Below are 72089 nucleotides of genomic sequence, written 5' to 3' on the forward strand. Positions count from 1 at the left end.
CTACTAAACACTTTGCTGCAGATATTAAGTATCCAGGTGTGGTAGAATTGACAACTCAGCTCCTAATACTTGAGAATATTCTTTGGCTACCCTTGTGTCGAATCACTAAATTTGGGTTGAATACTCTACCCTCGAAAACTGTTGTGATCCCCTATACTTGTGGGTTATAATTTACCACAGACCTTCGGGTCCATAGTTATTAGCTAGATGGCTTCTTCTCTCTCTTTGTATCTCAATACAAAGTTCTCCTCGATCTTCTTGGAGATATATTCGATGTAACTCTTTTTGCGGTGTGTTTGCCGAGATCCGATGAATTGTGGGTTTATGAGCTTGATTATCTATGAATATTATTTGATTCTTCTCTGAATTATTATATGCATGATTTGATACCTTTACAAGTCTCTTCGAATTATCGGTTTAGTTTGGCCTACTAGATTGATCTTTCTTGCAATGGGAGAAGTGCTTAGCTTTGGGTTCAATCTTGCGGTGTCCTTTCCCAGTGACAGCAGGGGCAGCAAGGCACGTATTGTATTGTTGCCATCGAGGATAAAAAGATGGGGTTTATATCATATTGCTTGAGTTTATCCCTCTACATCATGTCATCTTGCCTAATGCGTTACTCCGTGCTTATGAACTTAATACTCTAGATGCATGCTAGATAGCGGTCAATGTGTGGAGTAATAGTAGTAGATGCAGAATCGTTTCAGTCTACTTGTGACGGACGTGATGCCTATATTCATGATCATTGCCTTATATATCATCATAACTATGCGCTTTTCTATCATTTGCTCAGCAGTAATTTGTTCACCCACCGTAATACATGCTATCTTGAGAGAAGCCACTAGTGAAACATATGGCCCCGGGTCTACTTTACATCATATAAGTTTCCGATCTACAATTCTAGTTTACTATCTATTTTGCAATCTTTATTTTCCAATCAATACCACAAAAATACTAAAAATATTTATCTTATTATCTGTATCAGATCTCACTTTCGTAAGTGACCGTGAAGGGATTGACAACCCCTTTATCGCGTTGGTTGCGAGGTTCTTGTTTGTTTGTGCAGGTACTAGGCGACTTGCATGTAGTCTCCTACTAGATTGATACCTTGGTTCTCAAAAACTGAGGGAGATACTTACGCTACTTTGCTACACCCCCTTTCCTCTTCAAGGGAAAACCAACACATGCTCAAAAGGTAGCAAGAAGGATTTCTAGCGTCGTTGCCGGGGAGATCTACGCACAAGTCAAGACATACCAAGTACCCATCACAAACTCTTATCCCTCGCATTACATTATTTCCCATTCGCCTCTCGCTTTCCTATCCCCCACTTCACCTTTGCCATTTTATTTGCCTCTTTTCTATTGGCCCCTTTTTCTGTTCGTATTTTTTCGCTTGCCTCTTGTTTGCTTGTGTGTTGGATTGATTGTTTGTCACGATGGCTCAAGATAATAATAAATTATGTGACTTTACCAATACCAACAACAATGATTTTATTAGCACTCCGATTGCTCCTCTTACCGATGCTGAATCTTGTGAAATTAATACTGCTTTGCTGAATCTTGTCAAGAAAGATCAATTTGCTGGCCTTCCTATTGAAGATGCCGCTACCCATCTAAACAACTTTGTTGATTTATGTGATATGCAAAAGAAGAAAGATGTGGATAATGATATTTTTAAATTGAAGCTATTTCCGTTTTCGGTTAGAGATCATGCTAAAACTTGGTTCTCTTCTTTTCCTAAAAATAGTATTGATTCTTGGAATAAGTGTAAAGATGCTTTTATCTCTAAGTATTTTCCTCCCGCTAAGATCATCTCTCTTAGAAACTATATTATGAATTTTAAGCAACTTGATCATGGGCATGTTGCACAAGCTTGGGAAAGGATGAAATTAATGATATGTAATTTCCCTACACATGGTTTGAATTTATGGATGGTTATACAAAATTTTATGCTAGATTGAATTTTGCTTCTAGAAATCTTTTAGATTCGGCCGCGAGAGGCACTTTTATGGAAATCACTTTATGAGAAGCTACTAAACTCCTAGATAATATTATGGTTAATTATTCTCAATGGCACACCGAAAGATCTACTAGTAAAAAGGTTCATGCGATAGAAGAGATTAATTTCTTGAGTGGAAAGATGGATGAACTTATGAAATTGTTTGCTAATAAGAGTGTTTCTTCTAATCCTAATGATATGCCTTTGTCTACTTTTATTGAGAATAATAATGAAACTATGGATGTGAATTTTGTTGGTAGGAACAACTTTGGTAACAACGCGTATAGAGGAAACTTTAATTCTAGGCCGTTCCCTAGTAATTCCTCTAATAATTATGGTAATTCCTACAACAACTCTTATGGAAATTTTAATAAGATGCCCTCTGATTTTGAGACTAGAGTTAAAGAATTTATGAATTCATAAAAGAATTTCAATGCTTTGCTTGAAGAAAAATTGCTTAAGATTGATGAGTTGGATATGAACGTGGATATAATTTCTCTTGGTGTTGATTCTTTGAAACTTAGATCTATTCCACATAAGCATGATATCAATGAGTCTCTCAAAGCCATGAGAATTTTCATTGATGAGTGCAAAGAAAGAACCGTGAGGATGTGTGCTAAGAAAGATTGCTTTGTAAAAGCGTGTTCTTCTAGTTTTCATGATAATAATGATGAAGATCTAAAAGTGATTGGTGTGTCTCCTATTAAGTCTTTGTTTGGCAATATTAATCTTGATACAGATGGGACTGGAGATGAGTCAACTTTAGTTAGAAGGCGTCCCAATGATTCAGAGTTTTTAGATCTTGATGCAAAAATTAATAAAAGTGGGATTGGAGAGGTCAAAACTTTACATAGCAATGAACCCACTATTTTGGATTTCAAGGAATTTAATTATGATAATTGCTCTTTGATAGATTGTATTTCCTTGTTGCAATCCGTGCTAAATTCTCCTCATGCTTATGATAAAAACAAAGCTTTCACTAAACATATCGTTGATGCTTTAATGCAATCTTATGAAGAAAAACTTGAATTAGAAGTTTCTATCCCTAGAAAACTTTATGATGAGTGGGAACCTACTATTAAAATTAAGATTAAAGATCATGAATGCTATGATGTATGTGATTTAGGTGCTAGTGTTTCCACGATTCCAAAAACTTTGTGTGATGTGCTAGGTTTCCGTGAATTCGATGATTGTTCTTTAAATTTGCATCTTGTGGATTCCGCCATTAAGAAACCTATTGGAAGAATTAATGATGTTCTTATTGTTTCAAATAGGAAATATGTGCCCGTATTCATCGTTCTTGATATAGATTGCAATCCTACATGTCCTATTATTCTTGGTAGACCTTTCTTTAGAACGATTGGTGCAATTATTGACATGAAAGAAGGAAATATTAGATTCCAATTCCCGTTTAGGAAAGGCATGGAACACTTTCCTAGAAAGAAAATTAAATTACCTTATGAATCTATTATGAGAGCCACATATGGATTGCATACCAAAGATGACAATACTTAGATCTATTCTTGTTTTTATGCCTAGCTAGGGGCGTTAAACGATAGCGCTTGTTGGGAGGCAACCCAATTTTATTTTTATTTCTTAATTTTTGTTCCTGTTTAGTAATAAATAAATCATCTATCCTCTATTATGATTGTGTTTTTTATGCTTTAACTAGTGTTTGTGCCAAGTAAAGCCTTTACGATCTTCTTGGATGATTGTTATTTGATCTTGCTGAAAAAACAGAAAGTATGCGCTCACTAGAATAATTTTCATTTTTAACCAGAGAGCAATAAAATACTGATTCCAACTGTAGTAGATTAATATACAAATTATTTATGATGTCCTAACTTGGTAGAAACGTTGGAGTTACAGAAGTATTCGATGCCTACAAATTACTACAGACTGTTCTGTTTTTGACAGATTCTGTTTTTCGTGTGTTGTTTGCTTATTTTGATGAATCTTTGGCTTCTATCGGGGGTATGAACCATAGAGAAGTTGGAATACAGTAGGTTTAACACCAATATAAATAAATAATGATTTCATTATAGTACCTTAAAGTGGTGATTTGTTTTCTTATACTAACAGAGTTCATGAGATTTTCTGTTGAGTTTTGTGTTGGGAAGTTTTCAAGTTTTTGGGTAAAGATTTGATGGATTTTGGAAAAAGGAGTGGCAAGAGCCTAAGCTTGGGGATTCCCAAGGAACCCCAAGGTAAAATCCAAGGACAACCAAAAGCCTAAGCTTGGGGATGCCCTAGAAGGTATCCGCTCTTTCGTCTTCGTCTATCGGTAACTTTACTTGAGGCTATATTTTTATTCACCACATGATATGTGTTTTGCTTGGAGAGTCTTGTATGATTTTAGTCTTTGCTTTTTAGTTTACCACAATCATCCTTGCTGTACACACCTTTTGGGAGAGACACACATGAATCGGAATTTGTTAGAATACTCTATGTGCTTCACTTATATCTCTCGAGCTAGATAATTTTTGCTCTAGTGCTTCACTTATATTTTGTAGAGCACGGTGGTGGTTTTATTTTGTAAAAATTATTGATCTCTCATGCTTCACTTATATTATTTTGAGAGTTTTTTAGGACAGCATGGTAATTTGCTTTGGCTATAAAACTAGTCCTAATATGATAGGCATTGAAGATGGGTATGATAAAAAATTTCATATAGGGTGCATTGAATACTATGATTCTTGATAGATGCTTTGAGATATAAAGGTGGTAATGTTAGAGTTATGCTAGTTGGGTAATTGTGAAATTGAGAAATACTTGTGTTAAAGTAAGTCCCGTAGCATGCACGTATGGTAAACATTGTGTGACAAATTTTAGGCATGGGGTGTTCTTTGAGTGCTTTCCTTATGAGTGGCGGTCGGGGACGAGCGATGGTCTTTTCCTACCAATCTATCCCTCTAGGGGCATGCGTAGTAGTACTTTGCTTCGAGGGCTAACAAAATTTTGCAATAAGTATATGAGTTCTTTATGACTAATGTGAGTCCATGGATCATACGCACTCTTACCTTTCCACAATTTGCTAGCCTGTACGGTACCGTGCATTGCCCTTTCTCACCTTGAGAGTTGGTGCAAACTTCACCGGTGCATCCAAACCCCGTGATACGATACACTCTATCACACATAAGCCTCCTTATATCTTCCTCAAAACAGCCACCATACCTACCTATTATGGCATTTCCATAGCCATTCCGAGATATATTGCCATACAACTCTCCACCGTTCCGTTTATTATGACATGCTCCATCATTGTCATATTGCTTTGCATGATCATGTAGTTGACATCTTATTTGTGGCAAAGCCACTTTCATAATTCTTTCATACATGTCGCTCTTGATTCATCGCATATCCCGGTACACCGCCGGAGGCATTCACATAGTCATATTTTTTTGTTCTAGTATCGAGTTGTTACATTGAGTTATGAGTAAATAAAAGTGTGATGATCATCATTACTAGAGCATTGTCCCATGTGAGGAAAGTGAAATAAAAAAGAGGCCAAAGAATCCCAAATAAAAAAAGGGAGACCAAAGAAGCCCAAACAAAAAAAAGAGAAAAAGAGAGAAGGGACAATGTTACTATCCTTTTTCCACACTTGTGATTCAAAATAACACCATGATCTTCAAGATGGAGAGTTTCTTACTTTTTCACTTGCATATACTAGTGGGAATTTTTCATTATAGAAGTTGGCTTGTATATTCCAATGATGAGCTTCCTCAAAATGCCCTAGGTCTTCATGAGCAAGCAAGTTGGATGCACACCCACTTAGTTTCTTTTAATGAGCTTTCATACACTTATAGCTCTAGTGCATCCGTTGCATGGCAATCCCTACTCCTCGCATTGACATCAATTGATGGGCATCCCCATAGCCCGTTGATTAGCCGCGTCAATGTGAGACTTTCTCCTTTTTTGTCTTCTCACATAACCCCTTTCATCATATGCTATTGTGACGCCCCCGATTTGACCGTACACTAATCATACACGCAAACATGTACGATCAAGATCAGGGACTCACGGGAAGATATCACAACACAACTCTAGACACAAATTAAAATATTACAAGCCAGGGGCCTCGAGGGCTTGAATACATAAGCTTGAATACAGAAGAGTCAGTGGAAGCAATAATATCTAAGTACAGACATAAGTTAAACAAGATTGCCTTAAGAAGGCTAGCACAAAAGTAGCAACGACTGAAGAGGCAAGGCCTCCAGCCTGGGACCTCCTAACTACTCCTCGAAGTCGAAATCCACATAGAAAACTCGGGATCCTCTAGCTTCTGGACTCCAGCATCTAGTTGCGACAACCAGGTATAGGAAGGGGGAAAAGGGGGAGCAAAGCAACCATGAGTACTCATCCAAAGTACTCGCAAGCAAGGATCTACACTACATATGCATTGTTATCAACAAAATGGATAGTATCTGTGGACTAAACTGCTGAATGCCAGAATAAGAGGGGGTAGCTAGTTCTATCGAAGACTACACTTCTGGCAGCCTCCATCTTGAAGCAATAGAAGAGAGTAGATGGTAAGTTAACCAAGTATCATCGCATAACATAATCCTACCCGACGATCCTCTCCTCGTCGCCCTGTGAGAGAGCGATCACCGGGTTGTATCTGGCACTTGGAAAGGTGTGTTTTATTAAGTATCTGGTTCTAGTTGTCATAAGGTCAAGGTACAACTCCGGGTTGTCCTTTTACCGAGGGACACGACTATTCGAATAGATAAACTTCCCTGCAGGGGTGCACCACATTTCCCAACACGCTCGATCCCCTTTGGCCGGACACAGTTTCCTGGGTCATGCCCGGCCTTGGAAGATCAACACGTCGCATCCCTACCTAGGCACAACAGAGAGGTCAGCACGCCGGTCTAAATCCTATGGCGTAGGGGTCTAGGCCCATCACCCATTGCACACCTGCACATTGCGTGGGCGGCCGATGAGTAGACCTAGCAACCTCCATTACAAAGGAAGTTGCGTTACGTGGTCCAACCCGGCGCGCGCCGCTCAGTCGCTAACGTCAAGAAGGCTTCGGTTGATACCACAATGTCGAGTGCCCATAACTGTTCCCGCGTAGTTGGTTAGTGCGTATAAGCCAGTGGCCAGACTCAGATCAAATACCAAGATGTCATTAAGCGTGTTAATTGATGTAATCGCGAACGTCGACCAGCCAGGCCCACATCTCACCTGGGTGGTCTCAACCTGCCCTGTCGCTCCGCCACACAGTAATAGTCGAGGGCCGTCAGGAACCTAGGCCCACCACTACCGGGATGGAACCACCTGTCCTTTTAGCCCCCACGCTGGATCACTTGTGGGTACTCTACGAGTGGACCTGACTTTAGTCACCAAGTATCACATATTATGTATATAAGTATATACCCGTGATCACCTCCCGAGTGATCACAGCCCGATAGTATAGCATGGCAGACGGACAAGAATGTAGGGCCACTGATGGAATACTAGCATCCAATACTAAGCATTTAGGATTGCAGGTAAAGGTAACAATAGTAGTAGCAAAGACAGGCTATGCATCAGGATAGGACTAATGGAAAGTAGTAACATGCTACACTACTCTAACGCAAGTAGTAGAGAGAAGAATAGGTGATATCTAGTGATCAGGGGGGCTTGCCTGGTTGCTCTGGCAAGACGGAGGGGTCATCAACACCGTAGTCGAACTCAGTGGCACCAACGCCGGTCTCGGGGTCTACCGGAGAAGGAGAGGGGGGAAGAAACAGTAAATACGGAGCAAACAAAGCATCACAAAACATAACGAGGCAATACACGGTGCTATGTATGCCCTAACGCGGTACTAGGCGATGCCGGCAAAGGGGGAAACATCCGGGAAAGTATTCCCGGTGTTTGACGTTTTCGGACAGACGAACCGGAGGGGGATTGTTGCATGTTCGCTATGCTAGGTACGTGTGGCGGACGAACAGACTGTGCATTTGGAATCGTCTCGTGGTTCTGAGCAACTTTCATGTACAAAGTATTTTCATCCGAGTTACGGATTATTTTATATTAATTTCAAAGTTTAATCAATATTATGGAATTTCCTGAAAATTGGCTAAGTGTGAGAATTCTTCAGTTTTTGAACATCACTTAGCTGTTTTCCAGAGGCTATAGCTAGTGTTCTGTACATCCTATGAATTAGTGCATTTTATCATTTTTTCGTCTTTCTGTGATCTACATGACAGTATCATTGACATCCATGTTAGAGTTCAGTTTCTTGATCAAAACTGCATTTGAAAAGTGCCACATGAAATTAATTCCAGAAACTGTTAAAATATACGAACATAGGATTTTGTGATTTTCATAGGATTTAATCCTTACATCTTTTGAATTTGGTCCAATGGGATGTTTTGAACCTTGTCAAGTGTACTACCCGCAAATATTTATTTTAGCTATGATAAGCTTTGTTTAGTTGCTGTTTTGAGGCTATTCAAGGGGCTAACCAGTGCTGGTTTATGAAAGCTAGCAGCTGCTACAGTAACTGAATATTACTGTAGCAGCGTTGCACTAGTAGTAGCAGTTGCAGACGGTGAGCGAAGGCGCGGCGAGGCAGGCGCGGAGGCGGGCGTGTGCGGGGGAGGTGGAGCACGGCGACACAGGCCAATGCTCGCGGCTGGCGGGAGGAGCTGGCGTAGGCTGGCATCCAGCCGCGGGCTAGGGACTGCGCGAGCGGCAATGGCAGCAGCACGCGGCCGCCGGATGCAGCGGCGGCAGTAGGCGAGTAGCAGCTATAGCAGAGCAGTGCGGCAGCAAACAGGCTACATATGCGCGAGTGCGTTCGAACGAGTAGCGAGTGTCGCGTCCATCTAGGCTAGCGAGAGGTGCCGGGAACGACCGGAGCGGTGCCGACGATGAGCTAAAGCGGCACCGGAGTTTAAGCGCTAGTGGAAACAGAGCTAGCAGGCACGGGAAGGCACGCACTCGTGCTTGTTGGGCTCCTATGAGCATCAGGAGCTCGATGTCGTGCTCAGGCTAGCACGACATGGGCCATGGCCACGATGGCAAGGCGATCCGCGGCAACGAGCTCGCAGCAACAACGACGAGGTAGCTATGGTGCATGAGGGGGGTTAACGGGGATGAGCAAAAGACGAAGAAGCTCACCGAGCAGCACACCGATGGCCCTTGGTAGTTTAGGAGCAGCAGGAGTCGACGGCGTTCGTCGGAGACGCGCCGACGTGTAACAACCCAAAATTTCAATTTGGAATGTTATACATTAGATCGTCACTGCATACCATATTTTATTTGCTTTTGGGTTTGATCCTAAGAAATTCTACGCAACTCAAGGACCCTCGGAAAGAGTTGGGGATTTCGTTATTTTCATATTTGAGCTTTCTCAAAATTTGAAAATAGGATCATTTGATTTTATTTATTTTATCTTCAATTATTTCTATTATAAAAATATGAGAGAGGGAATAAAATGACTTTCCCAAAATAAAGAAATATTGAGGATTTAATAATAAAATCAAATAAGATTTTATTTTGGAGTTTTGCTATTTTATTTGAATTTAGGGAAAATGCGCGTTTTTCAAAATTGCATTTAGGCCCCAAATAAATGTTCATCTTGTCCGGCTTGATTTAGAATCAGGGAAAATTTATTTCGGGTTTTTGGAGTCCATTTAGTATTTCTTTTTTTCTGCGCGTAATTATTAAAAAACGCGAACCGACTTTGGGCCGTGTTCGGCAAGGACTCCGTCTGGCCGGGCCTTTATAAGGCGCCACCCTCGAGCCCGTCAGCCCAAGCCGCGCCGCGCCAAAAAAACCCTAACCCTAGCCCCGATCCGCCGCCGCCGCCGAACCCCGCCGCCCGAGCCGCCGCCGCCCGCCGCCGGAGCCGCCGCTGCCCCATCGAGGTTGACCACCGCCCCGCCGCCGGCGGTTTTCCTCGAGAAAACCGTTCGGTTTTCCATTTGGTTTTTGTTCGGTTTTTTTAGATCTATTTTTTATTTAGATCGGTTTATTTCCGGTTTAGTTTATTTAGCGAGCGTTCGCTCGTTCGTTCGTTTTAGCGGACGCGTTCACCGTTTAGTTCCAGAAAACGAACGTTCGTTCATTAATCTGTTCATCGTTTTTCTTTTTCTCGGATTTTCCGCGATTATTTATGATCGCGATTTCTGATCCAATTTTCGTTCTAGTATAACTTTATTGCTCGTTTATCGGAATCAGGCGATTCAAGCGCCGGGAGTTTCGTCTCGAAACCCTCTTTCCGTTTAACCAACTCAAACAAGATTTTGCTTCTGTAAAATTTGATTTAGGTCTCGATTAGTAAATGAAGTTTGTTTCTTTCGCCGTTTGACTTTCGTTGCTTTGTTCGATTTGATTCTTTTTGCAAACCGGAGTTCTTAAGTTGAACTTTCTGGTTAGATCTCTTATTTGAGTTTTACGTGTGCATTAGATGAGTACTTATTGTATGCATTTTTGTTTGCGATAGAGTACCCGGAGTGCGCCGCTTGCTACTTTGAATATCAAGGTTTCACGGATCATCAGCAAGGCAAGTAACACTCTGATCATATCTCTTTACTACCCAGTTTTTATTGCATTAGATCAATCCTCAAACATTGCATGATTAGGATCTAATTAAATTGTGGGTTTTGGGAAGTAGATGAGGTAGTACCTATTTCCTGTTTTGTTATCAAACCTTTGGGAGTTACTTCTACGTTTGCTTATATTGCCATGCTATGCTAGTAGACGTGGATTGGGTGAGTGTATCCATGACAGATGTGAGATTGTTAAATTAATGGTTTATTTAAGGTGGCAACTTAAACACACATCTGGGTGGATTGAGGCACCTGGGTATTCCGGTGATTGCATGTTTTTCTTTATGGACCGCCACCTAGGCTCAAAGGGATCATGAGATTATTCATACTAGAAACTTTCGTGTGCAGCCACAAGCTACTATGGGCTCTAGCATAGTTGACTAAGTCATGCGAACTCTTATAGTGGTAGACTAGCAGATGTAGGGGATGTAGGTTGGTACTGTCTACCCAATCGTAAGGTGCTAGCACTTCTGAAAGACTATATCTCGGTCATCCGTTTCTCAAACATCATGTAGTGCGAGAATCCCAACGGGGGAGATCGAGTCTTGTGGGGAAAAGTGCGCAAACCTCTGCAGAGTGTATAAAATAATCATGGTTAGTCGTGTCCCCGGTTATGGACGTCTTGAGTATCTAGTACTTGGATTATCATGTGAATCTCATCATGTTACTTTAATTAATTTGTTGGGTTTTAATGATGATGCTTAATTGGGATTGACAGGGTGTCTACACTCTTAATGTTTAACAACCACCATGATAGTTAAATAAAATTTATTCCTTTACAGTGGGGAAAAATTGGCTTTATGCAAAACTGTAACCATAGAGCTTTCCACCAGCCATATATGCATGTAGTATAGCTTTATTCTAGCATTACTCTCTATGTGTTACATTGCCAGCATATTCCATGTGCTGACCCGTTTTCGGGCTGCAACGTTCAAGTTGCAGACTTTTGAGACGACGAGTAAGGTGCCTTTAGGTTGTGGTTCTATACTCAGTGATGTCATTGGAGTTGATGGACTCACTTATCTTCCAAGCCTTCCGCTGTTACCGTTGTTAGATGGCCTTAAGCCATATTTATTGTGATAAGTTCTCTTTTGAGACATTCGATGTAATAAGTGTGTGATTGCTACTCTGTTATAAATCCTTCAAGTACTATGCGCGTCAGCATTGCTGATCCAGGGATGACACCGATGCGCAGAGATTAGACTGGTTGAGGTCTGGTCGCCACACGACGATCCGAGGAAGAAGACGGCCTCAATCCGAGGCTGCGGTGACGCAGAGCTTGGGCTCCAGGTTGGGGACGCTGCAGCGGGTCCGACGGAGCTTCATGACATGATGGCGGAGCGAGGTGGTGGCTGTGGCCCCGATGGTGACGGGGAACGGCGGCGAGCATACTCGGGTCAAAAGGGATCTGAGGGGGGGGGGAAGCGCGGGCGTGAGAGAGAGGAGGGGGTCAGGCTAGGGTTAGCGGGAGGGTCGACGACGACCTTGTAGATGGCGGGGAGAGGCAGGATGGCTGCCGCGTGGCCATCCGCGGCGATGGACGCACGTCCGGCGGCCACCGCGTGCGGAGAGCAGTAGGAGGTAGGGGAAAGGCCCCCCTAGTGGGCTTGGTGGCTACTCTGCATTGGAAGCCCAAGTGCACAGTAGGCCTTTGCCCCTTTTCTTATTTTTTTTGCTTTATTTTTTGTTTTGCAAACTGTTTAGCCACCATTTGAGTTTTGTAAAAATATGTGACTTAGCTCAATGATTATAGTGCAATATTTACCACTGCCAGAAAATGGTTTGGAGCCAAAATGATTTCATTTGAATTTTTAATAAATGACTTTTCACTTTAGATTTGAATTGCCATTTGAATTGGGATTTGAAATGAGCTATCATCCAAATGATGATCAAGCACTAATAATCATGGTGACTACGCATTATCAGAGGGTGATCACTGTAGTGTGATACTGGGGATGTTACAAATCTCCTCCACTACAAGAAATCTCGTCCCGAGATTTAAGAGGTAGAGAAGGGGGGAGGTCTAGTTACAAAATTCTAACGGATCTGCTCGGCCTTGGTTGTTGTTCTCGAAGAGGTTGATCCGTTACATTGACGTCTTCATTTCTCTGCTTCAGGTCATCATGGTGAAGTCGTCCTTTTCTTTGGGAACTCCAACGTACTTACGAATCGGTAAGGGGCAGCTCGGCTACAACAGAATGCTTATGAGGGAAACAATCTAGGGTTAACCCATGAGTGAGCATAAGAGTATCTCTTGAGTTGAACATACAAAATACATCGAGAGTAAGGTACGCATATACAATAAGAGGTTCCAAGCGGATAGATAGTTGCTCAAAGTCTGAATCAGAGTGAGAAAGGGGTTCAGAGCAGTGAGAGTAAGTATTGCATCTGATACCAGAATAGAGCACTAGGAAGGTGTCCCGTGAATTAAATACGAAGCCAAGCGTGAGGAATAACCATTAGAAACAAGGTTGTATAGGAGAGTCAGGTTTCGATCCTATGGAACTGTAGGTTATGGGCCCACCATGTGGGTTAAAAGTAGGAAGGGCGGAGACGTCTTGCGTGATCATGTAAGCAAGGCATGTCAGAGGATAGCCTGTCATTTATGTCAGCAACAACATCGGTACCAAGGGCGAGGGACAAAGAGAACCGTTTTCCTGCTCGTCGAAACGAGGCGGACCAATAGGCACAGTTATCGTCCATCGGTGGTTACCGGAATATAATCAACAATAGTAATAGGGTCTTACTGACCGAGTTGTAAACCATGGTGTTTACATAAGCAGGGAGATATTACTGCTTATGTCATATTGATCACAGAAAGGTTAAACAAAACAATGGAAATGAAATTATGTTTATCAGATTAAACAAAACAATGGAAGGGAAAAAGTGTTTAAACACATATTTCAGGGGTATATCCTTCCCAAGGATAAGCAGGGCATGATATCCATGACAGGATATAACATAGAAAACCCTTTAGGTAAGAGGAGAGAAATTTCCTGACATTACCCATACAAAGGTGTTTGGATAATTGATAAGGAAAATTTAGCATTGTGCTTCAAATGTTCTTATTGATGATAGGAGCTCCACGTACATGCTTCAAGATAGCGTTGACATGGTATTCAAGCAAAGGCCGGACTTTGGAGACACAAAGGATTCATCAGGAACAACTTATAAAATAAGTCTTACGATTTCCTCATGGAAGAATCGCTAAGCTTGCTAAAAAGGAAACTATAACAATAGGTCCTCCGGCAAGGTGTGCTAGGCATGACATCATCTTACCGGGTCATATAAAGACCAATGTTATAACTCTTGGATATATGTTCCAACCATCATATCTGACTGAGATTCATATCTGATTGGTGTCGGGATACCTCAAACTTAGGATGCTCGAGGATAAAAGGTGCAACACAAATTGACGAGATGACATCGAAGATTCTCGAGAAATAAAATATGGAAGCGAGTTCCGAAACAAGAGTTCATTAGTAAACCAACGAGAGGATGAGAAGGTGGCTGATGGAATCGGCAACAATTCATCGAGGTTTCCAAAAAGATGGATTTCCACAATTATGTGAACAAGGAGATAATATCGGACATATCGATGTAGATAACAAAGTATGTTCGAGGAAAACATCCACGAGTAAACATTGATCAAAACGTGCACCTGGAAGGACGGACTAAGTAGCCCGATCGATGTTAGAATGGTGATTCAATAACCAATAGACTAAGAATCAAGATATCAACCATTAACTTCAAGCAACAGTGTTGCTAGAAGTTTTGAAATTGCACATCAAAGTTAAATGGCTTGTATTCCATTTAGAAACAACACGGGGACCAAGATATGAATGGAGATGGCGAGAAGTATTACTATATCAAGAATTCTTAGGAGGTGGTGAAATTCTCACCACATTTTTGACATAAAAGATGGTAATACTCCAAGGTAGAACACAACATAAGTTGGTTAGCAAGGAACTCAAGGTACAACGCAAAACTAGAACAAGTTTTGTGTTGGGAGGGAGATCAATAATGTTGTTGATGTTAACACAATTCATCAAGGGGGCAAGCATGGAATTTCTCATCAGGAACTCAATGTACGTCTCGGAAGAAGTTAAAATGTTGATGATGGTCTCGACACATTTATCGAGAGGTTTCACGAAGATGTAATCGATTGGCGATGACACCACACCAAGGGAATGGTGAAGCAAAAGGTTACTATAACCATAGATAAGATGACATCTCAGAATTATGAGATGTCTCTCAAGACAAACAATATGATGCGGAAAGTTTGATGTAATCTTAGAGCACTGTCGAGATTGTGTCCCGGGGATGAAGGGCATAGGTAGAATGGTCAAGCAGTCAGCCTGACGATGATGATGTAGTCAATCAGTTGGGAATGACATGATCGAGTACAAACTCATAAGCAATGAAGATTACTAAGAGTTGTCGAATCGCAATGCAGACTCGGTTCACTTTTCGGTGTTCTCAGTTGACGAGAACCCAGAACTCGTGGAGTGACTATGATAGGGAAAGGTATTACTCCATCACAAATTCATAAGATGTAGTGCAATGGCATGATATCCTCGAGATACTAGGGGGATAATACTAGAAGGCATATCAAATTAAAGGTTGAAGTGGGGTGTATTAATCTATAGAAGACAAGCGCTTCAACTTCTGAGAGATGGAATCAAAGGAAGAAATTATGGTCGGAACCACAATCATAAATGACTGAACCACGGATACAAGATGAACTTATAACAAGGAGGTAATTATTTTTACGAGCAGCTTCATGATAAGTTCTACATCGTGTCCATGGGCATGAACACAAAGTTCAAGGTCGACTCCCACTTCTCCAATGCATAACCTTTCATTCACTCCTCGCGTTCGATGAAGTTGTAGTGCTGAAATTTTATCTGGCATAACACCATTAGAGTATGACCCATAGAAGCTTCCGGGTTTACACAAATTAGAAAAGGCATAGCTTCAACCCATCGGGGCCTCTTAGAAACATATACCACAACTTCAGGAGTAATTTATACAAGCTCGAAAGCAGAGCATGGTTGAGAAAGCAGATGATACGATTTACCAAAGACATTATGTATCCAAGGGAAGGCTCACAAGGTTATTGAATATGAAGGACGTTGTTGGATAAAATCCAACAAAGGATCTGCCGGTACATAACGGAGCTGATGTGAGCATCGACACACAACCAGAGGAAGTAACAATGCAAAGACATTGGATTATAGAAACAACTGACTAATTCAGAGCTCAAATGCAAAGGAATTATGATTTTCAAATCAAGTGATCAGAAGCAATGCTCTGATTAGGGCTGGATAAGTTGAATAGCCTTACGGGTACAATTGACGACGATTTGATTGGTTGAGAACCAGCTCCAGTTCAAAATGACGTGTGAGCTGGACGGATGAATCATAGGATCTGACTGAGGATTGCGAGCATTCGCAACTTTTGAATCAATGGACTCAAAATGATAGTGACAAAGGATACTAAATGAATATTGTTGGTCTTAAGGAACGCAACCAAAATGCAAGCACACAATTGCAGAGCAATAGCGGCAGAGGATTACCGGAAGATCAGATAACATCTCAATGTATCTTGTGAATCATATGAACAACGACGGAAGAATGGATACTCGGTAAGTGTGAGGAATTATCCGTAGGGGGTATTCATGTGGCAAGGAATTGCAAGGCAGTACGCTCAAGGATTCTTAAAAAGTTTGGAGAATTATTCGATGCATCTTGTAATAACAAGAGCAACTGGGAATGAAAGTAAGACGATTGGTGCCTGTAATTCTCCATAGGGATAACAGTTGTAGGGAATTGCAAAAGCAACGGGAACAAGGTCTCGAGTGAACACTGGAGAGTATCTTCCAAATATTCTGGTGTAGTTGGCGATCATTTGGACTGAAGGGGCTCTCCGAGAGAAAGTATTACCGAGAACCTAGAGTCAGAGTCAGTAAAATCGTTTAACCCGAATAGAAGAGATGTCAGAGTCCCAGAGTATAGGTCGAGGAATAAAAGATCCTACTACCATCCAATGGCGACATGGGCCCGTAAGCCACACAGCCATGTTAGTAATTTTTTTGCAATGACTAGACTCAACTTCAGCCAAGGAGTTGGAAGGGAGATTCCTACAGGCAGTCGGCTCTGATACCAACTTATGACACCCTCGATTTGACCGTACACTACTCATACACGCAAACGTGTACGGTCAAGATCAGGGACTCACAGGGAGATATCTCAACACAACTCTAGACATAAATTAAAATAATACAAGCATTATATTACAAGCCAGGGGCCTCGAGGGCTTCAATACATAAGCTCGAATACAAAAGAGTCAAAGGAAGCAATAATATCTGAGTACAGACATAAGTTAAAAAAGATTGCCTTAAGAAGGCTAGCACAAAAGTAGCAATGACCGAAAAGGCAAGGCCTCCAGCCTGGGACCTCCTAACTACTCCTCGAAGTCGAACTCCACGTAGAAACATCCTCTGGCTTCTGGACTCCAGCATCTGGTTGCGACAACTAGGAATAGGAAGGGGGAAAAGGGGGAGCAAAGCAACCGTGAGTACTCATCCAAAGTACTCGCAAGCAAGGATCTACACTACATATGCATTGTTATCAATGAAATGGATAGTATCTGTGGACTGAACTGCTGAATGCTAGAATAAGAGGGGGATAGCTAGTTCTATCGAAGACTACACTTCTGACAGCCTCCATCTTGAAGCAGTAGAAGAGAGTAGATGGTAAGTCAACCAAGTATCATCGCATAGCATAATCCTACCCAGCGACCCTCTCCTTGTCTCCCTGTGAGAGAGCGATCATCGGGTTGTATCTGGCACTTGGAAAGGTGTGTTTTATTAAGTATCCGGTTCTAGTTGTCATAAGGTCAAGGTACAACTCCGGGTCGTCCTTTTACTGGGGGACACGGCTATTCGAATAGATAAACTTACCTGTAGGGGAGCACCACATTTCCCAACACGCTCGATCCCCTTTGGCCGGACACACTTTCCTGGATCATGCCCGGCCTCGGAAGATTAACACGTCGCAGCCGTACCTAGGCACAACAGAGAGGTCAGCACGCCGGTCTAAATCCTATGGCGCAGGGGTCTGGGCCCATCGCCCATTACACACCTGCACATTGCGTGGGCGGCCGGTGAGAAGACCTAGCAACCTTCATTACAAAGGAAGTTGCATTACGCGGTCCAACCCGGCGCGCGCCACTCAGTCGCTAACGTCAATAAGGCTTTGGATGATACCACAACGTCGAGTGCCCATATATGTTCCCGCATAGTTGGTTAGTGCGTATAGGCTAGTGGCCAGACTCAGATCAAATACCAAGATCTCGTTAAGCGTGTTAATTGATGTAACCGTGAACGCCGACTAGGGCCAACTCACCTGTCACCTACGTGGTCTCAACCTGCCGTGTCACTCCACCACAAAGTAACAGTCGGGGGCCGTCGAGAACCCGGGCCCACCACTACAAGGATGGATCAACCTGTCCTTTCAGCCCCCACACCGGAATCACTCGTGGGTACTCTACGAGCGGACCCGACTTTAGTCACCAAGTATCACATATTATGTATATAAGTATATACCCGTGATCACCTCCTGAATGATCACAGCCCGATAGTATAGCATGGCAGACGGATAAGAATGTAGGGCCACTAATGGAATACTAGCATCATATACTAAGCATTTCAGATTGTAGGTAAAGGTAACAATAGTAGTAGCAAAGACAGGCTATGCATGAGGATAGGATTAACAAAAGGCAGTAACATGCTACACTACTCTAATGCAAGTAGTAGAGAGAAGAATAGGCGATATCTAGTGATCAAGGGGGGGCTTGCTTGGTTGCTCTGGCAAGACGAAGGGGTCGTCAACACCGTAGTCGTACTCAGTGGCACCAGTGCTGGTCTCGGGGTCTACCGGAGAAGAAGAGTTGGGAAGAAACAGTAAATACGGGTCAAACAAAGCATCACAAAATATAACGAGGCAATACGCGGTGCTAGGTATGCCCTAATGCGATACTAGGCGATGCCGGCAAAGGGGGGAAACATCGGGGAAAGTATTCCCGGTGTTTGACGTTTTCGATCAGACGAACCGGAGGGGGATTGTTGCATTTTTACTATGCTGGGTACGTGTGGAGGACGAACGGACTGCGTATTCGGAACTGTCTCGTCGTTCTGAGAAACTTTCATGTACAAAGTATTTTCATCCGAGTTACGGATTAATTTTATATTAATTTCAAAGTTTAATCAATATTATGGAATTTCCTGAAAATTGGCCAAGTGTGAGAATTGTTCAGTTTTTGAACATCACTTAGCTATTTTCCAGAGGCTATAGCTAGTGTTCTGTACATCCTATGAATTAGTGCCTTTTACCATCTTTTTCATCTTTCTGTGATCTACATGACAGTATCATTGACATCCATGTTAGAGTTCAGTTTCTTGATCGAAACTGCATTTGAAAAGTGCCACTTGAAATTAATTCCAAAAACTGTTAAAATATACGAACATACGATTTTGTGATTTTCATAGGAATTAATCCTTACATCTTTTGAATTTGGTCCAATGGGATGTTTTGAACCTTGTCAAGTATACTACCCGCACATATTTATTTTAGCTATGTAAAGCTTTGTTTAGTTGCTGTTTTGAGGCTGTTCAGGGGGCTAACCAGTGCAGTTTTATAAAAGCTAGCATTCGCTACAGTAACTGAATGTTACTGTAGCAGCGCTGCACTAGTAGTAGCAGTTGTAGACGGCGAGCGAAGGCGCGACGAGGCAGGCGTAGAGGCGGGCGTGTGCGGGGGAGGCGGAGCACGGCGACGCAGGCGAAGGCTCGCGGCTGGCGGGATGAGCTGGCGTGGGCCGGCAGCCAACCGCGGGCTGGGGACTGCGCGAGCGGCAATGGCAGCAGCACGCGGCCGCCAGATGCAGCAGCGGCAGTAGGCGAGCGGCAGCTATGTAGAGCAGTGCGGCAGCAAACGGGCTACGTGTGTGCGGCTGCGTTCGGATGAGCAGCGAGTGTCACATCCATCTAGGCTAGCGAGAGGCACCGGGAACGACCACAGCGACGCCGACGATGAGCTAAAGAGGCACTGGAGTTCAGGCGCTAGTGGAAACAGAGCTTGGAGGCACGGGAAGGCACGTACTCATGCTTGTTGGGCTCCTGTGAGCACCAGGAGCTCGATGCCGTGCTCAGGCGAGCACGACAGGGGCCATGGCCACGACGGCGAGGCGATCCACGGCGACGAGCTAACAACAACAGCGACAAGGTAGCTACGGTACGCGAGGGGGGTTAACGGGTATGAGCAGAAGACGAAGAAGCTCACCGAGCGGCACGTCGATGGCCCTTGGTAGTTTAGGAGCAGCAGGAGTTGACATCATTCGTCGGAGATGCACCGGCGATCCGAGGAAGAAGACGGCCTCAATCCGAGATTGCGGTGACGCAGAGCTCGGGCTCCAGGTCGGGGAGGCTGCAGTAGGGTCCGGCGGAGCTTCATGATACGTCTCCAACGTATATATAATTTTTGATTGCTCCATGATATTATATTATCTATTTTGGATGTTAATGGGCTTATTTTTACACTTTTATTATATTTTGGGACTAACCTATTGTCAGGACCCCGACTCAATGCCACATCGATCTAGCATGTAACACCTCATATCACTTTGCGGCCTCACGCACGGTATTCCCACGGGTGTCGCCTTACCTTTGCCCGGGACCGTTTGCGCCTTTTGGCACACATATATGACAGTGTCGCTAGCATCCATATGATAAGGAGCCCGGGCTGACATGGCTAGTCGTAAACCCAAAGTGGCACAGACTTACAGGGACAGGCATCCATGACCCAGCATCGAACGTGTCGGTCATCAGCGAGTGAATCCAGGCTGTAGCACTGGGCTAGCAGGACTCCGGTGAACCGGGCTGTAGCGGGCTGACAGGACTCCGGTATTCATTGCGTGACATTTCCCCGAAGGGACAGACACAAGAACGAAGAAGGACACATGCCGGCCAGCCTAAGTGTTCCAGAGCAGTAGCAAGCTACCAAGGCTCAATGGAAACACTAGGAGACATTTCCCGGTAAGAGAGGCTACTAAAGATAAACAACTAGATGGTCAGATCCCACACATACCAAGCATTTCAATAACATACACACATTATGCTCGATATGTGCAAATACAACATGGCATCACAACATGACTCTACGACTCAAGTAATTTATTCAATAGGCTCCGAGGAGCGAGATATTACAAACATGGGTCTCATGACCCAACAATTAGAGCATACAAGTCAAAGCACAAGCGGAAGCTATCATGTCTGAGTACAGACATCTAGAAATGAAAAAGGCTGAGAAGCCTGACTATCTACCAGATCCTGCCGAGGGCACAAGATCGTAGCTGAGGTAACAAGCTAAACGTCGAAGTCCACGCGAAACTACTAGTGAGACCGAAGTCTCTCTGCAAAAACATAAAATAGGCAAACGTGAGTACAAATGTACCCAGCAAGACTTACATCAGAACTAACTACATATGCATCATTATCAACAAAGGGGATGGTGGGGTTTAACTGCAGCAAGCCAGCTTTGACTCGGTGGCTATCCTGAACTACGACTGCAATGTAACTTTTGAGGTGGCGCACACGAGTCCACATATTCACCATATCAATACACCACTATGGATCCGCTCCCGTCTCCCTACGAGAACGCCATCCATAGCACTCACGCTTATCTTGCGTATTTTAGAGTATCCACTTTCACTTGTCTATGAACTGATATAAGCAACCCAGAAGTCCTTTACCGCGGACACGGCTATTCGAATAGATGATGTTAACCCTGCAGGGGTGTACTTCTTCATACATGTTTCCACCACTTAGCGTCTGCACACGACATGTGCTCGGCAGACTTCAAGCGAAAGCCGACGTGGGTGTAGACCACGACCTACCTAAACACTCAAGTCTCTAGTCCAGGTTTATCGCCTATTCGGGTTCCATCCATGAGGAGATCCGGCCGGAGTTTCGCTCACAGCCCCAAACGATGTGAACAGGGTTCCCGAGACACCAAGCGGGCATCCGGTACACCGTGCCACGTACCTACCGCATCACAGCCCACCCCTACGGTCAGCGCTGTCCACGGCCTCCAGTAAGCTACAAACACCAGAAACTACTTGCAACTCCTGGACAGAGGACTAGGGTGAATAAGAAGTCGAGCGGGGTCATATTTCAGGGCCCAATGCATGGTAGTAGCTGAATCATGGATCACAAACACAGAACTCAGTTCCTAAGGACGGCTTCAATGAGACAACCCACCATGTACTCCTACATGGCCTCTCACCGACACCTTTTACCAAATCGTGTTCACACACTTAGCTCACACATAGTAGGACATGTTCACACACCTCTGATTCATCCTCGATGAATCAGACCTGACTCAACTCTAAGCAGTAGCAGGCATGACAAACAAGCATGAATGAGTAGGCACATCAGGGCTCAAACAACTCCTACTCATGCTAGTGGGTTTCATCTATTTACTGTGGCAATGACAGGTCATGCAAAGGATGAAGGGGTTCAGCTACCGCAGCAAGTAACAAATATGTCGTTGTTGTCCTAATGCAGTAAAAGAGAGCAGGAGCGAGAGAGTGGGATTTTATCGGAATGAACGAGGGGGTTTTGCTTGCCTGGCACTTCTGAAGATAGCATTGAGTCTTCATCAGTGTCAATGATCACATTATCGGTACATCGTCTACCGGGAGGGAACAGATACCGGCAACAAAGAGGAAATACAATCAATGCAATGCACAATATGATGCATGCTTATGACATGGCAATATGAATGTGTTTTGAGCTAATGCAACTAGCAACAGATTAAATGAAGTTGGTTTGAATACAAGATTCAAATTTAAACTCCATATGTGATTATTCAAATGCCATTTAATTGATTTGTGCTCAACAGCAGCTATAAGTTGTTCTAACATGCATGAAAATGGTACAGATGGATTCCTTGAATTTTTCTGATAATTTTTCATATATAAATTATTTAATTTGGAGTTACGGTTGAATTTCTATGATTTTTAGAAGTTTTAGGCATTTTCTGGAATTTCCTGAATATTAATAAATCCAGAAAATGATTTAACTGCGTCAGCCTGAAGCCAGCATGACGTCAGCGAGTCAACAGCCAGGTCCAGGTCAAACCTGACGTGTGGGGTCCACACGTCAGTGACACAGGTTAGACAGGGGGGTTAGTTTAGTTTAATTAAAGATTAGGGGCACTAGGGCCCACATGTCAGTGGCTCTAGGCCTGGGTTAGCGGGGTGGTTAGGCCCTAATGACTGGCCACGTCAGCTCTCGCCGGAGTTTAGCCGGCGACGACAACAGAGCACGGCGGGGGACGCCGGACTTGCGCTAGGGGCATCGGATCGACACGCCAAGGGCACCAGGAGATAGCCCGTGCCCGTGCGCATCTAGGGGGACCAACGGGAGGTGCGGGGGTGGCCGGGGTTCGCCGGAGTGGAGCCCGAGGCGGCGGCCGGAGCTCGGGGTTGGGGCGAGTTAGTGCTACGGTGCGCAAACGAGCGAGGTGAGAGGCTAGCGGGGCGCTACGCGGTGCGGGGAGCGAGTTAGGCATGCCAGGGTGACCAAATGGTCACCGGAGCTACGCCGGCGACGAGCTCAGGCGGCGGCGTGCTACGGCCAGCTATGAAATGGCGGCTACAGCGAGCGGCAAGCCACGGGGTTAGGGGCAAAACGTGCAGGAGCTCACGGTGGTTCGGATGGGGTAGATGACGAGCTCGGGGAAGCGGAGACGGCGGCGAATCGACGGTGAAGATCCTCGGCGGCCGGCGATGAAAACGGCGATGGTGGCGGCGTTGCAGCGTGTCCGCGACCTTGTGGCTCGGTGGGGAGAAAGAGGGGGTCGAGGCGGAGCCTTTGAGCGCATCGGCGAGGCTAGGGGGTGGCGGTGGCCGCGAGGGAGCTCGTCGGTGGCGGCGGCTCCGTTCGGGCGAGTGAGAGAGAGGTCCAGGGGAGAGGATGAGGATGCGGGAGAGTGAGGGAGAGAGGCAGGGAGGTGCGTGGCGTCTCCGGGGCGTCGAGGAGGAAGCAGGAGGTGGCCAGGGGAAGCAGGAGGTGGCCGAGGCCTCTCGGGCGCGCGCCACGCCTCGCCTCTGCCTACTGGCAGAGGAAGACGACAGGGGGGAGTGGAGATGGGCTGGGCCGTGCTGGGCCAGGTAAGTGGGCGCCAGGTAACTTCCTTCTCTCTCTCTCTCTTATTTCTTTTTATTTCTGTTATTTTGTTTTTGATTTGATTTAAAATACCAAATCATTTAATAAAATCCTGGAAACAATTATGGGTGCTTTCTGAATTATTTCAGTGACCCTTAACAATTTCCAACATTTATTTGAACATTTAAATTATTTATAGTATTTAAATGCCCAAAATCAAATACAATATGATTTAATTCAAAAATCCAAAAATGACCAAAGAATATATTCATCATTTTTGGCAGAGGTTTCCACCTTAACCAGAAATCATGAACTTTTCTTAGGAACCTTTTGGGTTTATTGAAAAGATTTTAATTCACCCTAGTTGAGTTGATTTAATGCTAGGGTTTGAACATCCCCATTTCAATTTTAGGCAAAATTTAAACATGATGCAACACATTCCTAGCTAGCTCAGAGCAAACCAGAAGCTAGGGATGTGACAACTCACCCCCACTAAACAAGAATCTCGTCTCGAGATTCAAGCGTAGGGTAAGGTGAAGGGGTAACGCAAACTAGTATAATCTTCACGACAGGGTGCACTTCAATTGAACGTTGATTCATTCACCATTATTGTCTTGAAGTCTTGCCTTGAGAACTCCAACTATCATGACAACGAGAGGAAAGGAAAGACCCTAAAAGAATTGTTCTTCTCGAAGGTCGAACAACTCAGGATTAACCCACGGAATGAGACATAACAACATCTCTCGGGCTGAGTGATGAAGCACACATCCATAGGAATGGAGTGAAGCAGATGACAAAGGTTCACTAGGTAGACAACAAATCCAGACTTAAGAATGTGGTGATCGGTTGTCAACGTAGCGAGGAGTTGAATTGCCGTGATACCATAACGATGCACCTTAGAGAAGGTGACTCGTAGAAATATCCCCTTAAGTGGCAAAAAGAATTACCTTTGATTCAAAGATCATTGAAACTCTTTAAACCAACCTAAGGCAATTCTCGACCGATCGTTTGGAGGGGGTCGGTAGAATGGCATACTCGGACTTGGATGATGTGGATTACCTTATTGAAGACAACGTAATGGATGAATGTGCTTACCACCGGAAATGGAAGAGACCCATGGTAGAATGGCACATTGGCGGTGCAAGCTGGGAACAAAATGCAAATGCTGGGAATGATTCTGGTAACTGGGGAAGAACCCAACAATAGAGAGTGAATTCACTGTTTTAAAAGGTCATAGCATTGCCGAGGAAACTGAGAGGAATCCCAGTTAGTGCCGATGATAACACGTAGCGCTTGTGCGTGCTCTCAAGAACTTGAGCATTTCCATAATCATCAAGATTTTATCAACATCCGTGTCAAGGGTGCTGACAACACAACATACTACCATGATGAATAGCGATGGGCGATGCAGATGCAAAGGAGGATAACACTTTCTCAGATTTCACCTTAGCGAGGCCAAGGAAACAAAATCTGGATGATCGACCGAGAGACATTTAGCACTCCGCTTCTAATGTTCTCCTTGATGTGCTAGCGTAACCCATTTATAGATATGGTTTGATATCTAGAACATCAAGTAAAAGGTCGGACTTCGGGATCTCAAAATCCATAGGGCAACTAGGGAGTAATCCTATGAAATCCCTATGGGGAGGTGGCCAACTTCTTCAATCAAGATACTACAATAATAGGTCTTTCGACTGGGTGGTGCTGGCCACGACATCCACTTTACCAGTTATCGAGGAACCAATATTATAGTTCTTGGGGAAATGTTCCAACCATCATATCTGCCTGAGATTCAGATCTGGTTGGTGTCAGGATATTCCAGACTCATCGAACCTAGGAAGATAAATGAAAGTTTGCAACACAATTCGACGAGATAACGTTGCGAGATTCTCGGGAAATGAACTACGATAGCAAACTCCAAAACATGAGCTGGTTCTGCTACAAACATGTGAACACGTTGTCCCAGACAAGCATGACCACGTGGTAGTCTTATAATAAAACACTACCGTGTTCAGGTGGGGAACCATCAACGAGGATATCAAAATCCTTGCATACGGTATACTCTTAAGAAGGAACTTCTTCTCCTTAAACAAATCAATCAGTGGCTTGGTGTGCTAGGGACACATATGGAATGGAGGTTGCAAGTCTCCAAACCATAGAATATTTCGCACATATGCATGACTGACTTGGGATGATTCCAGAGGAAGCAAAACTAACTTTCTCAAATTCACGGCGGCAACTTTCACCAAATGCACGTGTATAAGAGGAAGTCACTCCGTTCATCAAACAAATACTTCATGAGCTAGCATGAAGAAAATGCTTTCAAAAGTTTCCAACACTAACTTGTTGTCCAACAAGATCATGGAGGAGATAAGGATGTTGTCAATGGGCTCAACAACAATTCATCTGGGTTTCCTTTTAAAAGGAATTCCATAGTTAAGTGAACAAGTGATAGCATTGGTCAGACCCAAAAGATATAATGATGTATGCTCGAGGGATCAACCACGAGTAAGACAACACTACGAATATCGTTGGTACTGATTTGATTTGATGATAGCCCACACTCAAATCAAAGGATTGATAAGACAATAGGTCCAGCAACTGATCACAGGGACCAATCGATGAAGATATCATCCTTCTTCAACACACACTACACAAGAATATCCCTTTGGAACGAACTAAGTCAGGCAAGCTTTTATCTTCCAACTCTCCAAGTTGTTGTCTAGCTTAACCAACTAGCTCAGGGGTATCCAACACGGATTCTTGGAGAAAGGGTGGTTTACAGGATGAACCAACTTGATCACGAGCTCAACATAACAGTCAGGTGACAACCTGGTGATACCTTCGAGAGGATATTCGAAAAATCACGAACCACCGATATGTTACTAAGCTCGAGAACAATCTTGCTTTTTGAGGCAAGATGATATGATCAATAGAGCGAAGATTTAAGATAATCCTAACTCATCGATCGAGGAGTGCACCGAGAACAAGGACTAGGTAGCACAATCAATCTTAGAATGATGATTCAATAACCAACACGCTAAGAATGAAATTATTGTCCTTTAACTACCAAGCAACAAGGTTGCTAGGAGTATTGATTTCACACATCACGATTCACTTGTCGACATTCCGGTTACAATAACACAGGAACCGAGGGATGAACAATGATGGCAAGAAGTATCACTGTACCAAGAGTTCATAGGGTGGTGTGCAATTCCTATAACATCCCGATATAAAGATGGTAATACTCCAAGATAGAGCAGAACAAAAGCTGGATTAGCAATTTGTTCTGTGGAGCACAACTTCTTTGACCCCATCCTGGATATGGATGAGGTACTGGAGTTCATTTCTCCTAGTCATTCTGTGATAGAATGGCTTGATGGACCACAAGAGTAATAGGCATCAATAAACGAACGCACGCATACTCTTGACTATCAATTGATAGACGAAGGTCAGTAGACAATTAAAGAGGGACAACTCAAAGGAACATATAACTTTCTGAGTTGTGGATGCATAGATTAGTATGTCGAACCAAGTTCTACATAATTCTCCGGATAACCCATGCAGGAAAAAAAAATAAAAAATAAAACTGGCAGAGCCACAATATATAATGGAGAACTCATCAAGAGCACACTGGTTGTGATCGTTCAGTTCAGCGAGGAACTTCTGCCATAAGTAGTTCATGGTATTTGGAAGAAGAAGATACCACGGACTTCAAGGACTAACGCAAAGGTTACTAATAATCTAAAGGAACTAGAAACACTATCAACATGAAGTAAGTAGGGTGAATCTTGGTTCGAAAACCCAGGAATAGAATGCCTACTACTAAGTAGCACCACGGGATGCTTTCGAGAATGATGGCCAGAATCTTCACACTGGGAACACAAAACATTGCTAGATTACTAGGTGACTCCCTAAAACACCTAGGGTCATAATAATAGCTCCAACATATATGTCAAGGCAATAATTTACCTCAACTCACCGATTAGTGTGGTTAATCTGGCCCAAAGGAACATCGGAATGGGAGGAAGGAATTTTGCAAATGCTTCAGACTATTCAGAAACCTGGGGTGACTCGGACAGCATAACGGCTGTAAATGCTCAGAAAAGATTTGAGACATTCACAAAAATGGTGGCATAACCACTCAGAAGCACAATATCAGGGTCTCGAGATCAATAATTAACATACAGAGGTAGAAACTGAACTCAAGCTTAAATCCAACAATCTTATAAGTCTATGGATTAGTAACACATGATCCTGATAGAAAGAAGAGATAGCCTAGTTCTTTAACCCCGTAGGAAAGATAAGATGACTCAGATCAGAAGGGCATGAGGTAAAGGAGTAAAAAGAGCCTTACGTTCCATCCCACAATCAATTCCCTTATATAACTAAAGAATTTCTAGACTCAACTTCGATCAGTTTGGCTTGGTAATCCTATAGGCAGTCAAGCTCTGATACCAACGCTGTCAGGACCCCGACTCAATGCCACATCGATCTAGCATGTAACACCTCATATCACTTTGCGGCCTCACGCACGGTATTCCCACGGGTGTCGCCTTACCTTTGCCCGGGACCGTTTGCGCCTTTTGGCACACGTATATGACAGTGTCGCTAGCATCCATATGATAAGGAGCCCGGGCTGACATGGCTAGTCGTAAACCCAAAGTGGCACAGACTTACAGGGACAGGCATCCATGACCCAGCATCGAACGTGTCGGTCATCAGCGAGTGAATCCAGGCTGTAGCACTGGGCTAGTAGGACTCCGGTGAACCGGGCTGTAGCGGGCTGACAGGACTCCGGTATTCATTGCGTGACATTTCCCCGAAGGGACAGACACAGGAACGAAGAAGGACACATGCCGGCCAGCCTAAGTGTTCCGGAGCAGTAGCAAGCTACCAAGGCTCAATGGAAACACTAGGAGACATTTCCCGGTAAGAGAGGCTACTAAAGATAAACAACTAGATGGTCAGATCCCACACATACCAAGCATTTCAATAACATACACACATTATGCTCGATATGTGCAAATACAACATGGCATCACAACATGACTCTACGACTCAAGTAATTTATTCAATAGGCTCCGAGGAGCGAGATATTACAAACATGGGTCTCATGACCCAACAATCAGAGCATACAAGTCAAAGCACAAGCGGAAGCTATCATGTCTGAGTACAGACATCTAGAAATGAAAAAGGCTGAGAAGCCTGACTATCTACCAGATCCTGCCGAGGGCACAAGATCGTAGCTGAGGTAACAAGCTAAACGTCGAAGTCCACGTGAAACTATTGTGAGACCGAAGTCTCTCTGCAAAAACATAAAATAGGCAAACGTGAGTACAAATGTACCCAGCAAGACTTACATCAGAACTAACTACATATGCATCATTATCAACAAGGGGATGGTGGGGTTTAACTGCAGCAAGCCAGCTTTGACTCGGTGGCTATCCTGAACTACGACTGCAATGTAACTTTTGAGGTGGCGCACACGAGTCCACATATTCACCATATCAATACACCACTATGGATCCGCTCCCGTCTCCCTACGAGAACGCCATCCATAGCACTCACGCTTATCTTGCGTATTTTAGAGTATCCACTTTCACTTGTCTATGAACTGATATAAGCAACCCAGAAGTCCTTTTCCGCGGACACGGCTATTCGAATAGATGATGTTAACCCTGCAGGGGTGTACTTCTTCATACATGTTTCCACCACTTAGCGTCTGCACACGACATGTGCTCGGCAGACTTCAAGCGAAAGCCGACGTGGGTGTAGACCACGACCTACCTAAACACTCAAGTCTCTAGTCCAGGTTTATCGCCTATTCGGGTTCCATCCATGAGGAGATCCGGCCGGAGTTTCGCTCACAGCCCCAAACGATGTGAACGGGGTTCCCGAGATACCAAACGGGCATCCGGTACACCGTGCCACGTACCTACCGCATCACAGCCCACCCCTACGGTCAGTGCTGTCCACGGCCTCCAGTAAGCTACAAACACCAGAAACTACTTGCAACTCCTGGACAGAGGACTAGGGTGAATAAGAAGTCGAGCGGGGTCATATTTCAGGGCCCAATGCATGGTAGTAGCTGAATCATGGATCACAAACACAGAACTCAGTTCCTAAGGACGGCTTCAATGAGACAACCCACCATGTACTCCTACATGGCCTCTCACCGACACCTTTTACCAAATCGTGTTCACACACTTAGCTCACACATAGTAGGACATGTTCACACACCTCTGATTCATCCTCGATGAATCAGACCTGACTCAACTCTAAGCAGTAGCAGGCATGACAAACAAGCATGAATGAGTAGGCACATCAGGGCTCAAACAACTCCTACTCATGCTAGTGGGTTTCATCTATTTACTGTGGCAATGACAGGTCATGCAAAGGATGAAGGGGTTCAGCTACCGCAGCAAGTAACAAATATGTCGTTGTTGTCCTAATGCAGTAAAAGAGAGCAGGAGCGAGAGAGTGGGATTTTATCGGAATGAACGAGGGGGTTTTGCTTGCCTGGCACTTCTGAAGATAGCATTGAGTCTTCATCATTGTCAACGATCACATTATCGGTACATCGTCTACCGGGAGGGAACAGATACCGGCAACAAAGAGGAAATACAATCAATGCAATGCACAATATGATGCATGCTTATGACATGGCAATATGAATGTGTTTTGAGCTAATGCAACTAGCAACAGATTAAATGAAGTTGGTTTGAATACAAGATTCAAATTTAAACTCCATATGTGATTATTCAAATGCCATTTAATTGATTTGTGCTCAACAGCAGCTATAAGTTGTTCTAACATGCATGAAAATGGTACATATGGATTCCTTGAATTTTTCTGATAATTTTTCATATATAAATTATTTAATTTGGAGTTACGGTTGAATTTCTATGATTTTTAGAAGTTTTAGGCATTTTCTGGAATTTCCTGAATATTAATAAATCCAGAAAATGATTTAACTGCGTCAGCCTGAAGCCAGCATGACGTCAGCGAGTCAACGGCCAGGTCCAGGTCAAACCTGACGTGTGGGGTCCACACGTCAGTGACACAGGTTAGACAGGGGGTTAGTTTAGTTTAATTAAAGATTAGGGGCACTAGGGCCCACATGTCAGTGGCTCTAGGCCTGGGTTAGCGGGGTGGTTAGGCCCTAATGACTGGCCACGTCAGCTCTCGTCGGAGTTTAGCCGGCGACGACCACAGAGCACGGCGGGGGACGCCGGACTTGCGCTAGGGGCATCGGATCGACGCGCCAAGGGCACCAGGAGGTAGCCCGTGCCCGTGCGCATCTAGGGGGACCAACGGGAGGTGCGGGGGTGGCCGGGGTTCGCCGGAGTGGAGCCCGAGGCGGCGGCCGGAGCTCGGGGTTGGGGCGAGTTAGTGCTACGGTGCGCAAACGAGCGAGGTGAGAGGCTAGCGGGGTGCTACGCGGTGCGGGGAGCGAGTTAGGCATGCCAGGGTGACCAAATGGTCACCGGAGCTACGCCGGCGACGAGCTCAGGCGGCGGCGTGCTACGGCCAGCTATGAAATGGCGGCTACGTCGAGCGGCAAGCCACGGGGTTAGGGGAAAAACGTGCAGGAGCTCACAGTGGTTCGGATGGGGTAGATGACGAGCTCGGGGAAGCGGAGACGGCGGCGAATCGACGGTGAAGATCCTCGGCGGCCGGCGATGAAAACGGTGATGGTGGCGGCGTTGCAGCGTGTCCGGGACCTTGTGGCTCGGTGGGGAGAAAGAGGGGGTCGAGGCGGAGCCTTTGAGCGCATCGGCGAGGCTAGGGGGTGGCGGTGGCCGCGAGGGAGCTCGTCGGTGGCGGCGGCTCCGTTCGGGCGAGTGAGAGAGAGGTCCAGGGGAGAGGATGAGGACGCGGGAGAGTGAGGGAGAGAGGCAAGGAGGTGCGTGGCGTCTCCGGGGCGTCGAGGAGGAAGCAGGAGGTGGCCAGGGGAAGCAGGAGGTGGCCGAGGCCTCTCGGGCGCGCGCCACGCCTCGCCTCTGCCTACTGGCAGAGGAAGACGACAGGGGGGGAGTGGAGATGGGCTGGGCCGTGCTGGGCCAGGTAAGTGGGCGCCAGGTAACTTCCTTCTCTCTCTCTCTCTTATTTCTTTTTTATTTCTGTTATTTTGTTTTTGATTTGATTTAAAATACCAAATCATTTAATAAAATCCTGGAAACAATTATGGGTGCTTTCTGAATTATTTCAGTGACCCTTAACAATTTCCAACATTTATTTGAACATTTAAATTATTTATAGTATTTAAATGCCCAAAATCAAATACAATATGATTTAATTCAAAAATCCAAAAATGACCTAAGAATATATTCATCATTTTTGGCAGAGGTTTCCACCTTAACCAGAAATCATGAACTTTTCTTAGGAACCTTTTGGGTTTATTGAAAAGATTTTAATTCACCCTAGTTGAGTTGATTTAATGCTAGGGTTTGAACATCCCCATTTCAATTTTAGGCAAAATTTAAACATGATGCAACACATTCCTAGCTAGCTCAGAGCAAACCAGAAGCTAGGGATGTGACACCTATTAACCGGAGGCCCAGCCCTAATTGTTGTTTTTTTGCCTATTTTAGAGTTTCGCCGAAAAGGAATATCAAACAGAGTCCAAACGGAATGAAACCTTCGGGAGCGTTATTTTTGAACAAACGTGATCCAAGAGACTTAGAGTGGACGTTAAGAAGCAATCGAGGAGGACACGAAGCAGGGGGGCGCAACCACCCCCTAGGCGCACCCTCCACCCTCATGGGCCCCTCGTTGCTCCACCGACCTGCTTCTTCCTCCTATATATATCCATATACCCCGCAAACATCCAGGAGCACCACGAAATCCTATTTCGACCGCCGCAACCTTCTGTACCCAAGAGATCCCATCTTGGGGCCTTTTCCGGAGCTCCACCGGAGGGGGCACTGATCATAGAGGGCCTCTACATCAACTCCATGGCCCCTCCGATGATGTGTGAGTAGTTTACTTCAGACCTTCGGGTACATAGTTAGTAGCTAGGTGGCTTCTTCTCTCTCTTTGGATCTCAATACAAAGTTCTCCTCGATTCTCTTGGAGATCTATTCGATGTAATCTTCTTTTGCGGTGTGTTTGTCGAGATCCGATGAATTGTGGGTTTATGATCAAGTCTATCTATGAACAATATTTGAATCTTCTCTGAATCCTTTTATGTATGATTGGTTTATCTTTGCAAGTCTCTTTCAATTATCAGTTTGGTTTGGCCTACTAGATTGATCTTTATTGCAATGGGAGAAGTGCTTAGCTTTGGGTTCAATCTTGCGGTGCTCGATCCCAGTGACAGAAAGGGAAACGACACATATTGTATTGTTGCCATCGAGGATAACAAGGTGGGGTTTACATCATATTGCATGAGTTTATCCCTCTACATCATGTCATCTTGCTTAAGGCGTTACTCTGTTCTTATGAACTTAATACTCTAGATGCATGCTGGATAGCGGTCGATGTGTGGAGTAATAGTAGTAGATGCAGAATCATTTCGGTCTACTTGTCACGGACGTGATGCCTATATACATGATCATGCCTAGATATTCTCATAATTATTCGCTTTTCTATCAATTGCTCGACAGTAATTTGTTCACCCACCATAATACTTATGCTATCTTGAGAGAAGCCACTAGTGAAACCTATGGCCCCCGGGTCTATTCTCCATCATATAAGTTTTACATCTACTTTATTTTGCAATTTGTACTTTCAATCTATATCATAAAAATACCAAAAATATTTATCTTATTATTATCATCTCTATCAGATCTCACTCTTGCAAGTGGCCTTGAAGGGCTTGACAACCCCTTTATCGCGTTGATTGCGAGGTTCTTATTTGTTTGTGTAGGTACGAGGTGACTCACGCGTGGTCTCCTACTGGATTGATACCTTGGTTCTCAAAAACTGAGGGAAATACTTATGCTGCTTTACTGCATCACCCTTTCCTCTTCAAGGGAAAACCAATGCAGTGCTCAAGAGGTAGCAAGAAGGATTTCTGACGCCGTTGCCGGGGAGATCTACGTCAAGTCAAGACATACCAAGTACCCATCATAACTCTTATCCTTCGCATTACATTATTTTCCATTTGCTTCTCGTTTTCCTCTCCCCCACTTCACCCTTGCCATTTTATTCGCCCTTCTTCTGTTCGTCTTTCCATTTGCTTTGATGTCTTACTTGGCTCGTTTGCTAGTTTGGTTGGAATAGTTGTTTATTTATTGCTAAACAGAGAACCTAAGATCTATGGATCCTCATCCGCTTGCTAATCTTTTTAAGAGATCCAATTATGATGAACCAATTGCTAGTGAGTTTTGTGCACTAGATTATCTTTATGAAGTTTTGCTTGAAATTCATGAATCTGAAAATCGTGATGAAGTACTTTATGGAGTGATTCACGATGGATCTTTGAATAGAAAGCACGATTGCAATGATGATAGTATAAATTCTATTAATATCAATTGTGCTTATAATATGCAAAACCCTAAGCTTGGGGATGCTAGTTTTGCTATGTCTACCACTTGTTGCAATGATCATGATTGGGGTGATTCTTCTTATGATCTTGAAAATTTATTTAAGCCCCATGATGAATATGAGATTGATTATAATGTTTGCGATAATATTTAAAGTGGGTTTGGAAGAGTGTCAACTTTAGATCCCATATATTTGGAGAATGTTCAATCTTATGAAGTTTTTGATAAAAGTGGGTTTGGAGAGGTCATGACTTTAATTAATGTTAATCCCACTATTTTGGAAGAGTGTCAACTTTGCATACATGTGGATCGTGTTAATAATATGTTTTGTGATAGCTATATTGTTGAATTTGCTTATGATCCTACATGTAATTATTATGAGAGAGGGAAATATGGTTGTAGAGATTTTCATGTTGCTAAATTACGTCTCGTTATGTTGAGATTGCTATTGTTTCTTTCCTCTTCCTTGCATATGCTAGTTTTTGCTTGCTATGATAATTTGTTTGCCTATAAGATTCCTATTCATAGGAAGTATGTTAGACTTATATGTGTTTGTCACGTGTTTCATGATGCTATCTTTGTGCTTCAATTCTTGTCTTTCATGTGAGCATGATTGAAATTATCAATGCCTAGCTAAAAGGCTTTAAAGAAAAGCGCTTGTTGGGAGACAACCCAATATTTTTCCTTGCTGTTATTTAATAAATAATTTATCTAGCCTCTGCTTTGGTTGTGTTTTTTGTGTTTAATTAGTGTTTGTGCCAAGTAGAACCGTTGGGAAGACTTGGGGAAAGTCTTTTTGATCTTGCTGTAAAAAACAGAAACTTTAGCGCTCACGAGAATTGCTGCCATTTTTTTATTGGAGAGTGCATTTAGTTAATTATTATTGAAGATGATTAATAGATAAATTCCTCACGTCCAGAAATTTATTTTATAATTTTTGGGGTCCAGAAGTTTGCGTTACTTACAGATTACTACAGACTGTTCTGCTTCTGACAGATTCTGTTTTCCGTGTGTTGTTTGCTTATTTTGATGAATCTATGCCTAGTAAAAGAGTTTACAAACAATAGAGAAGTTGGAATACAGTAGTTATAACACCAGTATAAATAAAGAATGAGTTCATTACAGTACCTTGAAGTGGTGTTTTGTTTTCTTTCGCTAACGGAGCTCACGAAATTTTCTATTTAAGTTTTGTGTTGTGAAGTTTTCAAGTTTTGCGTAAAGATTTGATGGATTATGGAACAAGGAGTGGAAAGAGCCTAAGCTTGGGGATGCCCATGGCACCCCAAGGTAAAATACAAGCACACCAAAAAGCCTAAGCTTGGGGATGCCCCGGAAGTCATCCCCTCTTTTGTCTTTGTTCATCGCTAACATTACTTGAAGCTATATTTTTATACGCCACATGATATGTGTTTTCCTTGGAGCGTCTTGTATGATTTGAGTATTTGATTTTTAGTTTACCACAATCATACTTGAATTACACACCATTGAGAGAGACACACATGAATTGGAATTTATTAGAATACTCTATGTGCTTCACTTATATCTTTTGAGCTATATAGTTTTTGCTCTAGTGCTTCACTTATATCTTTTAGAGCACGGTGGTGGTTTTATTTTATAGAAATAATTGATCTCTCATGCTTCACTTATATTATTTTGAGAGTCCTTTAGAACAACATGGCAATTTTCTTTTAGGCATAATAAAAACTTTCATATAAGTGCATTGAATACTAAGAGAAGTTTGATACTTGATGATTGTTTTGAGATATGGAGATAGTGATACTAGAGTCATGCTAATTGAGTAGTTGTGAAATTGAGAAATACTTGTGTTGAAGTTTGTGATTCCCGTAGCATGCACGTATGGTGAACCATTATGTGATGAAGTCGGAGCATGATTTATTTATTGATTGCCTTCCTTATGAGTGGCGGTCGGGGACGAGCGATGGTCTTTTCCTACCAATCTATCCCCCCCTAGGAGCATGCATGTAGTACTTTGTTTCGATAGCTAATAGATTTTTGCAATAAGTATGTTAGTTCTTTATGACTAATGTTGAGTCCACGGATTATACGCACCCTCACCCTTCCACCATTGCTAGCCTCTCTAGTACCGCGCAACTTTCGACGGTACCATAAACCCACCATATACCTTCCTCAAAACAGCCACCATACCTACCTATTATGGCATTTCCATAGCCATTCCGAGATATATTGGCATGCAAATTTCCACCGTTCCATTATTATGACACGCATCATCATTGTCATATTGCTTTGCATGATCATTCACTTGACATCGTATTTGTGGCAAAGCCACCGTTCATAATTCTTTCATACATGTCACTCTTGATTCATTGCGTATCCCGATACACTGCCGGAGGCATTCACATAGAGTCATATTTTGTTCTAAGTATTGAGTTGTAACTCTTGAGTTGTAAGTAAAAAGAAGTGTGATGATCATCATTATTAGATCATTGTCCCAGTGAGGAAAGGATGATGGAGACTATGATTCCCCCACAAGTCGGGATGGGACTCCGGACGAAAAAAAAGAAAAAAAGAAAAGAGACCAAAATAAAAGAAAAGAAAGAAGGCCCAAATAAAAAATGAGAGAAAAAGAGAGAAGGGACAATGTTACTATCCTTTTTCTACACTTGTGCTTCAAAGTAGCGCCATGATCTTCATGATAGAGAGTCTCCTATGTTGTCACTTTCATAAACTAGTGGGAATTTTACATTATAGAACTTGGCTTGTATATTCCAATGATGGGCTTCCTCAAAATTGCCCTAGGTCTTCGTGAGCAAGCAAGTTGGATTCACACCCACTTAGTTTCTTTTCTTGAGCTTTCAGACACTTATAGCTCTAGTGCATCCGTTGCATGGCAATCCCTACTCACTCACCTTGATATGTATTAATGGGCATCTCCATAGCCCGTTGATATGCCTAGTTGATGTGAGACTATCTTCTCCTTTTTTGTCTTCTCAACAACCACCATTCTATTCCACCATAGTGCTATATCCATGGCTCACGCTCATATATTGCATGAAGATTGAAAAAGTTTGAGAACATCAAAAGTATGAAACAATTGCTTGGCTTGTCATCGGGGTTGTGCATGATTTAATATTTTGTGTGATGAAGATAGAGCATAGCCAGACTATATGATTTTGTAGGGATAACTTTCTTTGGCCATGTTATTTTGAGAAGACATGATTGCTTAGTTAGTATGCTCGGAGTATTATTATTTCTATGTCAATATTAAACTTTTATCTTGAATATTTTGGATCTGAACATTCATGCCACAATAAAGAAAAATTACATTGAGAAATATTTTGGAAGCATTCCACATCAAAAATTCTTTTTTATCATTTACCTACTCGAAGACGAGCAGGAATTAAGCTTGGGGATGCTTGATACGTCTCCAACGTATCTATAATTTTTGATTGCTCCATGCTATTATATTATCTACTTTGGATGTTAATGGGCTTATTTTTACACTTCTATTATATTTTTGGGACTAACCTATTAACCAGAGGCCCATCCCAAATTGCTGTTTTTTGCCTATGTAGAGTTTCGCCGAAAAGGAATATCAAACGGAGTCCAAATGGAATGAAACCTTCGGGAGCATTATTTTTGGAACAAACGTGATCCAGGAGACTTGGAGTGGACGTCAAGAAGCAATCGAGGAGGCCACGAGGCAGGGGGCGCGTCCACCCCTCCTGGGCGCGCCCTCCACCCTCATGGGCCCCTTGTTGCTCCACCGACCTACTTCTTCCTCCTATATATATCCATATACCCCACAAACATCCAGGAACACCACGAAACCCTATTTCCACCGCCGCAATCTTCTGTACCCAAGAGATCCCATCTTGGGGCCTTTTCTGGAGCTCCACCGGAGGGGGCATTTATCACGGAGGGCCTCTACATCAACTCCATGGCCCCTCCGATGGTGTGTGAGTAGTTTACTTCAGACCTTCAGGTCCATAGTTAGTAGCTAGATGGCTTCTTCTCTCTCTTTGGATCTCAATACAAAGTTCTCCTCGATTCTCTGTGTTTGTCGAGATCCGATGAATTGTGGGTTTATGATCAAGTCTATCTATGAACAATATTTGAATCTTCTCTAAATTCTTTTATGTATGATTGGTTTATCTTTGCAATTCTCTTCGAATTATCAGTTTGGTTTGGCCTACTAGATTGATCTCTCTTGCAATGGGAGAAGTGCTTAGCTTTGGGTTCAATCTTACGGTGTCCTTTCCCAGTGACAGTAGGGGCAGCAAGGCACGTATTCTATTGTTTCCATCGAGGATAACAAGATGGGGTTTACATCATATTGCATGAGTTTATCCCTCTACATCATGTCATCTTGCTTAAGGCGTTACTTTGTTCTTATGAACTTAATACTCTAGATGCATGCTGGATAGCAGTCGATGTGTGGAGTAATAGTAGTAGATGCAGAATCGTTTCGGTCTACTTGTCACGGACGTGATGCCTATATACATGATCATGCCTAGATATTCTCATAATTATTCGCTTTTCTATCAATTGCTCGACCAGTAATTTGTTCACCCACCGTAATACTTATGCTATCTTGAGAGAAGCCACTAGTGAAACCTATGGCCCCCGGGTCTATTCTCCATTATATAAGTTTCCCATCTACTTTATTTTGCAATTTTTACTTTCAATCTATATCATAAAAATACCAAAAATATTTATCTTATTATTATCATCTCTATCAGATCTCACTCTTGCAAGTGGCCGTGAAGGGCTTGACAACCCCTTTATAATGTTGGTTGCGAGGTTCTTATTTGTTTGTGTAGGTACGAGGTGACTCGCGCGTGGTCTCCAACTGGATTGATACCTTGGTAAAACCAACGCAGTTATCAAGAGGTAGCACTTCACGACATGAGGGCAGAGCGAGGTGGTGGCTATGGCCGCGATGGCGACAGGAAACGGCGGCGAGCGTGCTCGGGTCAAAAGGGATCTGAGGAGGGGGAAGCGCGGGCGTGAGAGAGAGGAGGGGGTCAGGCTAGGGTTAGCGGGAGGGTCGATGACGACCTTGTAGATGGCGGGGAGAGGCAGGATGGCTGCCGCGTGGCCATCCGCGGCGATGGACGCACGTCCGGCGGCCACCGCGTGCAGAGAGCAGTAGGAGGTAGGGGAAAGGCCCCCCTAGTGGGCTAGGCTGGCTACTGTGCATTGGAAGCCCAAGTGCACAGTAGGCCTTTGCCCCTTTTCTTATTTTTTGCTTTATTTTTTGTTTTGCAAATTGTTTAGCCACCATTTGAGTTTTGTAAAAATATGTGACTTAGATCAATAATTATAGTGTAATATTTACCACTGCCAAAAAATGGTTTGGAGCCAAAATGATTTCATTTGAATTTTTAATAAATGATATTTCACTTTAAATTTGAATTGCCATTTGAATTGGAATTTCTAATGAGCTATCATCCAAATAATGATCAAGCACTGATAATCATGGTGACTACGCATTATCAGAGGGTGATCACTGTAGTGTGATATTGGGGATGTTACAGCTATTCCACCTATAGTGCTATATCAATGGCTTGCACTCATGTATTGCGTAAGGGTTGAAAAGGCTGAAGCGCGTTAAAAAGTATGAACCAATTGCTCGGCTTGTCATCGGGGTTATGCATGATGGGAGCATTTTGTGTGAAGAAAATGAAACATGGCCAAACTATATGATTTTGTAGGGATAAGCTTTCTTTGGCTATGTTATTTTGATAAGGCATAATTGCTTGGTTAGCATGCTTGAAGTATTACTATTTTTATGTCAATATTAAACTTTTATCTTGAATCTTTTGGATCTGAACATTCATGATACAATAAAGAGAATTACATTGAAAATTATGTTAGGGAGCATTCCACATCAAAAATTCTGTTTTTATCATTTACCTACTCGAGGACGAGCAAGAATTAAGCTTGGGGATGCTTGATACGTCTCCAACCTATCTATAATTTTTTATTGTTCCATGCTATTATATTACCTATTTTGGATGTTTAATGGGCTTTAATATACCTTTTTATATTATTTTTGGGACTAACCTATTAACCGAAAGCCCAGTGCAAATTGTTGTTTTTTGCCTATTTCAGTGTTTCGTAGAAAAGGAATATCAAACGGAATCCAAATTGAATAAAACCTTCGCGAGGATCTTTTTTGGAACAAACGTGATCTAGGAGACTTGGAGTGGACGTCAAGGAAGCAGCGAGGCGGCCACGAGGTAGGGCAGCGCGCCCAGGGGGGCAGGCGCGCCCCCCACCCTCACGTGGGCCCCTTGCAGCTCCACCGACCTACTTCTTTTGCCTATATATACTCTTATACCCTAAAACCTTTCGGGAGAGCCACGAAACACATTTTCCACTTCCGCAACCTTCTGTACCCGTGAGATCCCATCTTGGGGCCTTTTTTGGCAATCTGTCAGAGGGGGATTCGATCACGGATGGCTTCTACATCAACACCATAGCCTCTCCGATGATGTGTGAGTAGTTTACCATAGACCTTCGGGTCCATAGTTATTAGCTAGATGGCTTCTTCTCTCTTTGGATCTCAATACAAAGTTCTCATTGATCTTCTTGGAGATCTATTCGATGTAACTCTTTTTGCGGTGTGTTTGCCGAGATCCGATGAATTATGGGTTTATGAACTTGATTATCTATTATTATTATTTGATTCTTCTCTGAATTCTTATATGCATGATTTGATATATTTGCAAGTCTCTTCGAATTATCGGTTTAGTTTGACCTACTAGACTTATATTTCTTGCAATGGGAGAAGTGCTTAGCTTTGGGTTCAATGTTGCGGTGTCCTTTCCCAGTGACAGCAGGGGCAGCAAGGCACGTATTGTATTGTTGCCATCGGGGATAAAAAGATGGGGTTTATATCATATTGCTTGAGTTTATCCCTCTACATCATGTCATCTTGCCTAATGCGTTACTCCGTTCTTATGAACTTAATACTCTATATGCATGTTGGATAGGGGTCGATGTGTGGAGTAATAGTAGTAGATGCAGAATCGTTTCAGTGTACTTGTCACGGACGTGATGCCTATATTCGTGATCATTGCCTTAGATATCATCATAACTATGCGCTTTTCTATCAATTGCCCGACAGTAATTTTTTCACCCACCGTAATACATGCTATCTTGAGAGAAGCCACTAGGGAAACCTATGGCCCCCGGGTCTACTTTACATCATATAAGTTTCCGATCTACAATTCTAGCTTACTATCTATTTTGCAATCTTTATTTTCCAATCTATACCATGAAAATACCAAAAATATTTATCTTATTATCTCTATCAGATCTCACTTTCGTAAGTGACCGTGAAGGGATTGACAACCCCTTTATCGCGTTGGTTGCAAGGTTCTTGTTTGTTTGTGCAGGTACTAGGCGACTTGCGTGTAGTCTCCTACTGGATTGATACCTTGGTTCTCAAAAACTGAGGGAAATACTTACGCTACTTTGCTGCCTCACCCTTTCCTCTTCAAGGGAAAACCAACGCATGCTCAAGAGGTAGTAGGACCACTCCCGGTGATGACCATAGTTTGAGGAGTTCATGTATTCACCGTGTGTTAATGCTTTGTTCCGGTTCTCTATTAAAAGGAGGCCTTAATATCCCTTAGTTTCCAATTGGACCCCGCTGCCACGGGAGGTTAGGACAAAAGATGTCATGCAAGTTCTTTCCATAAGCATGTATGACTATTAACGAAATACATGCCTACATTATATTTATGAACTAGAGCTAGTGTCGTATCGCCCAAGGTTATGACTGTCACATGATGGATATCATCCAACAAATTACCAATCCAATGCCTATGAATTTCTCTTATATTGTTCTTGCTAAGTTACTACTGCTATCATTACTGTTGCACTTGCTACAAAATTACAACTATCACTGTTACCGTTACTATTGTTGTTGCCACTACTATCAAAACTACCAAACTACTTTGCTACTGATCACTTTGCTGCAGATAATTAATCTCCAAGTGTGGTCGAATTGACAACTCAGCTACTAATACTTGCAAATATTCTTTGGCTCCCCTTGTGTCGAATCTATAAATTTGGATTGAATACTCTACCCTCGAAAACTGTTGCGATCCCCTATACTTGTGGGTTATCAAGACCTTTTTCAGGCACCATTGCCGGGGAGCATAGCTATATTTGTTGAGTCATTTGGGATTATTATCAATCTATCACTATGAAGAATCTGAAGGATGCTAAGTCTAAGATTTTCCCTCTAAGACGAGGGGAGGTAAGGAACTACCATCTAGCTCTGCTTTATATTCACCTTGTGTTATAAGTAAACTTGCAATACCACCACATGCTATTAATCATTATATGTCACAAGTTATTGATGATACTACTTCTGCTATGAATGATACTTATGATGATGCTAGTACCTTGCTTGATGATGATGATGTGCCACTAGGTGAATTTCTTGATGAACAAATTGCTAGAGTAAGACAACATGGTGTTGTTGAAACTGATGATGAGCTTGAAACTAAAAATCTTGAAACACCTACTAGAACTAGCCCTCCTAGATATGAATTGCCAAAAGTACCGGAAGGTTATGTTATGAATGAGGAGACAACTAGAGACATTCTTGCTTGTAAGGATAGAGATGATCTAGAGAAATTATTATGCAAGTATAAAGAAAAATCCTTGAATGCTAGAATGCAATATGATCCTAAGTTTGCTACTTCACCTATCTTTATTGATGATAATGATTATGAATTCTTTGTTGACCTAGAGTTAATTACTTTGGCTGAATCTGATCCTTTCCATGGTTATGAAACTGAAACTGTTATGGCTAATCTTACTAAGTTGAATGACATAGCCACCCTTTTTACTCATCATGAGAAAACTTGCTATTATTATATTCTCAAATTATTTCCGTTCTCATTAAAGGGTGATGCTAAAGCTTGGTACAATACTCTTGCTCCTAGTTGTGTGCGTAGTCCCCAGGATATGATTTATTACTTATCTGGAAATCCCTGCTCATAAGAAACAAGCCGCCTTCCAGGAAATATTTAACTTTGTGCAAATTAAAAGAAGAGAGTCTCCCACAAGCTTGGGGGAGGCTTTGCCAGTTGCTTAATGCTTTGCCTGATCATCCTCTTAAGAAAAATGAAATACTTGATATCTTCTATAATGGACTAACTGATGCTTCTAGGGATTTCCTAGATAGTTGTGCTGGTTGTGTTTTCAGGGAACGAACTATTGGGCAAACTGAAGAATTATTGGGGCAGACTAAGGCATAGCCTAGTGGTGGGAAGGGGTTGATGCCTTCCCACCCACCCAGGTTCAAGGCATGGTACTTGCAATTTGGGTTTGTTGCACCAATTATACTGTAGGGGGTTCCTTACAGTCTTTCTGTCCAAAAAAACATATTGAAAAATTATGATAATTGGACTCTTCCTGAACCACCACTTAAACCACTCCGAAGAAGAGGGGTATCTTACATCTCAGTCCTAACGATATGCAAGAGGCAAAGAAATCCATGAAGGAAAAAGGTATTAAAGCTGAGGATGTTAAAAATTTACCTCCTATTGAAGAAATACATAGTCTTGATACACCACCACTACCTAAGGTGGTAGAGGTACGTTCTCTAATGAAATTCAATGATAATGATAATCCTCACAACATGCACCCTAGCCAATGTCTTTATGAGTTTGAAAATTATATTAGAAAACAAGATCACTTCAATGCAAATGTTATGAAACAATTGAAATACAATTCTGATATGATTGCTCGCTTGAGTGACTTGTTATTTAGAATCTAAAATGATATTAGAGGTGTGCGTAAGCATGCTTCTATGGTTCAAACTAAATTAGAACAAGTTGCTAAATCTCAAAGAGAGTTGCTAGATGAAATGAACAATAACATACATGACTTTGCTATTAGAGTAGCAACTAGAGGAGGTAAAATGACTCAGGAATCACTTTGTCCTGATGGACACCCAAAAAGAATTGAACAAGACTCTCAAAGAGCTAACACTGATGCACGTAGTCCTTCTAAAAATAAAAAGAAGAAGAAAAATGATAGGACTTTGCATTCCTCTAGTGAACCTGAAGTAGAAAAACCTCCTGATAATGAAGTCTCTATCTCTGATGCTGAAACTCCACCTGGTAGTGATCACTCACCTTCTGATAATGAAAAACATAATGATGAGGTTCATGAAGACACTCAAACAAATAATAAACAACCAGACAATGATGTTGAGATAGAACCTGCAGTTGATCTTGATAACCCACAACCTAAGAATAAAAGATATGATAAAAGAGACTTTATTGCTAGAAAACATGGTAAGGAAAGAGAAACATGGGTTCAAAAACCTATGCCCTTTCCACCTAAGTCAACTAAAAATAAAGATGATGAAGAATTTGAACGCTTTGCTAAAATGCTTAGGCCAGTCTTTTTGCGTACTCGCTTGACTGATATCTTAAAAATGCCTCCTTATGCGAAGTACATGAAAGACATCATCACCAATAAGAGAAAAATACCAAAAGCTGAAATCTCCACTATGCTTGCTAATTATACTTTTAAAGATGGAGTACCTAAGAAACTTGGAGATCCAACAATACCAACTATAGCTTGCTCCATCAAAAGAAACTATGTGAAAACTGCTTTATGTGATTTGGGAGCTGGTGTCAGTGTTATGCCTTTCTCTTTTTAATGAAAGACTTGATTTGAATAAACTCACACCTACTGAAATATCACTGCAAATGGCTGACAAATCTACTGCCATACCTATCGGCATCTGTGAGGATGTGCCCGTTGTTGTTGCTAATGTTACTATTTTGACTGACTTTGTTATACTTGAGATGTCTGAGGACGACAACACATGTCGATTATTCTTGGTAGACCCTTCTTGAATACTGCAGGGGCTGTTATTGATTGCAATAAAACAAATGTCACTTTTCATATCAATGGTAATGAGCATACGGTGCACTTTCTGAAGAAACAATTCCAAGTGAATTGTATTAATGTTATTAAAAATCTCCAACAATCACTATTGGAAGTTTTCAACTACCTCTAGCTCATGTTAAAAAGAAATATGATATTTTTGGGGACATGCATATCCCCGTTGAGGTAACTTAGTGATTTACAAAAGTTCTTCATTTCATGCTAATCGAAAGTGGTTGTTAATAAGACTTGATCAACCTTATTAATGGATCATTTTTTAGAGGTATGAAGTTGATGAATTTAGTAAGCACTACCTTCTGTCCCTACTTTTTGTTTTCTGTTTTTATTAGTTAAATAAAATAAAATGCCATATTTTGTCTGTTTTCTGAATTTACCATGGAATAAAAAAATGACCCAAAAATAAAAGTTCTCAGAATGCTTTGAAAATTTAATATAATTTTTATGTGAATATTTAAGAATTTTTGGTGCAAATAACATCAGAGGGAGGTGCACCAGGTGGGCACAACCCATCTGGGCGCGCCAGGACCCCCAGGCGCGCCCTGGTGGGTTGTGGTCCCCACGTGGGCCCCCTCACTTATCTCTTCATACCACTGCATCACCTACCTATAGAAAAAATCACCATTGCTCTCTCTCTCTCTCGTGTTCTTATTCTCAAACCCACGGATTTCGATCTCTTTGCTCGAAGCTCCGTTTCTTAAACTGTTTTAGGGGATTGTTGCTTGGTATGTGACTCCTCCGTTTGTCCAATTAGTTTTTGTATTAGTGGTTTGTATTTTGAATAATTAGCTACGCTTGGTGCTGCTATAGATGAGCTTGCATGTTGAATTCTTAGAGTTTTAAGTAGTTTGAATGCTTGCTATGGCCTCTAGGCATCCCTATGAGTAGTTACTATCAATCTTGTAAATTTTTGTTGAGAAAAATTTGTGGACTAAAAAATTCCAAAATTTTGTTCACAAAAAAAAGATGAGTATCTTTAGGAAGTTTGCTTCCAAGAAGAGCTCCAAGGGAGTTATTGAGGAGCCGTCTGACAGTGATCTCCATACCTGGAGATTGGTGGAGCTACGACCATGCGAATGGCCGCATACCCCGTTCATGGAAGGGGCCGGAATCCTTCAAGAGTTTGCACAATATGATGCTAATGCCGGCCTCACCGACTTCATTGCAGCTCAATGTGAATAGTATCATGTCCTCACAAACTCCTTTGTGCAAAGTTTTTGTTTTCTTCCTAGGAATAATCCCCCTACGCTTGAGTTTAATTTATATGCTGAGACCCGTCAAATACCACTTACTGAATTTTGTAACATATGCATGATCCCTTCTGATGGGAGTTTAGTTGAGCCTAGACCCGCGGAGTTTGATGGTTTTTACTGCACTCTGACAATGGGGGATGAGAGAGGGGTGTCGGGTGTCACCGCCACTAGCATACATTTTCCTGCCTTGCATTTTTTTGCTTTATTCATTGCGAAGTGTTTGCTTGCTAGAGAGAAAGTAGGTGCACTCAGTGCACCAGACCTTGTTGTTTTGCACCGCGCACTTCACAGCGACAACACGTATAGCTTAGGAGCTATTGTGGCACGTCGCCTCCATATTAACGGATCCAAGGGCAAAATACATGGTGGTATTTACGCTACTCGCCTGGTAACTCACTTTAACATTCAAATACGCCAGCATGATTATCGTTTTCCCAAAGTTTACCTGGATCGTGCAGCCATGGAACACCACCATTTTATTGCAAGTGATTATCCTAACATTCCTATTCATTATAACCTGGTTTTTAGTGAAAACACTCGTGATATTATTCCATTGCCTGCACCTGCTTTGTTCAATCCTTTTGCCAGGGGTGGATATAGGATTATGCCCGAGGACATCGTCGCTTACTGGAACAACCTAGCTGCAGCAGAGGAGGAGCCTCAGCAGTGGGATCCACAGGTGCCCGCTCCTCAGCAGTTCGATATGGGATGTAACATCCCAAATTTTCAATTTGGAATGTTATACATAGGTCATCCATGCATATCATGTTTTATTGCATTTCGTTCTTGTGATCCTCGAAATCCTAAGCAACTCAAGGACCCTCGGAGAGAGTTGGGGATTTCCCCTCGTTCTCATATTTGAGTTTTATCAAATATTAAAACAAGGATCACTTTGGTTTTAATTATTTTTCTCCCCAGAAATATTTCATATTAAACTTATATGAGAGGAGATAATATGACTTCTCCAAAATAAATGAAATATTGGAGGAAAAATATTAAAATCAATTTGTATGTTTATTTGGGGTTTTATCGCTATTTTATTTGAATTAGAAAAAATATGCGTTTTTTAAAATTGCATTAGAGGCCCAAATAAATGTTCACCTTATCCGGCGTATTTTTAGAGGACGGGGAAATTTATTTCAGGATTTTTGGAGTCCGTTTAGTAATTCTTTTCTTCGTTTTTCTGCGTTGATTTTTTTTAAAGTCAACTGACCTAGTCGGGCCGTGCCCGACTAGGACTTTGCCCGGCCAGCCTTTTTAAGCAAAGGCCCGAGCCACCCCCAAACACTAGCCCTGCCCCGCCTGATCCGCCGCCTCGCCGCGCCCGCCGCCTCGCCGCCACCCCGCCGCCCGCCACCAGAGCCCACCGCCGCCGCCGTCCCGATCCGCGAGGTAGCCGTCGGTTTTATTCTAAAAATCGTTTGGTTTTATAAGAAAAACCTAGATGTGTTTTTTAGATCGGTTTTATTTTTTTCCTAGTTTAGTTATTTAGTGAACGTCCTTTCGTACGTTCGTTTTAACGAACGGTTTTCACCCATTAACCGCATACAGCGAACATTCGTTCGTTAGCCTGTTCGTCACTTTTCTTTTTCTAGGGTTTTTCCGCGATTATTCTCGATCGCGATTTCTGCCCTGTTTTTCGTTTTAGTTTATCTTTTCGCTCGTTTATCGGAATCAGGCGATTCATGCGCCTAGATCTTCATCTCGAAGCCCTCTTTCTGTTTAACCAACTTGAACAAGATTTTGGTACTGTAAAATTTGACTTTAGTCCATATTAGTAATCGGATCTTGTTTCTCTCGCAATTTGAGATTTGTTGCTCTGTTTGATTTCATTCTTTTTGCAAACCGGGGTTCTTCAGTTGAACTTTCTGGTTAGATCTTCTTATTTGAGATTTACCCATGCATCTTTGCTTGATTGCTTATGTATGCTCTTGTTCGTTTGCGATAGAACACCCGGAGTGCGAAGCGTGCTACTACGAGTCTTTAGGACTTGCAAATCGTCAGGAAGGCAAGTAACACTTTGATCATACCCCTTTATCACCCAGTTTTTATGCATTAGTTTCAACCTTCACACATTGCATGAGTAGGATCTCTTAACATGTGGGTTTGGGAAGTAGATAATGAGGTAGAACCTATTACCTGTTTTATTATCAAACCCTTGGGAGTTACTTCTACATTATGCTTATATTGACATGCTATGCTCGTAGACGTGGTTTGGGTTTGAGTGTATCCATGACAGATGTGAGTTGTTAATTGATGGTTCAACTTAAGGTGGCAACTTTAATACACATCTGGGTGGATTGCTTGTGGGCACCTTGAGAATCCAGTGTTGTCCTAGGATATCCGGAGTACCCGTGTGATCATCCTACAGTCCGTCACCCAGGCTCAAAGGGATCGTAAGACTATTCATGCTAGAAACTTCCGTGTGCAGCCACAAGCCATTATGGGCTCTGGCATAGTTGAGTAAGTTGCGTGAGTTCTTGAAGAGGTGGATTAGAAGATGTAGGGGATTGTAGGTGTACCAGTCCGCCCGGAGTAAAGAGCAAATGCTTTTGAAAGATTGTGTCTCGGTCATCCATTTCTCAAACACCCTATAGTGCGAGAAAATCAACAGAGGAGATCGAGTCTTGTGGGGAAAAGTGCGCAAACCTCCGTAGAGTGTATAAACTAATAATGGTTAGCCGTGTCCCCGGTTATGGACATCTTGAGTATCTGGCTCTTGGATTATCATATGGATCTCATCACTCTAAATTAATTTGTGGGGTTGATAATTACTTTTAATTGGGATTGAGTTGGAGAAACCTTCTCAATATTGTTCAACTACCATGATAGTTAAATAAAATATATTCCTTTGTTGTAGGGAAAAATTGGCTTTTCGCAAAACATATTAACCAAACAGCCACCACTAGCCATATATGCATATAGTGATAGCTTTTATCTGTTCATTACTCTCCTGTGTTACATTGCCAGCATATTCCATGTGTTGACACATTTTCGGGCTGCAACATATCATGTTGCAGACTTTTCAGATGAGGAGTAAGGTGTGATAGGTCGTTTTTCATGCACTCAGCTATGCCGTTGGAGTTGATGGACTCACTTTATCTTCCAGGCCTTCCGCTGTTACCATATTAGATGGCCTTAAGCCATATTTATTGTAATAAGTTCTCTCTTGAGACATTCGATCTAATAAGGCTGTGATTGCCACCCTGTTATAAATCCTTCGAGTATTGTGTGTGTCAGCATTACCGATCTAGGGATGACACTAAAGCACAGAGACTTGAACGTTTGAGGTCGGGTCGCTACAAGATGGTATCAGAGCACACGTTGAATGTAGGACACGACCACTAATAAAAGCCATAGGTCACTCTTCTCTACTTATTTCTGACTCCTCTCCATTTTCTACTCTTTAGGATGACGGATACGAGGAACAAGTTTGCACAACCGGATGAGGACACACCTTTTGGATGACACTTGAAGGAAGTCACTAAGTACCTGAACATTGGAATACCAAGCTTCACCAGGACCTACACCGCCACTTTACCAAAAGAGGAGCGATGGATCATTCGAGTTCAAGTTCCAGGAAGGACGTTCCCGCCAGTCACCAAACCCATAGAGTTTTCCTTCGATGCACCCACCTGGAGTCTAGGCAAGAGTATGGAAGCCCACATCGCTATAGGACACATCAGCGAAGTTTACCACAAGGAGCTGAAGCACACTATCTACCAAATATGTGGACGCCGAGATGAGCAATGGGAGATGATCAACACCAGGAAGGACATGTCCATTGTAGCATTCATCCAGGAATTAAACCACCACATTCATCGCTAGGAGAACCAGATGTGTGCAAGCATGATAGATTTGAAGAAGGTGATGATCAGGATCACGGAGCTAGAAGAGGAGCTTAAGTCTACACGTGATGGATATGAGGAGGAAATGATGATACTTGTGGAGAGGAATGATGATATGACCAGGAAGCTAGGAGTTTTTATGGGAGACCCTGCGCCAGGAGGAGATGACGAACCCAAGGAGATTCGTTCCGAAGACTACATCATCATAGACGACACTGACTCTGACCCGGATAGTAGTGATGATGACTATGAAGACGAAGCTGGAGCAGATATCATGGAGTCTTCCACTGATCAAAATTTCTAGTAGACCACCATACTATTAGTAGTACCCCCTGTAAATATTAGTAGTCCGAGCACTATAACGATAGTTAGACCGATTGTATGCCCTTGCTTGATTGATTGAGTGATATGATATGATGGTGTTTGTCTCATGTGCATATGGGTAGTGTTTTCTCATTAGACCTCATTCTATTCTAATCTCTTCCCTCTAAACCCATCAGATGCCTCCGAGACGTGACTCCGGTTTTTCTTTCCCACCGGAGCTCACTCAGTTGATCCAGCAGCAGAATGCCTTGATGCAGTTGTTAGTTCAGAACCAAGGCAACAACAACAACAACAACAATAACAACCCACCGCCACCACCACCAGTTGACAACTTAGCCAGTTTTCTGAGGCTGCAGTGGCCGGTGTTTTCCAGTAGCACTGAGCCAATAGTTGATGATGATTGGCTGCGCAGGATTGGAAGGAAGTTGACCACCGCAGGTTGCACAGATGCTGAGAAGGTGCATTTTGCCGCACACCAATTGGATGGACCAGCAGCCGCATGGTGGGAGAATTACACAGCCACTTTTCCTATAGCCAATGTCACCTGGGAGCAGTTTCAGCAAGCATTCTGCACAGCCCACGTATCCACTGGAGCTATGAGCATGAAGAAGCGTGAGTTTTGCAACTTATGCCAAGGGAACCGTAATGTAGGCCAGTACGTGGAGGAGTTTAGTAAGTTATCCCGCTATGCTCCAGATGATGTGGCCACAGATGCCGCGAAGCAGGAGAAGTTTATGGAACGGCTGAATGATGAGATGATTATGTAGTTAATGGTGGAAATATTTAACAACTACCAGGACTTGGTAGATAAAGCTCTCATGATTGAAGGGAAGTAGCAGCAGATAGAGAGCCGCAAGAGGAAATATGGACAAGGGAAGTACAATTCAGGAGCTCAGCAGAAGCCTCACTTTACCCGGAACTCGGGAGGGCTTACCCATAACCATGGAGGCCACACTCACAATGGAGGAAGTACCCATAATCATACTGGCCCAAGGAATGGGAATGGAGCAAGCAACAATCAAAACCGTTCCAATCCAGCCACACCCGCCAAGAGGGACCTAAGCCACGTTACTTGTTTCAAGTGCGGGAAGACCGGACACTATGCCACGGAGTGCCCTAAAGCGAAGAACGGAAATGGTAATGGGAGCTCTGGGAAGAAGCCCAATCCATTTAACAAAGGACAAGTGAACCACGTGAATGTGGAGGAGGTTGAAGAGCAACCAGATGCAGTTATCGGTAAGTTTTTAGTTAAGTCGTTTACTGCAATCGTTCTTTTTGATACTGGTGCATCGCATTCATACATATCAAGGGGATTTGTGGATAAGTATAAGTTGCCCACTAGAGTTCTTAAGACACCTATGCTAGTAACCTCACCCGGAGCTGAGTATATGGCAAGCAATGGATGTTTTCAGATGCCATTAACCATAGGTAGTCATGTTTTCCCCTCTGACTTGATAATTCTGGAGTCGCAAGGATTGGATGTGATACTAGGAATGGATTGGCTGTCGATGTATGGATGAAACATCAATTGCGCCAAGGGGAACTCAAGTACATTCTCTCACGGGAGTTGTTCAGGAGGAAGTGCCTGTTGTGAAGGATTACCCATATGTATTTCCAGAGGAGTTACTAGGCATGCCGCCAGATCGAGACATCGAGTTTTTGATAGAGTTGTTGCCAGGCACCGGGCCTATATCAAAGAGACCATACCAGATGTCCACGAAATATCTGGAGGAGATCAAGAAACAGATTAAGGAGTTATTGGAGAATGGTTACATCCAACGGAGTTCATCACCATGGGGAGCCCGAGTGCTATTGGTTGAGAAGAAGGATAAATCTCTAAGAATGGTTGTTGATTATCAAGCATTGAATGAAGTGACAATCAAGAACAAGTACCCACTGCCGATGATCAGTGATCTGTTTGACCAGCTGCAAGGAGCTAAAGTGTTTTCGAAGATCGACCTGCGATCAGGTTACCACCAGCTGAATATTCAAGAAAAGGACATACCTAAGACAGCTTTTACCACAAGGTATGGGCTTTATGAGTGTACGGTTATGTCATTTGGATTGACTAACGCCCCTGCCTATTTCATGAGTATGATGAATAGGTGTTCATGGAGTTCTTGGATAAGTTTGTCGTGGTGTTCATTGATGATATTTTAGAATACTCAAAGAATGAAGAGGAACACAAAGAGCATTTGCGCTTAGTTCTCGAGAAACTCAAGGAGCATCAGTTGTATGCCAAGTTCAGCAAATGTGAGTTTTGGTTAAAGGAAGTTGGATTTCTTGGACATGTTAGATCGGGAGAAGGTATAGCAGTAGACCCCACCAAAGTTCAGTTAGTCACTGAGTGGTTGGCACCCACCTCAGTTGGAGAGATCCACAGTTTTCTTGGACTCGCGGGATACTATCGGAGATTCATTGAAAATTTCTCTAATATTGCGAAGCCTATGAAGACGTTGCTGAAAAAGGACACCAAGTTCCATTGGACTGAGGAATGTGAAGCAAGTTTCCAGGAGTTGAAGAAACGTTTGACTACAGCCCCAGTGCTGATCTTGCCAGATATACGCAAGGATTTTCAAGTGTATTGCGACGCCTCGCGCTTAGTAATTGGAGGAGTACTTATGCAAGACAGAAGTGTTGTTTCATATGCCTCGCGACAACTTCGACCGCATGAGTTGAATTATGCCACACATGACTTGGAGTTGGCAGTCGTAGTACATGCACTCAAGACCTGGAGACATTTTCTTATTGGAAACCATTGTGATGTGTACACAGATCATAAGAGTTTGAAGTACATTTTTACACAGAAGGAGTTGAACCTCAGGCAAAGGAGATGGTTGGAGCTTATAAAGGATTATGATATGAAGTTGCACTGTCATCTAGGAAAGGCCAATGTCGTAGCAGACGCTTTGAGCCGAAAGAGTTATGTCAATACCTTACTAACAGGAGGATTGCCAAAGGTGTTAGCAGAAGATTTTAGGGAGCTACGTTTAGAGATTGTTCCCAAAGGTTTTGTTACAGGCATGGAAGTTCAGTCGACCTTGTTGGGAAAGATTCGAGAAGCCCAGAAGGATGACAAAGAAATTGTCGAGATAAAGGAGAAGATGAGTGAAGGCAAGGCCAAAGGTTTTCGTGAGGATGAGCATGACACCTTGTGGTTTGAGGACCATATTTTTGTGCCCAATAATGCCGAGATCAGAAAGTTGATATTACAGGAAGCTCATGACTCACCATACTCGATACACCCTAGAAACACCAAGATGTATTTGGATTTGAAGGAGCGTTTTTGGTGGACTGGAATGAAGAAGGATATTGCCGAGTATGTACTCGTATGTGATGTATGTCAGAGAGTGAAGGCAGAACATCAAAAGCCAGCAGGATTACTACAGCCTATGCCGATACCCGAATGGAAGTGGGATAAACTTGGCATGGATTTTATCACCAGATTACCCAGGACCTGATCGGGATATGATTCTATATGGGTAGTAGTGGACCGCTTGACCAAAGTAGCTCACTTTATCCCAGTGAAAACCACATATAGAAGTGCAAAGTTGGCCAAAATATATATGACCAGGATCATATGTCTGCATGGAGTTCCGAGGACCATCGTATCAGATAGAGGAACACAGTTTACTTCAAAGTTTTGGCATCAACTGCACCAGACTTTGGGAACCAGGCTGGAGTTCAGTACAACTTTTCACCCATAGACAGATGGACAGACTGAGAGAGTCAATCAGATTCTGGAGGGCATGTTGAGAGCTTGTGCACTAGACTACGGGTCTAGTTGGGATGATAATTTACCCTACGCGGAGTTCTCGTACAACAACAGCTATCAAGCCAGTTTAAAGATGGCACCGTTTGAAGCCATGTACGGAAGAAGATGCCGAACACCGTTGATGTGGGATGAAGTTGGAGACCGCCAGTTGTTTGGACCGGATTTGATTAAGGAGTCCAAGGAGAATGTTAAGCTGATTCGAGATAGACTGAAAGTAGCTCGGTCCAGACAGAAGAGTTATGCAGACTCAAAACGCAAGGAGGTAGTCTATGAAATCGAAGACAGAGCATATCTGCGAGTGTCACCTCTGCGAGGAGTTAAGCATTTTGGAGTTAAGGGAAAATTAGCCCCGAGATTTGTAGGACCGTACCCTGTTTTGGAGCGCATGAGAGAGGTTGCCTACAAGTTGGAATTACCCGAAGGACTGTCAGGAGTTCATGATGTGTTACATGTTTCCCAGTTAAAAAAGTGCCATGCCGAGATGGTTGATATTCCTCTGAGAGATACAGTGCCCCTGGAAGTAATTCAGTTGGACAGTGATTTGACGTATGAGGAGAAACCAGTCAAGATTCTCGAGTTTGCCAGTCGAGTTACCCGCAGCAAGGTTATCAAGTTTAGCAAAGTTCAGTGGAGCCACCATACCGAGGATGAAGCCACCTGGGAAAGAGAGGATGATCTACGCAAGGACCACCCACACCTATTTTCTAGCCAACCCGAATCTCGAGGGCGAGATTCATCTTAAGGGGGTAGGTTTGTAACATCTCAAAATTTCAATTTGGAACGTTATGCATAGGTCATCCATGCATATCATGTTTTATTGCATTTCCTTCTTGTGATCCTTGAAATCCTAAGCAACTTAAGGACCCTCGGAGAGAGTTGGGGATTTTCCCTCGTTCTCATATTTGAGTTTTATCAAATATTGAAACAAGGATCACTTTGGTTTTAATTATTTTTCTCCTCGAAAATATTTCATATTAAAATTATATGAGAGGAGATAATATGACTTATCCAAAATAAATGAAATGTTGGAGGAAAATATTAAAATCAATTTGTATGTTTATTTGGGGTTTTATCGCTATTTTATTTGAATTAGGAAAAATATATGTTTTTCAAAATTGCACTAGACGCCCAAATAAATGTTCACCCTGTCCGGCGTATTTTTAGAGGACATGGAAAATTTATTTCAGGATTTTTGGAGTCCGTTTAGTATTTCTTTTCTTCATTTTTCTACGCGGAATTTTTTTTAAGTCAACCGACCTAGTCGGGTCGTGCCCGACTAGGACTCCGCCCGGCCAGCCTTTTTAAGCGGAGGCCCGAGCCACCCCCAAACCCTAGCCCTGCCCTACCCAATCCACCGTCGCCGCCGCCCCATTGCCGTGCTGCCTCGCCGCCCCGACGCCGCGCCGCCGCCTAGCTGCCACCTCGCCGCCCGCTGCCGCCGCCGTCCCGATCTGCGAGGTAGCCGTCGGTTTTATTCTAAAAATCATTCTGTTTTATACGAAAAACCTAGATGCGGTTTTTAGATCGGTTTTATTTTTTCCCCTACTTTAGTTATTTAGCGAACGCCCGTTCGTACGTTCGTTTTAACGAACAGTTTTCACCCGTTAACGACAGATAGCGAACGTTCGTTTGTTAGCATGTTCGTCAGTTTTCTTTTTCCAGGGTTTTTCCGCGATTATTCTCGATCGCGATTTCTGCCCTGTTTTTTGTTCTATTTTATCTTTTCGCTCGTTTATCGGAATCAGGCGATTCAAGCGCCTAGATCTTTGTCTCGAAGCTCTCTTTCTGTTTAACCAACTTGAACAAGATTTTGGTACTATAAAATTTGACTTTAGTCCAGATTAGTAATCGAATCTTGTTTCTCTCGCAGTTTGAGTTTCGTTGCTCCGTTTGATTTGATCCTTTTTGGAAACCGGAGTTCTTCGGTTGAACCTTCCGGTTAGATCTTATTATTTGAGATTTACCCGTGCATCTTTGCTTGATTGCTTATGTATGCTCTTGTTTGTTTGTTTGCGATAGAACACCCGGAGTGCGAAGCGTGCTACTACGAGTTTTTAGGATTTGCAAATCGTCAGCAAAGGCAAGTAACACTTTGATCATACCCCTTTATCACCCAGTTTTTATGCATTAGTTTCAACCTTCACACATTGCATAAGTAGGATCTCTTAACATGTGGGTCTGGGAAGTAGATAATGAGGTAGAACCTATTACCTGTTTTATTATCAAACCCTTGGGAGTTACTTCTACGTTATGCTTATATTGCCATGCTATGCTCGTAGACATGGTTTGGGTTTGAGTGTATCCATGACAGATGTGAGTTGTTAATTAATGGTTCAACTTAAGGTGGCAACTTTAATACACATCTGGGTGGATTTCTTGTGGGCACCTGGAGAATCCAGTGTTGTCCTAGGATATCCCCGAGTACCCGTGTGATCATCCTACGGTCTGCCACCCAGGCTCAAAGGGATCATAAGACTATTCATGCTAGAAACTTCTGTGTGCATCCACAAGCCATTATGGGCTCTGGCATAGCTGAGTAAGTTGCGTGAGTTCTTGAAGAGGTGGACTAGCAAATGCAGGGGAATGTAGGTGTACCGGTCCGCCCGGGGTAAAGAGCAAATGCTTCTGAAAGATTGTGTCTCGGTCATCCGTTTCTCAAACACCCTGTAGTGCAAGAAAATCAATGGAGGAGATCGATTCTTGTGGGGAAAAGTGCGCAAACCTCTACAGAGTGTATAAACTAATCATGGTTAGCCGTGTCCCCGGTTATGTACGTCTTGAGTATCTGGCTCTTGGATTGTCATAGGGATCTCATCACTCTAAATTAATTTGTGGGGTTGATAATTACTTTTAATTGAGATTGAGTTGGAGGAACCTTCTCAACATTGTTCAACTACCATGATAGTTAAATAAAATATATTCCTTTGTTGTAGGGCAAAACATATTAACCATACAGCCACCACCAGCCATATATGCATATGGTGATAGCTTTTATCTATTCATTACTCTCCTGTGTTACATTGCCAGCATATTCCATGTGCTGACCTATTTTTGGGCTGCAACATATCATGTTGCAGACTTTTCAGATGAGGAGTAAGGTGTGATAGGTCGTTTGTCATGCACTCAGCTATGCCGTTGGAGTTGATGGACTCACTTTATCTTCCAAGCCTTCCGTTGTTATCGTATTAGATGGCCTTAAGCCATATTTATTGTAATAAGTTCTCTCTTGAGACATTCGATGTAATAAGGGTGTGATTGCCACCCTGTTATAAATCCTTCGAGTACTGTGTGTGTCAGCATTACCGATCCAGGGATGACACTGAAGCACAGAGACTTGACCGTTTGAGGTCGGGTCGCTACATGGGACCCCATGGTTTCTTCGACTACTGACTGGTTACCAAGTTAGGCAAAAAGCCTAAGCTTGGGGTAGTTCGTATTCCCACTGACATTACATTCATGTTCACACATTTCATTCCAGTTGTCGGTGTCCACAATTTTTCATTGTATTATCCATGTTAGATTTATTTTCTTGCTTTCTTCTTGTGTGTTTGAAAAAATATTGAGATAATCCAAAAAAATATTTCCTGCTTCTTTTTTATTTTTATTTATAGAGTAGTTAGTTTTAGCACTAAAAATAAAACCCAAAAAGATTTCCTTGTTCTTCTTTTGCTTGTTGGGAGCTTTCCCGTGTAAATAGTTTTCTCGTTTTTGCTTTTCCCTTTTATTTGCTTGTTCAAGAAAACCAAAAACTCCAAAAATATTTCAGTGTGTTTCTTTAAATTTCTTTTATTTTTATTTGAGTCTTACCGAGGAGAAGACCACGATGAAAATGTTGAGTGGCTCTCATTTGCATAATTGTTGATCTAACAAAGAGCCCATATTACCTTGTCTTCTCCTGTTGAATAAAATGTTTGCAGATTCCAGCTTGGTCCACGGCACTCTTGCACTATTGTTATTTTCACATCGTTCGGTCATGCAGTGAAAGTCAATAATGACGATATTTGATGAACTGGTCGTGGCAGAGAGAAACGGGTATGAACTCAACTTGTTCTGTTTTTATAAATATGTTTAACGTAGTATCCATGATTCAGTCCATTATGATTAAACATGTTTGCAATGACAATTAGAGATTATAGTTTCTCATGCCATGCATAAGTAGCTAGGGGTGGATAATGATTTATCTTGGATATCAACATTGCATTAAAATGATTGTGATGTAGTATGATGATATGGTATCCTCCTCTGAATGTTCGAGTGGCTTGACTTGGAACATGTTCATGCATGTAGTTGAATCAAAACCAACATAGCCTCTATGATATTTATGTTCATGGTGTTCATATCCTACTCATGCTAGTGTCCAATGTTACTTATTCATAATGCATGTTCATGACCGTTGTTGCTCTCTAGCTGGCCGCTTCTCAACCTATTTGCTAGCCTTAACCTGTACTAAGTGGGAATTCTGCTTGTGCATCAAAAACCTTGAAACCAAGTTATTCCAGATGAGTCCACCATACCTACCTATATGCGGTATTACCCTGCCGTCCTAAGTAAATTTGCATGTGCCAACTCTAAAAACTTCAAATAAATATCCTTTTTGTGTGCCTGGATCATTCATGGAACGACGGGAGGTAGTCGGTATCTTCCATACTAAGCGGGTTATTCTCTGGTTGAGTGTTTATTCACTCACCATCGCATGAGAAAAGGGCGGTAATAGGGATGCCCAGTCCCAAACTGCAAAAATAATTGATCTTTCAAATAATCAAACAAAAACTCCAAACAGAGTCATAACCTTTACTTTATCGCTTGGGAATCGCCACTAGCGTGCTTAACATGGAAGATATTGATAACTGATGGTCATGAAGTAACCAAGAAGGTTGCATGTCTAAAAATATCATTTACCTCTGTTTTAAAAACTTGAGCTCTGGCACCTCTGCAAATCACTGCTTCCGTCTGCGAAGGGACTATCTATTTACTTTTATGTTGTGTCATCACCTTCTAAAATAAGCGCCAGAACCTGAGAGCACTGCTGTATTGCTGATGCATTGTGTGTAGCTAATGTTGGGTGCATCATGACTGGATCTTTTCTACCATGAATTACAATGTTTAGTCACTGCTTGGACTTTGGAGGTGCTCTGCATTTATGTTTTGCGGTCTCAGAAAGGGCTAGCGAGATATCACTATTGTCATATTATATCATGCTTGTTTTGATAACGTGTTGCTGTTTGATATATCTTATTATTGCTCGCTAGCTGATTATGTTATTGATATGAGTTAATATAATTTTTAAGAGTTATTGTCGGCATGGTTAGTTATAATGTTGGCTGAAAACCAAGGTGTTGTTTAAGCTTATTTATGCAAACAAGAGCAAAAGAGTTCATAAAAGTTTTTATTTTTCACTTTCAGTTGATCAACTGAATTGCTTGAGGACAAGGAAAGGTTTAAGCTTGGGGGAGTTGATACGTCTCAACATATCTACTTTTCCTAATGCTTTTCCTCTTGTTTTGGACTCTAATTTGCATGATTTTAATGAAACTAACCCCGGACTGATAATGTTTTCAGCAGAACTACCATGGTATTGTTTTTTGTGCAGACATAAAAGTTCTCGGAATGGAACGAAACTTTGCGAGGATTTTTTTATATAATAAAAGAGAATTTATGGAGCTGAGAACCACTAGAGGGGGGAACCTGGGTGGGCACAGCCCACCAGGGCGCGCTTGCCCTCCCAGGCACGCCCAGGTGGGTTGTCCCCACCTCGTGGCTACGCAGACCATGAAACCTACGCTATAAAATCCTATGTTTTCAGAAAAAAATCATGGAGAAAGAATTATCACGTTCCACAAGACGGAGCGGACGTCACCTCCTGTTCTTCATCAAGAGGCCAGATCTGGAGTCCGTTTGGGGCTCCGTAGAGGGGGATCTTCGATCTTCGTCATCACCAACCCTTCTCCATCACCAATTCCATGATGTTCCCCACCGACAGTGAGTAATCCTTCGTGGGCTCACTAGTTGGTGAGGAGTTGGATGAGATTCATCATGTAATCGACTTAGTTTTGTTAGGGCTTGATCCCTAGTATCCACTATGTTCTGAGATTGATGTTGCTATGACTTTGCCATGCTTAATGCTTGTCACTTTGGGCCTGGGTGCCATGATTTCAGAGCTGAAGCGTTTATGTTATCACCATTATATCTATGTTCTAGATCCGATCTTGCAAGTTATAGTCACCTACTATGTGTTATGATCCGGCAACCCTGGAGTGACAATAGTCGAGACCACTCCCAGTGATGACCATAGTTTGGGGAGTTCATGTATTCAACGTGTGTTAATGCTTTGTTCCAGTTCTCTATTAAAAGGAGGCCTTAATATCCCATAGTTTCCAACTGGACCCCGCTGCCACGGGAGGGTAGGACAAAAAATGTCATGCAAGTTCTTTCCATAAGCATGTATGACTATTTACGGAATACATGCCTACATTATATTTATGAACTGGAGCTAGTGTCGTATCGCCCTAGGTTATGACTGTCACATGATGAATATGAAGGAAATATGCCCTAGAGGCAATAATAAAGTTGTTATTTATATTTCCTTATATCATGATAAATGTTTAGTATTCATGCTAGAATTGTATTAACCAGAAACTTAGTACATGTGTGAATACATAGACAAACAAAATGTCACCAGTATGCCTCTACTTGACTAGCTCGTTAATCAAAGATGGTTAAGTTTCCTAACCATAGACATGAGTTGTCATTTGATGAACGGGATCACATCATTAGATAATGATGTGATTGACTTGACGCATCCGTTAGCTTAGCACTATGATCGTTTCGTTTATTGCTATTGCTTTCTCCATAACTTATACATGTTCCTATGACTATGAGATTATGCAACTCCCGAATACCGGAGGAACACTTAGTGTGCTATCAAACGTCACAACGTAACTAGGTGACTATAAAGATGCTCTACAAGTGTCTCGGATGGTGTTTGTTGAGTTGGCATAGATCGAGATTAGGATTTGTCACTCCGATTGTCGGAGAGGTATCTCTAGGCCCTCTCGGTAATGCACATCACTATAAGACTTGCAAGCAATGTGACTAACGAGTTAGTTGCGGGATGTTGCATTACGGAACGAGTAAAGAGACTTGCCGGTAACGAGATTGAACTAGGTATTGAGATACCGACGATAGAATCTTGGGCAAGTAACATACCAATGTTAAAGGGAACAACGTATGTTGTTGTGTGGTTTACTGATAAAGATCTTCATAGAATATGTAAGAACCAATACGAGCATCCAGCTTCCACTATTCGTTATTGACCGGAAGTGAGTCTCGGTCATGTCTACATAATTCTCGAACCCGTAGGGTCCGCACGCTTAACGTTCGATGACGATCGGTATTATGAGTTTATGTGTTTTAATGTACCGAAGGTAGTTCGGAGTCCCGGATGTGATCACGGACATGACGAGGAGTCTCGAGATGGTCAAGACATAAAGATCTATATATTGGAAGGCTATGTTTGGACATCGGAATGGGTTCCAGATGAGTTCGGGCATTTACCGGAGTATCGGGGGGTTACCGACCCCCCCCCCCAGAGTCAATAGGCCTTATTGGGCCTTAGTGGGAGAGAGGAGGAGGAGGCCAGGTGGAGGGCGCCCCCCCCCCCCCAAGCCCAATCTGAATTGGGTGGTGGTCGGCCCCCCTTTCCTTCCCTCTCTCTACCTCTTCCTTCTTCTCCTACTCCTACTAGGAAGGGGGGAAACCTACTCCTACTAGGAGTAGGACTCCCCCCTTGGGTGCGCCCTATGAGGGCCGGCCCTCCCCTCCTCCACTCATTTATATACGGGGGAGGGGGAACCCCATAGAAACACAAGTTTTTTGTTTAGCCGTGTGCGGTGCCCCCCTCCACAGAATTCCACCTTGGTCATATCGTTGTAGTGCTTAGGCGAAGCCCTACGTTGGTAACTTCATCATCACCATCATCAAACCGTCGTGCTAACGAAAATCTCCCTCGGCCTTAGCTGGATCAAGAGTACGAGGAACATCACCGAGCTGAACGTGTGTAGACCAGGGAGGTGCCGCACGTTCGGTACTTGATCGGTTGGATCGCGAAGACGTTCGACTACATCAACTGCATTTCATAACGCTTCCGCTTTCGGTTTACGATGGTACGTAGACATACTCTCCCCCCTCGTTGTTATGCATCTCCTATATGGATCTTGCGTGTGCGTAGGAATTTTTTTGAAATACCTCGTTCCCCAACAGTGGCATCCGAGCCAGGTTTATGCGTAGATGTTATATGCACGAGTAGAACACAAAGGAATTGTGGGCGTGGGTACATACATATTTCTTGCCGTCACTAGTTGATTCTTGATTCAGCGGTATTGTTGGATGAAGCGGCTCAGACCGACATTACGCGTACGTTACGCGAGACTGGTTCTACCGACGTGCTTCGCACACAGGTGGCTAGTGGGTGTCTGTTTCTCCAACTTTAGTTGAATCGAATTCAGTGAACATGGTTCTTTCTGAAGATCAAAAAGCAATCACTATACCGCGTTGTGGTTTTTGATGCGTAGGTAAGAACGGTTCTTGCTAAGCCCGTAGCAGCCACGTAAGACTTGCAACAACAAAGTAGAGGACGTCTAACTTGTTTTTGCAGGGCATGTTGTGATGTGATATGGTCAAGACTTGATAATATAAATTGTTGTATGAGATGATCATGTTTTGTAACACAGTTATCGGCAACTGGCAGGAGCCATATGGTTGTTGCTTTATTGTATGAAATGCAATCGCCATGTAATTGATTTACTTTATCACTAAGTGGTAGCGATAGTCGTAGAAGCAATAGTTGGCGAGATGACAACGATGCTACGATGGAGATCAAGGTGTCAAGCCAGTGATGGTGGTGATCATGACGGTGCTTTGGAGATGGAGATCAAAGGTACAAGATGATGATGGCCATATCATATCACTTATATTGATTGCATTTGCATGTGATGTTTATCCTTTACGCATCTTATTTTGCTTAGTATAGCGGTAGCATTATAATATGATCTCTCACTAAATTTCAAGGTATAAGTGTTCTCCCTGAGTATTCAGCGTTGCTACAGTTCGTCGTGCCGAGACACCACGTGATGATCGGGTGTGATAAGCTCTATGTTCACATACAACGGGTGCAAGCCAGTTTTGCACAAGCAGAATACTCGGATTAAACTTGACAAGCCTAGCATATGCAGATATGGCCTCGGAACACTAAGACCGAAAGGTCGAGCATGAATCATATAGTAGATACGATCAACATAGTGATGTTCACCATTGAAAACTACTCCATCTCACATGATGACCGGACATGGTTTAGTTGATAAGGATCACGTGATCACTTAGATGATTAGAGGGACGTCTATCTAAGTGGGAGTTCTTAAGTGATATGATTAATTGAACTTTAATTTATCATGAACTTAGTACCTGATAGTATTTTGCATGTCTATGTTGTTGTAGATAGATGGCCCGTGCTATTGTTCCATTGAATTTTAATGTGTTCCTAGAGAAAGCTAAATTGAAAGATGATGGTAGAAATTACACGGACTGGGTCCGTAACTTGAGGATTATCCTCATTGCTGCACAGAAGAATTACGTCCTGGAAGCATCGCTAGGTGCCAAACCCGCTGCAGGAGCAACTCCAGATGTTATGAACACCTGGCAGAGCAAAGCTGATGACTACTCGATAGTTCAATGTGCCATGCTTTACTGCTTATAACCGGGACTTCAACGACGTTTTGAACGTCATGGAGCATATGAGATGTTCGAGGAGTTGAAGTTAATATTTCAAGAAAATGCCCGGATTGAGAGATATGAAGTCTCCAATAAGTTCTACAGCTACAAATGGAGGAGAATAGTTCCGTCAGTGAACACATACTCAGAATGTTTGGGTACCACAATCACTTGATTCGGCTAGGAGTTAATCTTCAAGTTGATAGTCATTGATAGAGTTCTTCAATCACTGCCACCAAGCTACAAAAGCTTCATGATGAACTATAATATGCAAGGGATGGATAAGATAATTCCCGAGCTCTTCGCAATGCTAAAGGCTGCGGAGGTAGAAATCAAGAAGGAGCATCAAGTGTTGATGGTCAACAAGACCACCAGTTTCAAGAAAAAGGGTGAAGGGAAGAAGGGGAACTTCAAGAAGAACGTCAAACAAGTTGCTACTCAAATGAAGAAGCCCAAGTCTGGACCTAAGCCTGAGACTGAGTGCTTCTACTTCAAAGGGACTGGTCACTCGAAGCGGAACTACCCCACGTATATGGCGGAGAAGAAGGATGGAAAAGTGAAAGGTATATTTGATATACATGTTATTGATGTGCAACTTACTAATTCTCGCAGTAGCACCTGGGTATTCGATACTGGTTCTGTTGATAATATTTGCAACTCGAAACAGGGGCTATGGATTAAGCGAAGATTGGCTAAGGGCGAGGTGATGATGAGCGTGGGAAATGGTTCCAAAGTCGATGTGATTGCCGTCGGCACACTACCTCTACATCTACCTCCAGGATTAGTTTTAGACCTGAATAATTTTTATTTGGTGCCAGCGTTAAGCATGAACATTATATCTGGATCTTGTTTGATGCGAGACAGTTATTCATTTAAATCAAAGAATAATGGTTGTTCTATTTATATGAGTAATATCTTTTATGGTCATGCACAGTTGATGAGTGGTCTATTTTTACTAAATCTTGATAGTAGTGATACACATATTCATAGTATTGGAGCCAAAATATATAAGTTTAATAATGATAGTGCGACTAATTTGTGGCACTATCGTTTAGGTCATATTGGTGTAGAGTGCATGAATAAACTCCATGCTGATGGGATTTTGGAATCACTTGATTATGAATCACTTGATGCTTGCGAACCATGCCTCATGGGCAAGATGACTAAGACTCCGTTCTCCGGAACAATGGAACGAGCAACAGACTTCTTTGAAATTATACATACTGATGTATGCGGTCCGATGAGTGTTGATGCTCATGGCGGGTATCGTTATTTTTGACCTTCATAGATGATTTGAGTAGATATGGGTATATCTACTTGATGAAACATAAGTCTGAAACATTTGAAAAGTTCAAAGAATTTCAGAGTGAAGTGGAAAATCATCGTAGCAAGAAAATTAAATTTCTACGATCTGATCATGGAGGAGAATATTTGAGCTATGAGTTTGGTCTTCATTTGAAACAATGCGGAATAGTTTCGCAACTCACACCACCTGGAACACCACAGCGTAATGGAGTGTCCGAACATCGTAATCGCACTTTCTAAGATATGGTGCGATATATGATGTCTCTTACCGATTTACCGCTATCGTTTTGGGGTTATGATTTAGAGATGGCTGCATTGACGTTAAATAGGGCACCATCGAAATCCGTTGAGACGACATCTTATGAATTGTGGTTTGGCAAGAAACCCAAGTTGTCGTTTCTTAAAGTTTGGGGCTGCGATGCTTATGTGAAAAAGCTTCAACCTGATAAAGCTCGAACCAAAATTGGAGAAATGTGTCTTCATAGGATACCCAAAGGAAACTGTTGGGTACACCTTCTATCACAGATCCGAAGGCAAGATTTGAAGGAAATATGCCCTAGAGGCAATAATAAAGTTGTTATTTATATTTCCTTATATCATGTTAAATGTTTATTATTCATCCTAGAATTTTATTAACCGGAAACTTAGTACATGTGTGAATACATAGACAAACAGAGTGTCACTGGTATGCCTCTACTTGACTAGCTCATTAATCAAAGATGGTTAAGTTTCCTAGGCATGGACAAGAGATGTCATTTGATGAACGGGATCACATCATTAGAAAATGATGTGATTGACTTGACCCATCCGTTAGCTTAGCACTTTGATTGTTTAGTTTACTGCTATTGCTTTCTCCATAACTTATACATGTTCCTATGACTATGAGATTATGCAACTCCCGAATACCGGAGGAACACTTAGTGTGCTATCAAACGTCACAACGTAACTGGGTGACTATAAAGATGCTCTACAGGTGTCTCCGATGGTGTTTGTTGAGTTGGCATATATCAAGATTAGGATTTGTCACTCCGTGTATCGGAGAGGTATCTCTGGGCCCTCTTAGTAATGCACATCTCTATAAGCCTTGCAAGCAATGCGACTAATGAGTTAGTTACGGGATGTTGCATTACGAAATGAGTAAAGAGACTTGCCAGTAACGAGATTGAACTAGGTATTGAGATACCGATGATCGAATCTCGGGCAAGTAACATACCGATGACAAAGGGAACAACGTATGTTGTTATGCGGTTTGACCGATAAAGATCTTCATAGAATATGTAGGAACCAATATGAGCATCGATGTTCCGCTATGGGTTATTGACCAGAGATGAGTCTCGGTCATGTCTACATAGTTCTAGAACCTGTAGGGTCCGCACACTTAACGTTTGGTGACGATCAGTATTATGAGTTTATGTGTTTTGATGTACCGAAGGTAGTTTGGAGTCCTAGATATGATCACGAACATGACGAGGAGTCTCAAAATGGTCGAGACATAAAGATCGATATATGGGACGGCTATGTTTGGACATCGGAATGGTTTCGGATGAGTTCGGGCATTTACCGGAGTACCGGGGTTGGGGGTTACCGGAACCCCCCGGAGAGTGTATGGGCCTTAGTGGGAGAGAGGAGGAGGCGGCCAAGGTGGAGCCCCCTCCCAAGCCCAATCCGAATGAGGTGGGGGGCCGGGCCCCCCTTCCTTCCCTCTCTCTTCCCCTTCCTTTCTCTCCTACTCCAACAAGGGAAGGGGGGATCCTACTCCCACCGGGAGTAGAACTCCCCCCTTAGGGCGCGCCATAGAGGGCCGACCCTCCCCCTCTTGCACTCCTTTATATACAGGGGAGGGGGCACCCCATAGACACACAAGTTGATTGTTTAGCCGTATGCGCTACCCCCCTCCACAGATTTCCACCTCGGTCATATCGTTGTAGTGCTTAGGCAAAGCCCTGCATCGGTAACATCATCATCACCATCATCATGCCGTCGTGCTGATGAAACTCTCCCTCGACCTCAGCTGGATCTAGAGTACGTGGGATATCACCGAGCTAAACGTGTGCAGATCGTGGAGGTGTCGTACCTTCGGTGCTAGGATCGGTCGGATCGTGAAGACGTACGACTACATCAACCGCATTGTCATAACGCTTCTGCTTACGGTCTACGAGGGTACGTGGACAACACTCTCCCTTCTTGTTGCTATGCATCACCTAGATGGATCTTGCGTGTGCATAGGATTTTTTTTTGAAATTACTGCGTTCCCAACAAGATTTTCGTTGCTAAGAATGGATCCTTTTGAGAGAAGGAGTTTCTCTCGAAAGAAGTGAGTGGGAGGAAAGTATAACTTGATGAGGTAACTATACCTACTCCCTTATTGGAAATTAGTTTATCACAGAAATCAGTTCCAGTGATTCCTACACCAGTAAGTGAGGAAGCTAATGATGATGATCATGAAACTTCTGATCAAGTTACTACCGAACCTCGTAGGTCTACCAGAGTAAGATTTGCACCAGAGTGGTACGGTAATCCTGTTCTGGAAGTCATGTTACTTGACCATGACGAACCTACGAACTATGAGGAAGCGATGATGAGCCCAGATTCCGCAAAATGGCATGAGGCCATGAAATTTGAGATGGGATCCATGTATGAGAACAAAGTGTGGACTTTGGTTGACTTGCTCGATGATCGGCAAGCCATAGAGAATAAATGGATCTTCAATAAGAAGACTGACGCTGACGGTAATATTAATGTCTACAAAGCTTGACTTGTTGCGAAAGGTTTTCGACAAGTTCAAGGAGTTGACTACGATGAGACCTTCTCACCTGTAGCGATGCTTAAGTCCGTCCAAATCATGTTAGCAATTGCCGCATTTTATGATTATGAAATTTGGCAAATGGATGTCAAAACTGCATTCCTTAATGGATATCTTAAAGAAGATTTCTATATGATGCAACCGGAAGGTTTTGTCGATCCAAAAGGTGCTAACAAAGTGTGCAAGCTCCAGCGATCCATTTATGGACTGGTGCAAGCCTCTCGGAGTTGGAATATATGCTTTGATAGTGTGATCAAAGCATATGGTTTTATACAGACTTTTGGAGAAGCCTGTATTTACAAGGAAGTGAGTGGGGGCTCTTTAGCATTTCTGATATTATATTTGGATGACATATTGCTGATCGGAAATGATACTGAATTTCTGAATAGCATAAAAGGATACTTGAATAAGAATTTTTCAATGAAAGACATCGGTGAAGCTGCTTATATATTGGGCATCAAGGTCTATAGAGATAGATCAAGACCCTTAATTGGACTTTCACAAAGCACATACCTTGATAAAGTTTTGAAGAAGTTCAAAATGGATCAAGCAAAGAAAGGGTTCTTGCTTGTGTTACAAGGAGTGAAGTTGAGTCAGACTCAATGCCCGACCACTGCAGAAGACAGAGAGAAAATGAAAGTCATTCCCTATGCTTCAGCCATAGGTTCTATCATGTATGCGATGTTGTGTACCAGACCTAATGTGTGCCTTGCTATTAGTTTAGCAGGGAGGTACCAAAGTAATCTAGGAGTGGATCACTAGACAGCGGTCAAGAATATCTTGAAATACCTGAAAAGGACTAAGGATATGTTTCTCGTTTATGGAGGTGACAAAGACCTAGTCGTACACGGTTACGTTGATGCAAGCTTTGACACTGATCTGGATGACTCTAAGTCACAAACCGGATAAGTATTTTTATTGAATGGTGGAGCTGTCAGTTGGTGTAGTTCTAAGCAAAGCGTCATGGCGGGATCTACGTGTGAAGCGGAATACATAGCTGCTTCGGAAGCAGCAAATGAAGGAGTTCATATCCGATCAAGGTGTCATACCTAGTGCATCGGGTCCAATGAAAATCTTTTGTGAAAATACTGCTGCAATAGCCTTGGCAAAGGAATCCAGATTTCACAAGAGAACCAAGCACATCAAGAGACGCTTCAATTCCATCCGCAATCAAGTCAAGGAGGGAGACATAGAGATTTGCAAGATACATACGGATCTGAATGTTGCAGACCCATTGACTAAGCCTCTCTCATAAGAAAAACATGATCAGCACCAAGACTCCATGGGTGTTAGAATCATTACAATGTAATCTAGATTATTGACTCTAGTGCAAGTGGGAGACTGAAGGAAATATGCCCTAGAGGCAACAATAAATTTGTTATTTATATTTCCTTATATCATGATAAATATTTATTATTCGTGCTAGAATTGTATTAACCGGAAACTTAGTACATGTGCGAATACATAGACAAACAAAATGTCTCTAGTATGCCTCTACTTGACTAGCTCGTTAATCAAAGATGGTTAAGTTTCCTAACCATAGGCATGAGTTCTCATTTGATGAACGGGATCACATCATTAGAGAATGATGTGATTGACTTGACGCATCCATTATCTTTGCACTATGATCGTTTAGTTTATTGCTATTGCTTTCTCCATAACTTATACATGTTCCTATGACTATGAGATTATGCAACTCCTGAATACCGGAGGAACACTTAGTGTGCTATCAAACGTCACAACGTAACTGGGTGACTATAAAGATACCCTACAGGTGTCTCCTATGGTGTTTCTTGATTTGGCATAGATCAAGATTAGGATTTGTCACTCCGATTGTCGGAGAGGTATCTCTGGGCCCTCTCGGTAATGCACATCACTATAAGAGTTGCAAGCAATGTGACTAATGAGTTAGGTGCGGGATGTTTCATTACGGAACGAGTAAAGAGACTTGTCGGTAACGAGATTGAACGAGGTATTGAGATACCGACGATGGAATCTGAGGCAAGTAACATACCGATGACAAAGGGAACAACGTATGTTGTTATGCGCTTTGACCGATAAAGATCTGTGCATAATATGTAGGAACCAATATGAGCATCCAGGTTCCGCTATTGGTTATTGACCGGATAACCAATAGGGTCATGTCTACATAGTTCTCGAACCCATAGGGTCCGCACGCTTACCGTTCGATGATGATCGGTATTATGAGTTTATGTGTTTTGATGTACCAAAGTTAGTTCGGAGTCCCGGATGTGATCACGGACATGACGAGGAGTCTCGAAATGGCCGAGACATAAATATTGATATACTGGAAGGCTATGTTTGGACATCGGAATGGTTCCGTATGAGTTCAGGCATTTACGGGAGTATCGGGGGGTTATCAGAACCCCCCAGGGAGTCAATGGGCCTTAGTGGGCCTTAGTGGGAGAGAGAAGGAGGCGACTAGGTGGAGGGCGAGCCCCCCAAGCCCAATCCGAATTTTGTGGGGGCCTGCCCCCCTTTCCTTCCCTCTCTCTCCCTCTTTCCTCTTCTCCTACTCCTACTAGGAAGGGGGGAACCTACTCCTACTGGGAGTAGGACTCCCCCCTTGGGCGCGCCCTATGAGGGTCGGCCCTCCCCTCCTCCACTCCTTTATATACCGGGGAGGGGGCACCCCATAGACACACAATTTCATTGTTTAGCCGTGTGCGGTGCCCCCCTCCACAGAATTCCACCTCTGTCATATCGTTGTAGTGCTTAGGCGAAGCCCTGCATCGGTAACTTCATCATCACTGTCATCACGCCGTCATGCTGACGAAACTCTGCCTCAGCTGGATCTAGAGTACGAGGGGCGTCATCGAGTTGAACGTGTGCAGATCATGGAGGTGTCGTGCATTTGGTACTTGATCGGTTGGATCGCGAAGACGTTCGACTACATCAACCGCATTTCATAACGCTTCCGCTTTCGGTCTATGAGGGTATGTAGACATACTCTCCCCCACTCATTGCTATGCATCTCCTAGATGGATCTTGCATGTGCGTAGGATTTTTTTTGAAATAATGTGTTCCCCAACAGAATATCATCCAACAAATTACAGATCCAATGCCTACGCATTTCTCTTATATTGTTCTTGCTAAGTTACTACTGCAATCGTTACCGTTGCACTTGCTACAAAAATACTGCTATCACCGTTACCGTTACTATTGCTGTTGCTACTACTATCAAAACTATCAAACTACTTTGCTACTGATCACTTTGGTGCAGATAATTAATCTCCAGGTCTGGTTGAATTGACAACTCAGCTGCTAATACTTGCAAATATTCTTTGGCTCCCCTTGTGTCGAATCTATAAATTTGGGTTGAATACTCTTCCCTCGAAAACTATTACGATCCCGTTTACTTGTGGGTTATCACCCCACTCATTATTACGTGAGAGTGTCATGGGCGGAGACTTGAGGGTCACTCCTTGCTTCCCGGGCAAGGACCCCGCCCCGCGCATGCCCCGACCACGGTTGGGGCGTCTGGTAACTAGGACAGGACCAAGGGGTAAGGGGCTACATTGGCGGTAGTCAGGCGGTCGCAGGCCCTCAACGGGGGGGAGGGCTCGCCGGCGCCTTCCCCGACGGAGGACCCACTTCTGGATGGCATGCACCATCTCGGCGGCGGTGCCCTGCGCCGTGTTGCGTGGGGGAGGTCAGGCTCCCCCCGCGCGACCTCCCAATGCGCCCTGCCTGCTGGAGGCAGGGCCAGTGTGATTTACCTACGATTCAAGGTTAGCGCGACGTGCTCTAGAGATATTGGTTGTAACCGGTGGCCATTGCTGTCGAAGGCGCTAGCGGGG

This window comes from Triticum aestivum, chromosome 1A (genome assembly GCF_018294505.1).
Source record: "Triticum aestivum cultivar Chinese Spring chromosome 1A, IWGSC CS RefSeq v2.1, whole genome shotgun sequence".
In the NCBI taxonomy this organism is placed as follows: Eukaryota; Viridiplantae; Streptophyta; class Magnoliopsida; order Poales; family Poaceae; genus Triticum; species Triticum aestivum.